The sequence below is a fragment of the Nicotiana tomentosiformis genome, chromosome 2, assembly GCF_000390325.3.
Source record: "Nicotiana tomentosiformis chromosome 2, ASM39032v3, whole genome shotgun sequence".
In the NCBI taxonomy this organism is placed as follows: Eukaryota; Viridiplantae; Streptophyta; class Magnoliopsida; order Solanales; family Solanaceae; genus Nicotiana; species Nicotiana tomentosiformis.
Genome location: NC_090813.1, coordinates 115,607,857 through 115,679,147, shown reverse-complemented (window position 1 = coordinate 115,679,147; position 71,291 = coordinate 115,607,857). Strand labels below are relative to the sequence as shown.

Here is a 71,291-nt window from a genome sequence, read left to right as displayed (position 1 = left end):
GCAGTGCGAACTTTAAAAATATTTCGGTCGTGATCATACTGTAAAAATGAATGCCAATGTGCTCGCCGCCTGTATTTCTGAAATCTTTTCATTGGTTGTGGCATAAATTCAACACCCCTTTCCATTGATGTCGTTGCAGCTACAACCCTTTCAACAAACCTCTCCGTCATCTGCTTGAATGACATTCGCACCATGGCAGTTACAAGCAATCCTCGTGCAAACTTCAATAACCCGTTGAAAGACTCTGACATATTGGTAATAAGAATTCCCCATCTTCTTCACCCATCCGCATGCAAAGTCCACTTTTCAGGGTTGTGTCGCATCAACCAACAATAGGATGCCTCGTCTTTTTGCCTGATAAATTCCATGTGCCTCCGGAATTTATGCTCTTGGAGATCTGTTGCAACCATCGACATTAAATCATGCAAATCTTTGTTGGGACGTGCCTTATGGAAATTGGCCTTCATGTGCCTCACATAGTAATGGTGGTAGGCATACGGTTCTTGCCATGCAGACAAATTCTCTATAGAACTTATAATACCACCATTCTGATCAAATATTAGACAAATACCTGAACGTTGTTTGACAACGTGCTTTTTTAAGTGGTTCAAAAGCAGTGTCCACGTCTCTTGGCTATCATTAGAACAAATGGAAAAGCTAAAGTAAATATACTTCCATTAGCATCTACTGCAACGACGATCAACAACTTAATATCATACTTTCCATAGACATGAGTGTCGTCTATGGGTATTACTGGCCGGCAATGCAGAAAACCATCAATTGCTGGTTTAAATTCCCAGAACACGTATTTGAATATATATTTAGTATTCCCGGACTCCTCTCAAGTTTTTATTCAACAACGGTCTCGGGGTTAAAGTGTTGCAATGCGGCCATGTACTTGGATAAAGCTGCAAATGACTTATCGAAGTTACCATAAATAATTTCAAACGCACGTTTGCGCCCGAGAAATGCCTTTCTTTTGGTAATGGTACATCCATATTCCTGGTGTACGGTTGTAATGCAATCTTTGATCTTGTACCTTATGGACGCTTCAATGTGTGGAATCAGGACAAGAGAAATCAAGTCAACATCCAAGTTGAAGTGATTCCCACTGAATGTGTCAATTTCACAAGTGTGGGTGCCAATGTATTTACTCACTTTCCACATACCTGTTTTCTTCTTGCTCCCATGCAGTATCCAATGACAACCCGTAAACCATCTACGGCAAACAACCTTGTATACATCCGGAGTTAACTCCCATACCGTCATCTCACGACACTCTTTTACGCTATACATTTTTGCCGCCCTGCTTAGGCGCATTTTATCTGGAAAAAGAATGCCCTTTACCAGCACCGTTGGTCTAGACTCATCCCACATTGCTGTCTGAATTTTGTCAGTATCCCTTGTGATGGCATCCACATCCGCCATACTTGGAAAATGATCAAGGTAGGGAATCTCCCTTGAATGAATCGACACTTGGGACTCGTACACTCTTGGTCTAACGGGGGGTGGGGCATGCTCCCTCGTCAAATTAGGTCCATCATTCTCCTCATTCTCATCACCACCCTCATCGGGGAAGGGTGTGTCATCTCCGGACGCATCGGCTTTATTGTCATAATCACCGTTCTCTTCCTGACTCTGTGCATCTTCCAGATCAAGATTAAATATATGGTCTTCGGGCAATTGAGTGAGGACAGGAGGTTCAACTTGCTCGTTTTCACTAAACAAACAACAAAATTATAAGCTCCTTAAATTGTCAAACAGTTTACATATAGCTATATCACTTCACTTACAAGTCGTAATGTGTTGACATCCCATGATGGACATTATCCTGTTGGTGATGACTTCTGGATGGACCACCATAATCCAACACACCAGAACTATGCATATTCCAACTCGGCGTTGGTTCATAACTTGTAAAATTCACATCTGGTCGGTACCCCATGTGGAATATATGAGTGTTAATACAAATTCAATACAACAAAAATAAACATCGTAACACAAAGAAAAATTGAAGTTTACCACTCGTCTTATGGATTATGTAAAGTAGGAGAGAAATTATTTCCTCACTCCTCATTCGCCAGTGTAGAAAAGTTTAAATCAGGCCAAACTCTTTCAGTTGGAACCTGTTCGGCAGAAACTACTCTAAAATAATCACCCGATGACTGAGGGTTATCACTGCTTTGTGCAACCTCATTATTGCGAACGTCTTCAACCTTCACGTATATTTCCAATATTTTTATCAAAAGAAATTCTCAGTATTCATCCGTAGTCCTCAAAAACTCACTCAAAGTTTCATCATCCTCGATGTTGAACTCAACGTAACAAGCAACCCCTTGCGGAGTGACAGATTACGGATATCTTCCGGCTACTTTAAGGTTCACCGAACGTTTGCTCACACTCATTTTGTTACACAACAATGATACCAGTCTATCGTACTCTATTGTAAGTGGGAACTTAACATGACACTGTGGAGATTAATTATAGCTCACTGAGTTATTCGCCACCACAACCTCACCCCCCCCCCCCAATAAAATGAAACACTTACTTTTCGCCCTTCAGACATTATGATAAAATTCTTGAGAATTTAACAAGAAGAAAAATTTAACAGGAGTTGAGAATATTACTGAATGGATATTTGCAAAATCCTTAACGCCTTTAAATAAGGCAATGCCCAATTCGGGGGGTTGAATTGTTTGAGGTATAGCGCCCTTTTAAAGGGCACTATACCTTAACGTCCAAAATGATGCTATACATATTTTGTGGGCCCACCAATAACTCTTCTGCGCTTAACTGACATCACCCTTTAAAAGGGCGCTATATATACTTTGGTCACTGTTTACCAGAAAAACGGATGAGTTTAATTTTTACGTAGTTCTAAGGGTATGTGGTATAACTTGGCACAAATCGTAAGAATGAGTAGAAATATCGAATATTGACTATAAAGAAAAGATACAAACCGAGTTGAAAAGAAGATGATTTATGAACAAGAAAAAAGGAAATTATGTATAAAGCTCAAAAGGATAAATCTCTTAATATGGGATTGTATCAACAATATTTGAGTTACAGTGTATTAATGACTTGATGCCCCCTTGCAAAAATAATAGCCATCCCTCTTATAGTGGAGGGATCCTACTTTAGATATAATAAAAAATACATAGTGGGGATCCATGATAAATTAGTTTTTCCCTAATTTTCGCCGAGATTCCCTTTCTTAGTGCGGCTGTAATGGCTCTAGCCTCTTGGCTCGATCTTGATCGGACTTGGTATCGGTCGGTTTCCAGGATTAGAGATCGATATTAACTCGGGGTACGGTATTGAATTGTGCTTGCTATTGGTTGGCCTCTGGCTCTTAAGCTCGATTCCATCGCTTCTCATCATAGTTCGATTTGGATTCGAGCTCAATAATGACTTCGAGCTCGGTATTTGATCTGTCCTTGAAACTCGAAGCTCGTTTGTACCTTCTTCGGATCTCATCTCGATATTATGAAGACTTTTTTCGGTTCATTATGTTCTCATCTTGACCAGTCGTACGAAGGCCGAAATCGCTTTCGACCGTATACAGATAGTCCCCTCGTTTCTCGGGAAGAATGTGGCGAGAAACGACGTGATTTTTCAACGACGCTATTAGAAATACACTGACGTTTGCATCGATCTCGACCATGACGTACGTGATAGCTGTCCCATCGGTTCAGTTTACCAAGGCATTTATCACTTTTACATCTTCAATCTCCAATTTTTCCAAGTTCTTTTTCGTACCTTCTGAGTTCATATGTAATATATGTGATTTTCACTGCAAAATCTTTCCTCTGTGATTTTCACTGCAAAATATCTTTTTTAAAAACCTTTGTGATCTCCTTCTATTTTTGATCTTTAAATCCAGAATGGCGAAAACATCTAAAACCATTCCCTAAAACGAAAAAGCTTCTTTTTCACAGCCTGCTGCCGACAAACACTGATGGAGCCACGGCTTGAGGAGTGTATTCCCGGGGCATGTGTTCTTACCTATAATTTTAAGATCGACAAAGGCTCGTCGGTTCCCGGTGGATGCGAGTCAGTATCGAGGTATGTGTGCTCGATAACCGAGGGTCATCTTGAACAAATAAGGAAAGATTTCCACTAGGAGAACAAAGAAGTGGTAATCCCGGCTTCCGAGGAAGATATTATTAGTCATGTAAAAGGGGTTTTAAGTATGTATACCTACCCTTTCACGTTCGGCCCCCTCGACCCTGTTATCATCGGTTTTGCCGTCAATACCAAAAAATACTAGGCCAAATCCATTCTTCTTTTTGGTGGATCGTTATTCTGATCCGCTTCTTTGTGAACAAAATCGAGGGGATGCCTTTTACCCTCGACCACCTTATTAGATTGTATAGCCCCCACCTCTTTTGAGGCGGGTTAATAAAACTCCAGCGCCAGGCTACCAAGGTGCTATTCTCGAGCATAGACGAGGACAAGGATCGAGGCTCGATGGGAAGGTTTGTTCGAGTGAAGACTTCGGACCTAATTCCGGCCGAGAAGATGCCATTTTCCTAGGAATGGAACATGAAGCGTAAGTATAATTCTATTGTTATCTCCAATTGTTTTTCCCCTTTGTTTCTTTCTCACCGATATCCCCTTTTGCGATGCATTGGTTATTTGGTGCCCCGGTGTAGTTCCTAACCTTAAGAGCTAGGTACGGGACCTGGCTTCGACCTCTACATACACCGAGTGCTCGTGGCATGCTTTGTCAAAGGGTCGATGGGAGGACAAAAATCATGGTAAGCTTTTTTCTCATGTCTTTGATAGTTCGAACGAAATGTTTTCCATATACTTAACCAGTTTTCTTATGTGTAGGCCTGGGCAAATATGCGATTTTGAGGCCCCCGTATGGTGAGGAAGAGACGCCGGCCTTGGTCCCGAAACTGGCGAAAGACCATAAGAGAAAAAGGGCCTCTACTTCCGAGGATCCACAACCTAAGACAAGGGAGGCTCGTAAGCCGAGGAAGAATACCATCCCTTTGACCCGAAGAATCAGTTCGGCGTCAAAGGGATGAAGGCGAGGAAGAAGAAGAAAATAATGGGTCCGTACTGGTGGCCCGAGTGATGAAAACCATCGATGCCCCAAAGGCAGTTGGATCGATGGTTGTTTATGAGCCTCTGCCTCAAACTAAGGGGATATCGGATAAGGGTTCTTGCAAAGTCCCCGAGTTGCTGGAGATCGAGGATGCCTCCCACCGAAGTCAACAAACGATGGATATATCTGAAGGGGTCGGCCGTGAACATCTCTGAACCGAAGAGAACTCCCTAAGAGACTCGCCTACTCTCCCCACTTTTTTCGAAGGGGCAATTCGGAAAGCCCAAGATTTAGGGACCCTCGAGGTAGGCCGGTCTCATAAAGGAGAGGACCCCTTCCGCGATTTGTTTACTGGTGTCGAGGATGTTGCTTGCCATAGTGATGTGTCGGGCGTTTTTTACGAACTGCAATAAGTTCTAAATCGGGTAAGCTCTAACTCCCTTCGTTGGTACCACATTTATGTTCTTTTCTAACTTCTTTTCTTCTTCCTTCGTAGGCCTAGGTGGTTCATAGAGAAACATGTTCTCGATCTCGAGCTAAGCTGAGTCGGTACGAGCCCGACCTCCAAAGGGTCACTAAAGTGAGAAACGCCCTTAATCTCCTCTGCGGGCAAAGGGAAGAGGAAATCAGGGAGAACTGAGCCTAGTTAGCCAAGGCTCATCAAGACCAGACCGACTTGACTGAGCAGGTAATGATAATCTTAAAAACCCATGGGCTAGATTCTGGAATGATGGATAATATTTTGATCTCACAGTTGTAGTAGAAGCTTGAGGTGATCGGGCTGCTTTGTGAGGAGGTTGATACGATAAGGGCGGAGACCTTGGGGTGGAAAGATGGCACAGACTGCCTTGCTGCAGAAAAAGAAACTGCTCAAGGCATAAAGGAGAGGAGCTCGGTTCAAGCAAGGAAAATAGAGGAGCTTGAGGCTTGGTTGGCTTCCAAACTTGCTAAGGCTAAATTTGAAGCAGAAAAAGCAAAGGCCGATGCGGATGCATTCGTGGCCGTCTATCGGGCTGATGCTGAAGCTGCTCAGGTTCAAGCGAGAGAGGCAACCGAGACCGCTCAAACTCGAGCAAATTGGATTGTTGAACTCGCTCGATTGTTGAAGCCGATGCTGGAGCCTTGGCCTCAGATGATGATGATGATGATGATGGGAGCAAGAATGGGTCCGATAGAGGGGAGGATCCCGATGGAGAATAGACCACCCCTGGAGATAACGAGAAAACTTAAGGTTTTTTCCATTTTGGTTTTTTGTGTAGGGTCCTGTTTGGGCATTGTAAAGCCTTATATATATAAAGATCTTTTCTTTCCCCGACTTGTCTCCTTTTTATTCTCTGCCTTGTGAAGATTTTGTTTCATTCATGCCTTAGGAATGTATTCATAAGTTCGAGGCTTTAGGCAATTTGATCGAATTCGGACCTTGTGGTCTTTGTAACCGAGTGAGTGCTTGCTCGGACTCGAAGTAAGGTAGCCCTTAGGCTTTATGGTCGAGTGATTGTTCAAACTCGAAGTAAGGTAGACCTTAGGCTTAGCAGTCGAGTGACTGATTGCTCGAACTCAAAGTAAGAGTAGCCCTTAGGCTTAGTGGTCGAGTGAGTGATTGCTCGAACTCGAAGTAATGTAGCCATAGGCTTAGTAGTCGAGTGAGTGTTTGCTCGAACTCGAGGTAAGAGTATCCTGTAGGCTTAGTGGTCGAGTGAGTGATTGCTCGAACTCGAAGTAATATAGCCCATAGGCTTAGTAGTCGAGCGAGTGTTTGTTCGAACTCAAGGTAAGAGTAGCCCGTAGGCTTAGTAGTCGAGTGGGTGTTTGCTCGAACTTGAGGTAAGAGTAGCCCTTAGGCTTAGAGGTCGAGTGAGTTATTGCTCGAACTCGAAGTAATATAGGCTGTAGGCTTAGTAGTCGAGTGAGTGTTTGCTCGAACTCGAGGTAAGAGTAGCCCGTAGGCTTAGTAGTCAAGTGAATGTTTGCTCGAACTTGAGGTAAGAGTAGCCCTTAGGATTTATTGGTCGAGTGAGTGATTGCTCGAACTCGATGTAATTGTTAGCCCTTAGGCTTAGTAGTCAAGTGAGTTTGATTTCTCGAACTTAAAGTAAAAAGTATCCCTTAGGCTTTAAAGTAGTAATATAGCCCTTAGGCTTAATAGTCGAGTGAGTGTTTGCTCGAAATCTAAGTAATGTAGCCCGTAGGCTTAGTAGTTGAGTGAGTGTTTGCTCGAACTCGAGGTAAGAGTAGCCCGTAGGCTTAGTAGTCGAGTGAGTATTTTCTCGAACTCGAGGTAAGAGTAGCCCTTAGGCTTAGTGGTCAAGTGCGTGATTGCTTGAACTCGAAGTAATGTAGCCCGTAGGCTTAGTAGTCGAGTGTGTGTTTGCTCAAACTCGAGGTAAGAGTATCCCATAGGCTTAGTAGTCGAGTGAGTGTTTGCTCGAACTCGAGGTAAGAGTAGCCCTTAGGCTTTATTGATCGAGTGAGTGATTGCTCGAACTCGACGTTATTGTTAGCCCTTAGGCTTAGTAGTCGAGTGAGTTTGATTTCTCGAACTCGAAGTAAAAAGTAGCCCTTAGGCTTTATGGATATTGATTTCTTCGGTATTTTAATTGGTAGTCCCCAATTTATGGGGTAAGGTTTTCAAACTCCTTCAGTCATGATCGACCCTTAAGCCTGTTTGAATCATGAAGTAGAACGAACTTTCCAAAATATGAGATATCGGTAAAGAAGAAGTTTTTCTTCATAAGTCATTATACATGTGTTCGTGTTTTGTGCCAAGGTTCGAGCAAAACTATGCGAGCATGGTTCGTTTTGACCATTTGGCCCTTACACTTTTCCCCTATCGAGACCCTGTTTGACATTAAGTAACTTTCTTGTAACGAACTTGATTTATTCGATTATAATGCCCCCCCAGTATTTGAGGTTGATTGTAAAGTGGCCTCAAATACAGTTGAATTGTTCTAAGTTAGCACGATCAATGGTTGCCTCATTAAAAATCTTGCCGAAAAACCCATTTGGGAAAAAACCGGTCTAAGGGAAAAAGAGTACAACGCGTGCTCTCATGCCTAAGGCTTTGTGTTGAATAATCCGTCCTTGTTCCTGGTCGAACTCCTGCAAGGGTTAGTTTCTAAATATAAACGAATATGGGAGGATCATACCTTAGCAGTAGTATCATTTTAGGTGCGACACGTTCCAATTGCGTGGTAGTTATTTTTCGTTTATAACACCGAGCTTGTAGAATCCTTTACCGATGATTTCGAGTACCTGATACGGTCCTTCCCAGTTTGGACCCAGTTTTCCTTCATTTGGATTTCGGATGTTGTGGGTGACTTTCCTTAGCACTAAGTCCCCGATTTTAAAATGGCAAAAATTGGTTCTTCTATTATAGTATCTTTCGATCCGCTGCTTTTGAGCGGCCAATCGGACGAGAGCTGCTTCTCATTTTTCATCCAATAATTTGAGGCTAGTATTCATAGCCTCGTGATTTGACTCTTCTATTGTATGTCGAAACCTGGCACTGGGTTCCCCGACTTCAATTGGAATCAAGGCTTCGAAGCCATATACTAAGGAGAACGGGGTTGCCCCCGTACTGGACTTTGATGTTGTTTGATATGCCCAAAGGACTTCGGGTAGAATTTCTCTCCATTTCCCCTTAGCGTCGTTCAACCTTTTATTTATGTTTTGAATGATAGTCTTGTTCGTCGATTCGGTCTGTCCGTTACTACTAGGGTGATACGACGTTGTTAATATTATCTTTATTTTATTGTCTTCGAGGAATTCCGTCACTTTGCTGCCGATAAATTGTTTTCCATTGTCACACACTATTTCGGCGGGTATTCCAAATCGACATACGACGTGATCCTAGATGAAATCTATAACTTCTTTCTCTCTCACTTTCTCGAACACCCGTGCTTCAACCCACTTAGAGAAATAGTCAGTCACAAATAAAATGAACTTAGCTTTACCTGGGGCCAATGGCAGAGGGCCGACGATATCCATCCACCATTTCATGATTGGCCATGGGGATAAGACTGAGTGAAGTTGTTCTCCGGGCTGATGGAACATCGGTGCAAACCTTTGACATTTATCACATATTCGAACAAACTCCTTAGTGTCTTTTTCCATGCTATCCCAGTAGTATCCTACTCTAATGATTTTGTGAATCAGTGATTCGGCGTCGGAGTTGTTCCCACAAGTTCCTTCATGGACCTCTCGTAAAACATAATCGATATCTCCTGGTCCTAAGCATACTACCAATGGTCCATCGAATGTCCTTCTGTATAATGTCCCATCTTCCGCCAATGTGAATCGAGCAACTTTGGTTTGTAGGGTCCTTGACTCTTTAGGGCCCGATGAGAACTTTTCGTTCTTCAAGTATTCAATATATTTATTCCTCCAATCCCAGGTTAAGATTTTAAAGTTTATCTCGGCATGACCTTCCTTGATTACGAATTTCGAGTGTTGAACGACAGGTCCCGAGCTGATCTCGTCTTCCTCGACCAATGACCCCAAATTTGCAAATTCATCGGCCTCACTGTTTTGTTCTCGAGGTACATGCTGTAAAGTCCATTTTTTGAAACTGTGCAAAGTTACCTGCAGTTTGTCCAAATACATTTGCATTATATCCTTTCGAAGTTCGAAGGTTTTTTACTTGGTTTACCACTAGTAAAGAGTCACACTTGGCTTCAATGACTTGTGCTCCCAAGCTTTTAGCTAGCTCGAGACCTGCAATCATAGCCTCATACTCGGCCTCGTTGTTAGTCAACCTAGAAGTTTTGATAGATTGCCTAATAGTGCTACCCGTGGGCGGCTTCAAAACGATGCCTAGCTCAGACCCCTTCACATTCGAAGCACCTCTGTGAAGAGGGGCCATAACCCTGATGATATGCCCGATTTTAACAAGAGTTCCTTTTCAACTTTGGATACGAGGGTTGGCATGAAATCGGCCACGAAGTCCGCTAAAATTTGATATTTGATGGTTGTCCAAGGTTGATATTCGATATTGTACCCACTGAGTTTGACAGCCCATTTGGCCAATCGGCCCGATAGTTCAGGCTTGTGCAAAATATTACCAAGTGGGTAAGTGGTTAATACGCATATGGGGTGACATTGAAAGTATGGTATTAACTTTTTAGAGGCGCTTATCAGTGCAAGTGCCAATTTCTCTAAATGTGGATATCTAGTTTCTGCTTCCCTTAAGGTTCGACTAACATAATAAACAGGAAATTGCGTACCTTGCTCTTCTCGAATTAGGATACCACTATTTTTGATACTGCCAAGTACAAGTAAAGTTTCTCAACTGCCTTCGGAGTGTGAAGCAGCGGTGAGCTCGATAGGTATCGCTTCAATTCCTCTAATGCATGTTGACATTCCGGGGTCCAGACGAAATCGTTCTTCTTTTTTAGTAGAGAGAAAAATGAGTGGCTTCGATCTGACGACTTTGAAATGAATCGGCCTAAGGCAGCTATCCGTCTGGTTGGCTTCTACATGACTTTTACACTGTCTATGGCGGTAATATCTTCGATGGACTTGATTTTATCGGGGTTGATCTCTATCTCCCGATTCAATACCATGAAGCCAAGGAACTTCCCCGAACCGACCCCGAAAGCACACTTCTTGGGGTTGAGCTTCATGTTTTATTTCCTTAAAATCTCGAACGTTTCCTGCAAATGAACCAAATGGTCCTCTGTGCGTAGGGACTTAACTAGCATGTCATAAATACTAACTTCAATTGATTTACCTATTTGTTCTTCTAACATTTTATTTACTAGGCGTTGGTAAGTAGCTCCCACATTTTTTAGCCCGAAGGGCATTACATTATAACAATATGTTCCATACTTGGTGATAAATGAAGTCTTTTCTCGGTCCTCCGGGTTCATTGGATTTGATTGTACCCGAAATAGGCATCGAGAAAAGTAAGGATCTCGTGGCCGGCCGTGGCATCGATCATGTGACTGATGTTAGGCAGTGAAAAATAATCTTTGGGGCACGCCTTATTTAAATCCTTATAATCTACACACATTCTAAGTTTGTTCCCCTTTTTAGGGACTACAACTACATTGGCTAACCATTCGGGATATTTCACCTCCCGAATGGACCCTATTTTGAGCGGTTTAGTTACCTCGTCCTTTAGGAATGCTTGCTTTACCTCTAACTGGGGTATTCTCTTTTGCTTCACCGGTTTAAACCTAGGGTTCAGGCTTAGCCGATGCGTCGTTATCTCCGGTGGGATCCCTGTCATGTCTAAATGGGACCAAGCAAAATAATCTATGTTATCAATAAGAAATTGAATAAGCTTTTTCCTGAGTTCGGGGATTAATCTCATTCCCAGGTATACCTTTCGCTCGGGCAGGTACTCGATCAATATAACCTGTTCCAGCTCTTCGACCATTGATTTGGTAGAGTCAGAATCTTCGGGAACATTAAAAGTTTGAGGGGTCAGAAAATCCTCCTATTTTTCTTCTATCTCCTGCTTCCTTGATTCGGTCGAGGCTGGTGGCTGTGATTGCTATTTGACTTCGTGTTTACCTTCGATGCTCGACCTTTACGAGATTGATAGTGTTGATATCGGTGTTACCTCATCGACCGTAAAAATTTCCTTTGCAGCATGCTCATCCCCGTATACTTTGTTTACACCATATGACATTGGGAATTTCATCATTTGGTGGAGAGTCAAAGGGGCTGCCCTCATATTATTGATCCAAGGCCTTCCGAGAAGGGCATTATACCTCATGTCACCCTCGATTACGTGGAACTTGGTATCTTGAATAGTTCCAGCTACGTTCACCGGTAGAGTAATCTCTCATTTAGTTGTTTCACTGGCCATATTGAAGTCGTTTAAGACGCGAGTTGCGGGCACGATTTTATTTTGTAGGCCGAGCTGCTCCACGACCCTCGATCGGATGATATTCGTCGAGCTACCTGGATCCACTAAAACACGCTTAACTTGAACTTTATTTAATAAGATAAAAATTACCATAGCATCGTTGTGGGGCTGAGAAATGCCTTCTGCTTCTTCGTTGTTGAATGATAAAGTGCCTTCGGGCACATAGTCTCATGCTTGTTTTTCCCTAGTGATTGATACCTTAATGCATTTGAATATGGGTCCCTATGGAGTGTCGACCCCACCGGCGATCATATGAATGACATGTTGGGGTTCCTCCTGTTCATTTTTCCTGTTGGCATCCCTTTCTCTGAAATGATTCTTGGATCGATCGCTGAGGAACTCTCGAAGGTGGCCCTCATTGAATAGACGGGCTACCTCCTCCCTTAATTACCTGCAATCTTCGGTCTTGTGACCATGCATGCCATGATACTTGCACATCAAATTTGGGTTTCTTTGGGAAGGATCGGTTTGTATGGGTCTAGGCCACCTGGTATCTTTAATCCTTCGATGGCCAAAACAATGCCCGATGTATCGATGCTAAAGCTATATTCCGATAACCGAGGTGCTTCTGTGGGATCGACATGCTTGTCAAAACCACTTTTTCTCATAAGTCCCCGAGAATTTTGTACTCAATCACTTCTTCGATTATTCCGGGCAGATTTGTGTCCTGAACCATTGTTCCTTCGATCTACGGTATATGGTTGATATCGGTCTCTGTTCGACCTTGGATCTCTGTCGACGTCCCTCTGGTATTTAAGTACCGACCTGTTTGGATATACTGAACTGGAAGGGTCTCCTAATTGGTCGTCCTCGACCCTGATCTTCGATTGATATCGATTGTGAACATCTGCCCATGTTACAGCCAAATACTCGATCAAATTTTGTTTCAGCTGATGTGATGCTACCGAACTCTACTCGTTCAACCCTTGAGTGAAAGCTTGAACGGCCCAATCATATGTGACCGGTGGCAATTCTATGCGTTCTATTTGAAACCGGGACACGAATTCCCTCAGCATTTCATTATCCCTTTGTCTTATCTTGAAAAGGTCCGATTTCCTCGTTGCGACTTTTATGGCCCCTGCGTGTGCCTTTACGAAAGAATCTGCTAACATGACGAATGAGTCGATGGAGTTTGGTGGTAGGTTGTGATACCAAATCATTGCTCCCTTCGAAAGGGTCTCTCCTGATTTTTTCAACAACACATATTCGATTTCATCGTCTTCTAAATCGCTACCCTTGATGGTACATGTGTAAGAGGTGACATATTTATTGGGGTCGGTCGTTCCATTATATTTAGGAATCTTGGGCATGCAGAATTTTTTAGGGATCGGTTTTGGAGCTGCACTTGGTGGAAAAGGATTTTGCACGAATGTTTTGGAATCCAACCCTTTCAGCACAGGTGGTGCCCCCGGGATCTGATCGACCGTAGAGCTATATGTTTCCACTTTTTATCATTTGCTTCGATCCGTTTTGGGAGTTCCTCGAGTATCTTAACAATTTCGGGATTAGTCCCCGATTATTGCTCATTTGATCTTACTATTGCTAGCTCCGTTCTGTGGGTGATTTCTCAGGGTAGACTGGGCTCCGGCCTGCTCGGTACCTGGGTTGGACTCTACAACTGAGCTATCGCTACCTGTTTTGCTTGCAATATTTCGAAAATCATACGTAAGCTGATTCCGTTTTCCTCAACGTTCTGGGTATTTCGAGCTGCATATCGAGTTCCACCATGAATGCTATTTTCAGGGTTGGAACGTTGGTTTGCATTGATGGCCATATGCAGATTAACGTCTACTGGTACTTCGATCCGAGCTCCAACGGTATTGACGAGCGGCCTTTCCTCATCGATCATTAAGTTGTTGTTTTCATCTTGAAGGCTATCTTTGTTGTCGATAGATAGGGCCATTAATTGAGAGCTCGCAGTTTCTAATCTGACATCAAAGACACTTCCAAAAACAAACGTAAAATGGCGTGTTTGCAGATATTCGTATCAAATAATCACTGTTATGGGCGCCAAACTGTTTACCTGAAAAACGGTTGAGTTGAATTTGTACGTAGTTCTAAGGATATATAGTATAACTTGGCACAAATCGTAAGAGTGAGCAGAAATATCGAATATTGACTATAAAGAAAAGATACAAACCGAGTTGAAAGGAAGATGATTTATGAACAAGCAAAAATGAAATTATGTATGAAGCTCAAAAGGATAAATCTCTTAATATGGGAATGTATCAACAGTATTTGAGTTACAGTGTATTAATAATTTGATGCCCCCTTCCAGGAATAATAGCCATCCCTCTTGTAGTGGAGGGATTCTACTTTGGATATAATAAAAAATACATAGTGAGAAACCATGATAAATAAACTTTTCCCTAATTTCCGACGAGATTCCCTTTCTTAGTGCGGATGTAACGACCCTTGTCTCTTGGCTCGATCTTGATCGGACTTGGTATCGGTCGGTTTCCAGGCTTAGAGCTCGATGTGGGCTCGAGCTCGATATTAACTCTGGGTCCGGTATTGACTTGGGCTCGGTATTGGTTGGCCTCTGGATCTTAAGCCCGATTCCATCGCTTCTCATCATAGTTCGATTTGGATTCGAGCTCGATAATGACTTCGTGCTTGGTATTTGATCTGTCCCTAAAACTCGAAGCTCGTTTGTGCCTTCTTCGGATCTCATCTTGATATTATGAAGACTCTTTTCTATCCATTATGTTTTTCATCTTGACCAGTCGTACGAAGACCAAAATCGATTTCGACAATATACCGTCAAAATATATTTTTTTCACTCATTTCGGTCATTTGAGTTTATAAAGATCACATTTATATTTCGGACCCTTATTCTGTTAAATGAACTACCCCAGATCAAAGCTGAGAATACCCCTGTTTCGATTTCGAGGACAAACTTATTACAAGCTCAAGAAAATCATGTGAGTTTAAAAGAAAAACAAAAAATTATAGTGCCAGAGGAAATTATTCCGTTCCCTAGGTCAAGAGTATGCTTTAAGTAGACCGCAAATGCGGTTGTCACTATGTGAGTATTTCATTTCAAGATTATAAACTTGTTCGTCCAAGTGTTAGATTTATAATTATGGTGCTTTTTGTATATCATGTCCTTTTATAATATTGAATTTAAGAAAAATATTTTTTTAAAATTTTTTATGTATAAAAAAAAAGATAGGATCATAAAACTAAAAACAAATTTGTAAATAGCTAAAAAACCAATTGACCCTTAACTATGAGTGCTTAATTGAAGCATAAGAATGGATATATATGGTGGCAATTATATTATCATTAATTATGCAGAAATTGTATGTTGTATTCTACTCCATTTTAAAGGAAGTGATGAGATTACAATTGAACTGATCAATGGATCATTCTAACATAAACTATCGGCTGGTCGTTTATTAGACCCTTCAGATATTGAAAAACTGTAAAGCACAATTAAGGTTCTATATATTGGGGTCCTATATTGGGGTTCCAATCCCACCGAAGCAGGTTAACCTATGATTGGAATTCCAATGAAGGTTCAAACTGACAAAGCAACAATGCAAGGACAAGATCCAATCAGCAGGAATTAATTAATTACAATAGATTCTTATGTTGAAAAATGACAAGGCTTGGCAAAGAGAATATCGTGCCGACATATCTCTAGGAAGTCACAATGTTCCACTTAATGCGATCTAATTTCCTCTTGCCTAGATTAGATGTGGTTATACTACGTAGTAATTTGTGTTTAAAACATCTCGATTCAATAAACTAACACTATTGGCTGAGACTTTAGTAAAGTTATAGCGGAAATAATTCTAATCCATATACCTAGCAACTCGATTTTACATGTACCTGATCTCATACAAATTTTAATTTCCTGTCAACGGAATAAGAAGCATATCGTTAAAATGTTTCAGTAGTTTATTTAATTATTTTCTGCAACATTTGTTTTTCTATCTCAAGGCAATACAACAGCTGAGAAAAAATGTAAAGAAAATCTTACGGAAATATCTCAAATAAGTCATAACTTATCAATATCTAGTAATTAATTATTAACTTATCAAAACTAGTCCAGCACATACAAAAATTGAAAACTCAAATAAAGAAGGATTCTTTCTCTCCAAGAATCATACGCAAATATTTTCTTCCATATTTTTAAGCATGATTAGCGGCATTAGATGCAAGACGGAAAAAATATTTCATGGATGAAGTAACAAACAAGGTGTTAAAATGTGTGTGTGTATATATATATATATATATATATATATATATATATATATATATATATATATATTCAAAACTCTAGGCAAAAAGTGATATTTTTTTAATGGGTGTGGTTGAAATTCATTGAAAGCATATAGATGAGTCAATACACAAAGCTTGAGGAAGATTGGAGGTGACTTGGACTGATTTGATATCAAAATTCGTAGTTAAAATTGAATTCAATTTTTTTTTTGCGAGACATGTATCACGCATGTATCTCACAAACAAGTATACATGAATATACATGTGATGCACATTTGATACAAATATGATACATATGTGATACAAATATGATATATATGTGATACACATATGATACATATGTGATACCAAATCATCTTTTCTATGTTCATCTTCTACTTCAAATTTTTAATTCAAACCAGCTCAAAACTCTACCAAATTATCCCAAAACTGAGCTTTAAACTCCTTAAGATGTATCCAATCCATTCCAATAGCACACTCAAAAGAAAGCAAGAATTTGATCTTTTTTTAGCTACAAATGGCTAATTGATTAATATTGGTAATAATTTATAAATTGGCTAATGTTTGTACTAACTTAAATAATAATTTCCCAAATGTAAAAGTCCCACTGTGTAGGAAACCTGAGAAAAATTAGAAGTGTCAAATTCAACCCATGAAAGTATAACTTTCCCAATAGCCTGTTTGGCCAAGCTGCAAAAATTATCTTATTTTGAGAAGTGCTTTTTCTCAAAAGTACTTTTAGTGAGAAGTTGTTTGTGTTTGGATAATTGATTTGAAATGCACCTCTAAGCACCAATTAGTGTTTGGCCAAGCTTTTAAAAACTACTTCTAAGTGTATTTTTATCAAAAGTATTTTTGGAAAGAAGTTACTTTTTTATGCTGTAGGAAAACAGAGAATTTAGGAGGTTTTATTCTCTATTGATTTTCTGTATATTCAAATCTGTACATGGTATTGTATATAAACAAAAAAGAAAGAGAAAAAAGAATGTTCTTCCCAACTAACTTGTCACAAATGTCCTATACATGATTGGATGTGTGATAACTAATTTTATACTGTGTAAAAATAATTACAGAAAAGGAAAAACTCATCTACAAATACGTGTATGTATTCTAGAAGTATCAAATGTTTCCAAATTTTTACTTTTTGAGTATGAGAAAATATTGTGTTCTATTCTTTTCCTTTTGAGTTGCATTCTCCATCTATTAGGTTGTATATTTGTAAATTGTTAGGCCTGCTCCGGAAGTCCAAAACTTCTGGCCCGTTTTCTTTTTATAATTTTAGACAAGACCAAATCAAACCTTTCCTTAAACATGTCAAAACATTTCCCTCTTTCATTCGATACAACCAAAGACCTAATTTTTCTTTCATCTCCCTTGACTCTTTGACGATTAGAAATAAGAGCATTATTGTTAACACACACACACACCCCTCCCTCAAGTTGGAGGGGTATGAAGAAACCCCCAACTTGCCTATAACTTGCTGATGACAAAGGCAAGTGAGAGATTTGGTGAAGACGTCGGCAAGTTGAGAAACAGAGGGAACAAAATTGAGAGTAATGAGGTCGGCAAGGAACTGTTGGCGAACAAAATGACAATCAAGCTCCACATGCTTGCTACGCTCATAGAAAACTGGATTTCGAGCGATATGTTTGGCAGCTTGACAATCATAATGAAGAGAGACCGGAAAAGATGGTGAAATGGTGAGGTCAGATATTAAGCAAACGATCCATGTAAGTTCGGCAACAACGCTCCTCATGGATATGTACTCTAATTCGGCAGAGGGGAGGGAAATTAAAGGTTGTTTCTTTGATTTCCAAGAAATAAGAAAGCCACCAAGGCTAATGAAATAGCTGCTAACAGAACGACGAGTATCCAGGAAAGAACCCCAGTCGTAATCACAAAAGGCAAGCAGCTGAAAAGGGGGATCAGTTCTTAAAAACAAACCAAGACCCGGATTGGCAAGTAAGTAACGAAGATAGTGAATGGCTGCTCGAAAATGAGGTTGTCGAAGAGTTTGCATGTTTTGAGTCAAATGTGATGGTAGACTATAATCCCGTATTTTAGTCGCTTATTACACTATAATCTACTGCACTTTACTTATATTGAGCTTAATTAGTTGTGTTTTACACTTATTGTGTGTTTTATACCGTGTAGGAGTGATTTCGAGTTATTTAGATGTTACAGAGCAAATTCGAGCTATTTGGAGCTTTGAAGTCTGAGTAGAAGTCCAAGGGATTAAATCAGGATCGCATTCGGGGGTCGAGTACCAAGTCTGGATGTCAAAAATTGGGAAAAAATGAATCACTCTAAGAACAATACACTGCCGCACCGCATGGGGCACTGCGACTATCTAAAATATGCCCAAAAACGGATTTGCAAATCGTACTGGAATTTCCCACAAGCGCGTCGCATTCTGCGGCGCGGCACGATAGTACAAAAATGTTAGAGTATCTTTCCATTTCCGCTAAAAAGGATATTTTCGTCCAGGGATTATTGGGGGTGTCTTAAATACACGGAAAAATGCCATTTTCGGGACTTTTGACACATTTTCGACCTAAGGAGGCTAAGGAGACTAAGGAGGAGTTTGAAGAACACAAGCACAAGGATTTCATCATTCCTTCCTCACTCATGATCTGGGTTTGGATTGAATTTATGTTTCCCTACACTTTAGTTACATTTGTGAAGAATTTCTCCATGTCTATGGAGTAGATCCTTTTGGTTTTTGATGAATTTGGTGTATTGATGATTGTTTGTGAATTATAACTCTATTTTATGTATTTGAATCATTTTTGGAAGATTTAATTATTTCATCAATATTCACTTGTTCTTGTAATCGAAAGAGGCATAACTTGTGATATCTTTGCACTATATGGTTGGTTGAGTTCATAGATTCTTTTAAGTAATCGAAAGAGGTTAGTTGAATCATTGATTAAACCTAGTTAGGAGGATAATCGAAAGAGGTTCTCCTAAAGACCAATCCACTATGAATTCTTGTAGATCTTCACAGGGCTTAAATTGGTTCATATTGTGAGGTTGAGACTTAATCGAGAGTGGAGGTTTTGCTAAACATTTGTACTGATAATTAAGTAAATTCAAGAGACTCACTTGAACATTAAAAGTGAATTATCTAGAGTGAAATCCCAGATTATTATCTTGCACTTATTCCGTCAAAACCCTATTTTCTCCCATTGGTAACTTCCTTGCTTACCTTTATTGTGACTGTCATTAGTCATTAGCTCTAGATTCTTAATCAATTTTAGTATTAACCACAAAAATCTAAATTGTTGATCATCTTGGATAGCAATATAGCTACAAACTACGATAATATTATTTAACTCCAATCCCTATGGATACGATATTATAATATACTATCTTTGACTAGTGAGTACAATTTAAGTGTGTGTGTTTTCGCTTGTCAAATTTTGGCGTTGTTGCCGGAGATTGGCAATTAATAGTGTTTGAAATATTTTGTAGTGCTAATTCAGGATTTTTTTGTTTTTTTTACTTTTATTTTGTTCTTCACGGGTTTCTTCTCCGTGTGCAGGGCAACACGTTACGTCTGTTGTGTATGACACGATCTTCTTGTAAATAAGTAATACCCTACAACCCGGAATTGGAAAAACACTTGTGACAACTGAGGAAGGAGAAAGAGTTTACTGTAAGGTTCTTGGGGCAACCTTCCAACCAAGAACACATGGATAATAACGATGACAATGAGGTAGAGGCAACTGTAAGGATATCTGATGAGGCAGCCCATAGTGTTGCTGAGGAAACTGTCGAAGACAATATGGGTCGAAGATTCAATCTAAATCGACCCTTGATTGAAGACCAATTCGAGAATGCGATACCAAGGCTTGGTAGAGCATTGGGTGACTACGCCAGACAAGTCTACAATCAAGGATTGTCAAGTGTTGGACCACCTCCAATTGCATCCAATAATTTCGAGCTGAAGCAAGGCTTGCTTCAAACCATTCAAAACAATTGTGTTTTCAGAGGGAAGATGAACGAAGATCCAAAAACGCATCTGGTGGACTTCGAGGAGATTATGAAAACCTTTTAATACAATGGGGTCTCACAAGATGCAGTGTATTTAAGGGCATTCTCCTTTCTACTTAAAGATGATGCGAAGCAGTGGCTTCGAAACTTGCCAATTGGATCAATTAGAACATGGGAGAAAATGACTAGAAACTTTCTTGATAAATATTTCTCCTCAGCTAAGATGGTCAAGTTTAGAAGAGAAATCCATAAATTCTGCCAGAAAGAGAATGAAATTGTTTTGAAGCATGAGAGAGGTTTAAGGAGATAGTTAGGAGGTGTCAACATAACAGAATTGATCTCTGGATGCAACTCCAGGATTTTTGGGATAGATTGATAACAACCTTGCGTAGAACATTAAGCAATGCAGTTGGAGGCTTATAAAGAAGACTCCAGAGGAGATAGTTACTATTCTTGATGAGTTATCCGAAGATGCTAATTAGTGGCCCTCTGATAGTGTGAAAAGAAGAAAATCAACTGGTGTTCACCAAGTTGATGCTACTACATTTGCGCAAGTACAAATTGATGTTATGGCTAAAGAAATACGAAAGCAAACTGTAGCTTCGATGCAAAATGTATACCACGCAGCTTGTGATATATGTGGAAGAGGACACCCTACTCATGAGTGTTAAGGCTCAACTGAGGAAGTGAATGCTGTAAGAAACTATAATTTTAAAGCAATGGGTCAGAGGCACCCCATTTTTTCATAGAGTTCACCTGGGGGTACTGCAAATGCATGGCAACAAAACAACCCCAGATTCCAGGAATAAGGAGCTCCGGGTTTTCAAAATCAGCAGAGGCAGCAATATCAATCTCCACAGTTGAATCAACCCAGCATGGAAGATCTTATGAAGACCTTCATTATCAAGACAGATGAGAGGCTTGACTCCCATGATGCATCTATCAAAGAATTGGGTATATCTTTTCGAAGTCTGGAAAGACAGGTTGGGCACTTAGCTACTCTAATGTCTGAGAGAGTCCTAGGAACACTCTCGGCTGATATAGAAAGAAATCCCAAAGAAATAGTGAATGTTGTAACTTTGAGAAGTGGGCAAGTGTTGAAAGATCTCACCCCAATCCACAAAGATGTGAGACATGAAAAAGAAAGCGGGGAGCAGCTGAAAAGTGGTATCGAAAAGAAGAAGGAAGAAAACTCGAGAAAGAAGGAACCTGAGGCGAGAAAACATATGCATGCGCTGCCTTTTACCCAAAAGCTAAGTAGAGAAAAGCTGGACAAGCATTTAGAGAGATTTCTAGATGTGCTGAAACAGGTTCATGTAAACCTACCATTCACAGAAGTGCTCTTTCAAATGCCGTCTTATGCCAAGATCTTGAAGGAGATCCTCACAAAGAAGAGGAAAATGAAAGAGACCTTAGTGGTCAAGCTCACAGAGCATTGCAGTGCAATATTGCAAAACAAACTCATAGAAAAATATGAAGATCAAGGGAGTTTTAACATACCTTGCTCTTTGAGCACTACTAATTTTGAAAAGTCTCTATGTAATTTTGGTGCCTCAATTAATTTAATGCCTCTATCTATTTACAGGAAACTGGAGAAGGAGATTGGATAGATAAGGTATGCACCAATATCTTTTCAGTTGGAAGACTAAACGACTCTATACCCGAGGGAATAGTTGAAGATGTCTTAGTTCGGGTAGATAAGTTTGTATTTTCTTTGGATTTCATAGTGGTTAATATGGAAGAGAAAAAGGAGCCCCCCTCATCCTAGGAAGACCATTCCTAGCAACGGGTAGATAAATATTAGATATACATGAGAGAAAACTCATGCTTATAGTGGGCGAGAAAACGGTGACTTTTGAGATGGGTGTAGAAACGGGGGTAAAAAGGGATAAGCTAACTGCTAGTGTGGTGTGGAAAGTGAAGGGCGTGACAGAGAATGCTGTAGTGAGTGTAGGGTGTACCCCAAGAAGGCTGAGAAGAAGCTATCTACATGGATGAGTGCACTAGTTCGGGCGCGAGGGATGGAGCCCAAGTTCGACTCAAACCCCGACTAAATGTTCAGGGAAGTTGTCCTTACCTCTTTCTTTTTATTTGTGTGTCATAGGGACATGACACAATTTAAAGTGTGGGGTGGGGATGAATATATGTATAGAATTTATAAATGTTTATGTGTGTTTTTGTAATTCATTTGATTGAAAATTTTAAGATTTTTGATTTTTTCTGATGATGAATGTCGTTTGACAGGTTTCTTGAGGGATTAAGTCGAAGAGAAAATATATATTATTTTCTTTAGGTAGTATAATAATTTCCCCTTGGTTTTTCTTTGTGCCGCGGTTCTTTTTCAAGGTTTTTGTTTGAACCGGGTGTAGTTAGTTGTTTTTTAGGAGTAGGAGATCTTGTACTATGATTTTAAATGAAAGAAATATCTCTTGACTTTATTATGCCTTGAGAATAGTAAGTGCTTTAGTTGTGACGCTTAGGCTCAGTTTTTGACTCATGTATAAGCACCTTAAATTGTATGATCTTAACTTTGCTTAACTACTTTGATTAGAGTGTCTTGATGAGTCCGATCGTGAGTGAGTTTTGTGCCATATATGTGTGAGATTTTGTGTATTAGGTGCATTGCATTTTATTTCTAGAACTTTTTCGGTGTGTTTGCAAATCGAAATAGTAGTTTTATTCACTCTTGGAAGTGATATAGGCATTTCTTTGTTGAGCCAGTTATATGTTGTACCCACCTAATTGTTATATATCTTAGTTAACCCCTTTGAGCATGTAATCCTATTTCTTTAGCAACCACATTATAAGCCTTACCCATTTTACCTCTCACGATCACTTGAAATTGTTATGAACTTTGTAAAAGTTCAAGTGTGGGGTGTTGGTTGGCTTTGGAGTGAAATTAATGAAATAAGGAGAAAGGTGCATTGTTTTGAAAAACATAAGAGCCACGTGAATTGAAGAATATATAGTTGCATTGTTGTGTAAATATTCATTGATAGTGGTAACTTTTAATGTATGTGTGCTTAAAGAAGTGGGGAGTTGACATATATTGATGTAAGGGTGGAGTTTGAAAAAAGTGTGGGATTTTGAATGTCCAATTGTATGTATTAAAGTGCTTAGGTAGGTGTAGTCAATATATCCAAATGTATCATACCCATCCCGCAACCTACATTACAACCAAATAAAGTCCTACTTGATCCTTGACTGAATAAGCTCAATTAGTAGAGTAGTACACAATGGGCAAGCTTATGGTAAATTCTTTGTGGCATATGAATATTACTTCTAAGAGTGAGTGAAATCTTTCTATCTTGAGTTCCTAATTGTTCTTAAACTTTATTATTTTTGGAACTACTCTCTATTGTTGTGTGAGGGCACTTGATTCATAAAGGAAAGGTAATGTCATTGACTTCTGTAGAGTAAGTGAGCAGATTGTGAAAAATATGTGGTGTTTTTGTATCAACTCTTGAGGCAAAGATGTTACAGTATTGTGCTTAATCTGTTCTATTATTCTTGGTGTGATGACTTAGGAGAGTTATTTAAAAAGGTTGTGTCTATGTGAAGTCTAGTTTGTTTGCTCGAGGACGAGCAATGGTTTAAATGTGGGGTGTTGATGGTAGTCTATAATCCCGTATTTTAGTCTCTTATTACACTCTAATTCACTGCACTTTACTTATGTTGAGCTTAATTAGTCGTGTTTTATACTTATTGTGTGTTTTATACCATATAGGAGTAATTACAAGTTATTTAGATGTTACAGAGAAAGTTTGAGCTATTTGAAGCTTTGAAGTCTAAGTAGAAGCCCAATGGATTAAACTGGGATCGCATTCGGGGGTCGAGTACCAAGTCCGGATGTCAAAAATTGGGAAAAAACAAATCACTCAAAGAACAATACACTGTCGTGTCGCATGGGGCAGCACAACTGTGTAAAATATGCCCAGCAACTGATTTGCAAATCGTACTGGAATTTCCCACTAGCGCGTCGCATGCCGCGGCGTGACATGCGACGCGGCGACATGCGGCGCGACATGCAGCGCAATAGTACAAAAATGTTAGAGTATATTCCCATTTTCGCTAAAAAGAGGTATTTTCATCCGGGGATTATTGGGGGGTGTCTTAAATATACAAAAAAAATGCCATTTTCGGGACTTTTGACACATTTTCGACCTAAGGAAACTAAGGAGGAGTTGAAAGAACACAAGCACAATGATTTCATCATTTCTTCCTCACTCAAGATCCGGGTTTGGATTGAATGTATGTTTCTTTATACTTTAGTTACATTTGTGAAGAACTTCTCCATGTCTATGGAGTAGATCCTTTTGGTTTTTGATAGATCTGGTGTATTGATGAATGTTTGTGAATTATAACTCTATTTTATATATTTGAATCATTTTTGGAAGATTTAATTGTTTCATCTATATTCACTTGTTCTTGTAATCCAAAGAGGCATAACTTGTGATATCTTTGCACTATATGGTTGGTTGAGTTCATAGATTCTTCTAAGTAATCGAAAGAGGCTAGTTGAATCATTGATTAAACCTAGTTAGGAGGATAATCGAAAGAGGTTCTGCTAAAGACCGATCCACTACGAATTCTTGCAGATCTTCACATGGCTTAAATTGGTTCATATTGTGAGGTTGAGACTTAATCGAGAGAGGAGTTTTAGCTAAGTATTTATACTGATAATTAAGTAAATTCGAGAGACTCACTTGAACATTAGAAGTGAATTATCTAGAGTTAAATCTCAGATAATTATCTTGCACTTTTTTCGTCAAAACCCTATTTTCTCCCATTGATAACTTCCTTGCTTACCTTTGTTGTGAGTGTCATTAGTCATTAGCTCTAGATTCTTAATTAATTTTAGTATTAACTAAATAAATCTAAATTGTTGATCATCTTGGATAGCAATCTAGTTACAAACTATGATAATACTATTTAACTCCAATCCATGTGAATACGATATTATACTATATTATCTTTGACTAGCGAGCAAAATTTAAGTGTCTGTTTTGCGCTTGTCAAAATGCTGAATGGCAAATGATAAATCTGGGTGGGTATGAGTCAAAAAACTTAGCTTTCCCAGTAGTCGCTGATAAACAGTAGGATAAGGAAAAAGCTCACCAACATCAGCATAAAGTTTAGTTGATGGCTGAAGTGGAGAATCAGTTGGTTTGTTGTCAAGACAATCAAATTCAAGCAACAATTCCAAGGTAAACTTTCTCTGTATAAAACTTAGTCCTTGAGACTCCCTTAAAAGGATATCATCAACATAAACTGCAAGGATTCATACTCCAATAGTTGTTTTCTTGAAAACTAGGGAATAGTCATTTAGGGAATAAGAATACCCTTTAAAATTAAGAGAAGCAGTTAGTCTTGCATACCACTGCCGTGAGGCCTGTTTTAGACCATATAAATACTTCCTCAATCTACATATATGACTAGAACTAGGAGGTTGCATACCAACAAGAAACTTCATATACACTTCTTCTTATAAATTACCATGAAGAAAAGCATTGTTAATGTCTAATTGAAACAAAGTCCAGCCCTTTTTAACTGCAACTGCTAATAGGCATCTCACAATGGTCATCTTGACCATAGGTGAAAATTTTTCTGTATAATCAATGCCTTCTCGTTGAACATCCCCTCGAATGACTAGTCGTGCCTTGAACCTTTCGATACTGCCATCTACTTTGTATTTAACTTTGTAAACCCATTTACAAGGTAGTTTCTTTTTTTCTTTTAGGAAGAAAAACTACATCCCAAGTGTTGTTGGCCTCCAAAGCCTCAAACTCATGTGCCATTTCTTCCTGCCAACATGGGTGTAAATAGGCTTGCTCATGAATATGAGAAGTTGAGTAAGCATGATTAGAATGAGAAAGAGTAGAAATATGTAGCGTAAAAGGTGAGGGTGAGGCTGCAAAATATATAGAGGTTAGATCAGTCAGGTAAACTGCATTACATATATAATTCTTTAAATAGGTAGGAGGATGAACATGTCTGGAGGACCTTCTCAACTAAAACAGAGAAGGGGAATATGCATATGTAGGAAGAATGAAAGGTACTGGACTGTGAGTCATAGAAGGCATTGGAGAGGAAAAAGAAGAGGAAGAAAGAATAGAGTTAGTGGCAAAACTAGAAGGTAGAGAGTTAGGGGAAGAGATAGGAGGAGAAACAGGAAAAGAGAGAGGATGGGAATAAGAATAGGAAATAGGAGAGGAAGGTGATACTGGAAAAATAGAACATAGGGAGTAGAAAGAAAAATATTTTTTTTTTCATAAAATCTTACATTTCTGGAAATAAAAATTTTCATAGTAAGTACATCCAACGGTTTGTATCCCTTTTGGTTAAAAGAAAAACCCAAAAATACACATTTGATAGCTCTAGGGTCCAACTTAGACCTGGATTGAGGGAGAGTAGCAGCATAGCAAAGGCAACCAAAACTTTTGAGGTTATCATAAGAAGGAGACCCGCCAAAAAGTAGCTCATATGGTATTTTGTAATGTAGAACCCTAGAAAGAAACCTGTTAATCAAATAAGTAGTAGTCAAAAGACATTCACCCCAATAGGATAAAGGTAGATTGGACTGAAAAAGTAAAGCCCTGCAAGTCTCCAAAAGATATTTTTATTTTCTTTCGACCACTCCATTCTGTTGTGGTGTGGCTACACAAGAGGTCTGGTATTATATACCTTGGGAAGATAGGAAATCAGAGGTGTTTAGGCTAGAACCTAACTCTTTTGCATTGTCAGATCTAATAATTTTTGCCTTGGCATTAAAATGTCTTTCAACTAAAACCAAAAAAAAAACTTCAAAACAGTGAAGGCATTGCTTTTTGTTTAAAGAAGATATGTCCATGTACCCATGCTAAAATTATCAACAATTGTTAGAAATTACTTGTAACTATCATGAGTTGTGATTTTATAAGGGCCCCAAGTATCCACATGGATAAGTTCAAAGATAGATTTAGTTGAGATTGTACTAGTAGGAAAAGGAAGCTTAGACTACCTTGCTTTTGAACAAACATCACGTGGATAAGTAAAAGCAGATAATGAAGACAATAGAAAACTAGAAAGATTCTTCATACTAGAAATAGGCAAATGCTCCAATCTCTTGTTCCAAAGGCTTACATCAGATAATATCTTGGAATTGGATTGAGAATTAGAAACTGGAGTAGTACTAGAATTATTACAAACAAACTTAGAAGCTAAAGTTCTAACTGAAACTGAACTAGGAAAAACTGAAACTGAGGCAGACTTGACTGGAGCATCACTAGGCTTGATTGGAATAGACTTTAGATCATATAATCATTCTTGAACTTCACCAAGAACCACTGGCCTCTTTATTGAAGGGCCCTGCAAGATTGCACCAAGAGAATAAAAAATCAACAAACAACTTAATTGAGTAGTGAATTTGTAGACTGGGAGATGATTGAATCCGAATTCTGGTACAAAAAGCACATTGTGGAGAGTAAGATCAGGCAAGATATTAACACTACCCTTATGAGTAACTTTGAGTTTTTGAGAATTAGGCAATTTAACATACAATATTGTAGACAGAGGCATGATATTAAATAAGAGTAAATGATCATAAGTTATCTGTTCTGAGGCTCCAAAATCAAGTACCCATGAGAAAGAATCAGTGTGAGATAGTAGTGAAAACATTTGATCACTCTGTTGTCCAACCTTCACTTCTTGGAGAAGCTGAAAGAGCTATAATAATTATCAACAACATGATTTGTCATTTTATAGTAAGTGCAAAATTTTCCTCCCTTCGGCTTATCAGAGTTGTGTTTCATAGTTCCAGCAGCAGAATTAAACTTCTGAAAGTTGTTTGTCCTCTAATTGTTGTTAAACCTCTGATTTGTCACCAGGAAAGTAGCTTCATGGACTTTTCTTTATTTCTCATCCTGAATGAGCAAAGAATAAGCATGGCTAACAGTGGGAAGAGGGTCCATCATTAGAATACTGCTCTTAACACTTGAATAGGCTTTATTAAGCCCTATCAAAAACTGGATCATCCTTCCATCTTGATGAGATTTGATGGTTTTCTGCTTACCACCACGGGTGCACTTGCAGGAGAAATGGTCAAATGTATTGAGAGCATCTGACTCATTCCAGTTTTTCTTGACCTTTGTGAAATATCCTGCTATATCTAAAGCACCTTGCACAACATCACTGAGTTCCTTTTGGAGCTGGTATCGCTGAGCTCCATTACACTGCCCAAATCTGGCCTCTAACTCCTTTCATATCTCTTTGGCAGTTTTGGAGTAGAGATCAGATTCAGCAATGTCCTTCGAGAGTGAGTTGAGAATCCAGGAGATCACCATGTCATTACATCTGCTCCAAGACTTGTAGTGAGATAAAATAGGATCTGGCTCAGCAGAAGATCCATTAATGAAACCAAGCTTATTCTTGGCTGAAAGGGCAATGACAATAGCCCTGCTCTAACCTGCATATCCTTTCCTATCAAAATGAGAGTTCACCAGAATCATTCCAAGTGAATCAAATGGGTGCAAGTAGTAAGGGCCGGTGGTGTCAAGCATGCTTGAAGAAGAGGTACCAGAAAGTGGAGTGGACTGATCTTAAGCATAAAGAGCTATTTGAAAATAAAATTAAAACTGAAGAAGAACTAGAAAAAAATGAGATTTTGAGCACTTAATGCTCTGATACCATGTAGGAAAACAAAGAATTTAGGAGGTTTTCTTCTCTATTGATTTTTTGTATATTCAAATCTGTACATGGTATTGTATATGTACAAAAGAGAAAGATCAAAAAGAACATTCTTCCTAGCTAACTTGTCATATCTGTCATATACATGATTGGATGTGTTATAACTAATTTTATGTTGTGTAAAAATAATTACAGAAAAGGAAAAACTTATCTACAAATACGTGTGTGTATTCTAGAAGTATCCAATGTTTCCAAATTTCTACTCTCTCAGTATGAGAAAATATTGTGTTCTATTCTTTTCCTTTTGGGTTGCATTCTCCTTCTATTGGGCTGTATATTTGTAGATTGTTGGGCCTGCTCTGAAAATCCAAAATATTTGGCATGTTTTCCTTTTATAATTTCAGACAAGACCAAATCAAACATTTCCTTAAACATGTCAAAATATTTTCCTCTTTCATTCGATATAGCCAAAGCCCTAATTTTTCTTTCATCTCCCTTGGCTCTTTGATAATTAGAAACAGGAGCATTATTGTCAACATATGCTTCTGTTTATCCTCAAAAGTACTTTTTTCTTCCAAAAGATTGGCCAAACAGTTCAATTTTGAAAAAAAAGTACTTTTAGGATAAGAGAAACTTGGCCAAACATGCTACAAGCTGCCTAGTTTTTGACCGGGTTGGGCTGAGCATCTATTCATTGGCATATCATTTTGGTCATAGGCCCATAGCCTAATTAACTCTTATAAAATTTTAAGCCAATTTGGAAATAATGTGTAGACCCATGCATTCCAAATTCTCAAAGTCGAAATCTAGATGAGGGTAGAATAATCTCAAATCAACCACAATTAATCTTTACAGGGTGTGTTTGGTATGAAGGAAAATATTTTCCGAAAAATATTTTTTAATTTTCTTATGTTTGGTTGGCCTAAATGTTTTGGAAAATATTTTCCTCATGAACTCATTTTCATCCAATTGGAGGAAAATATTTTTCCTATTAAGAGAAGGGAAAATATTTTTCAAAACTCCTTCTCAACCTTCCCACCCGATTCCCCATTCCCACCAACATCTACCAACCCAACCCCACCTACCCACCCTACCCCACCTACCCACCCACCCTAAATAAAAATATTATTAATAGTACTTCCTTTTCATGTTATAGATAGATTATTATTTTCATTTCAACAAATGAATATAATTTTTTCATGATATAAAAAAATATTTTTTTTCATTTTAACAAAACAAAATACTTTCTTTTCATGTAGAATTTTTTTTTTCATTTCAATAAGAAAATATTTTTTACTCTCTAACCAAACACTAAAAAATACTTTCCGGAAAATATTTTTTTCACTTACCAACCATATAAGAGAAAATAAGTGATAAAACCACTCATTTTTCATGAAATAATTTTCTAGGAAAATATTTTCCTTCCTACCAAACACACCCACAATTCACTTTATATTATTGTGTCGGATTAGACTAAGTAGGATTTGAAGAATCCATTGGTACAATACTTTAGTAAAATCTAGACCTCTTGTGCCTTACAGTTATATGCATATAAATGTCAATCCTGCCCGCGCAATGAATCTATCAAATAATGCTTCCATTATGTCTCTCTCTATATCCGCCTTTAATTGTTTCACCATTAGATCTATCATTCAACCACAAATCTAATAAAATAAAATGAATTTTTGTCAATATGCTGTGTGTTGGTAATCTGTGTTCGATACTAGAAAATCAGAGAAGAAAAGAAATGTTGGTTCAATAAAAGAGAACATAAATAATTTCCGAGCCCACAAGTTGCTTGTGTGCCCTTAAGAAATTTAATCCCCTCACTGTTGCTCAAGGTTATAGATTACTTCCTCCCAAGATAGAACGAAAAAAACTATTCTGTAATACTGGCAATCGAAATTACAGAACTTCAGCGAACTCAACAAATGGAGTAAATCACACTTGACACTTTGTTTATATGGAAAAATAATGTAACAATGTAGAAAAAAAAAGGGAAAAGTTTTTCAGATTTTCCATGTCTGAAAAATGAGGCTAAGACTCTAAATTTATAGACAATGAAAGGATGAGATGAAGGGGTGCAATTCAAAAGGTGTCTTTTCCATTTGCCATTCACACCCATTCACAAAACCTAACATTGCCTACAATGGCTTCGTAGCAGGCTTGACTCATCTGGAAATTAGCAAAATAGCAGAGGTCATAGTTCTGTAGCTTGATGAACATCAATCAGTTGGATAGACAAAACTTAGTGGTGGTAAGCTACCATATTCCTTTCACAAAAGGAGTATGATAAATGGTTCCCATGAAAACAAAAGCAGCCCGGTTGATGTTTTATACTTCAATGCCACACAAGAGGGGAGTGGGTGATTTGTGTGGTGTCTAATTTTTTGTGTGCACGTATTATAGAAAGACCTGGTTCTTCTATGTATTTCTTATAATATAGTTGGGAAAATAGTAAATGTGGAAAGTAAAGAACGCAAGTATTTTTGTGTGGAAAATACCCGACTCAAAAGGTGAAAAAACTACGACCTACTACACTCAGTAGGATTTTCCCTAACATTTCACTAAATCACTGAGCCAAGACAGTATTTACAAAATTCTTTGTAAACCTAAGGATTACCTCTAATCCCATTATGGCAACCAGCCTCTAACTGTTGCGAAAAGTTCAAGTTAACTCTAACTTGAATACAATACTCAGAGTACCTAATACAATTGCTTTTAGATAAAGCTGAAAGGTACAACTTGAAACACCTACTACAATAAAAATAGAATAAAAGACAGACACTTGGAACTGGTTCTTCTATCTAGTTCATGTAGCTTCAGGTTCGCACACTTAAATCACACAAGAATTCCTTGAAAAATACCTTGCTATCTTGCTCTCAACTCACGTTTAACTTCAGCGTTTGTGCATCCCTATAAAAAAAAAATATCCTGCAATTTATAGAGTTAGTAGAATAGGAAATAAGTAGAGTTCCAATATTATACTCTTCCTTGGTGCAAGAGTTATAGTTACCTTCAACTTCTAACTCCTCCCTTATCTAGGATAGAGTTCTCTCGAGTAAGGAGTCCTTCTCCTTATCACTTATGCATTCTTTTAGTTCAAGAGATATAAAATATATCCACTTAAGCTTATCTTCTTCACGTGCCTTCCTTGTGATCGAATTCTGCCCATGTCTGTGTTCACTTTGTATGAACCCGGTTCATGCTTGAGTTCCTTTGTCAATCATCAAAACAAACTTTACTTGGGCCAAAACATTCCCCCTTTTTGATGTTGATAAACTCTATGCTTTTCATAAGCATAGGCCTTGTGTCAACTCAACTTAACATCAATACAATATTAGAACACTTTCCATTTTAAAGTCATAAATCATCAAGGACCAGGTCCATTAGGTTATAAACATCACAGTCCAAAGTAAAAAGCATAACCTATCTTTCCCCTTTTGGCATCATCGAAAAGTTGCATAATTATATTAGATAACCATATTTTAATAGAAATTACTCATGGCCAATGGGGCTACTTCAAATGCAAACATGGAGTCAAGCATCATTTATCAATCTAATGATATTAGCCATCTAAGAAGCATCAACAAAAATTTAGAGCAGAAAAATAGTTGATTGCCATTGATACTAGTCATCCACAAAGCATAAAGAGAAATAAAAATACTGGATCATGAGAAAAAAGAACAAAAATAAATCCCATCCGGGTCACTGGTTTGTCTAACTAGGCTAGAAAGGTTTCAAGGTTGGGAAGGACCAGGTTCTTGGTTTCTGTCCTCAAGTAGTTTCAGTACATCATGAAGAATGCCATCATTCTTCTCCTTCTCCTTTTCAAGCTTAGCCCTGAGAGCATCCCTCTCAGTTTCTATTTCAGCCAACCTCTTCCTCAACCTCTCAATCTTAGCATCCTTACCCCCACTCTCCTGCACCAAAGCTCGCACTTTGTTGTTCACAGGTACCTTCTTGGATGAACCAATTTCTTTGGGAGTGGTGTGGAATTCATAGTCATATGCAGTCAAAGTATTTTCCCCAAAGTGATCCTTTCTTGTACCAACTTTCCATTTCTTGATGGGTACCTTGAAATGTGGAAGTATAGTCGTGAGAATGAAACCATATGGTATGGCATGAGTTTTGGTGCCAGTCAGAACCCTATCAAGAAGCTGGATGATAAAACCAGTGCAATTGATTTGCCTTCCATTGTCCAAACATTCCATAAGGACCAGGTCCATGAATGTGGCAATATTTCTTCTCTCCTGCCTAGGCAGCACAACCTTGTTAACAAATTCAAACAACACTTTGTGGGAAGGCTTTATCTCACTTTTGTATATAGCCTTGGGCTGAAGCTCCTCTTCATTGTCACCAAACTTCCTTGTAATATCTAGTGATGCAGGGAGGTTTTCTAGGCTTGGCCATTTTAACTTTTTGTAGTCATTGTACCCTTCAGTAGGTACTCCCAGAATTTCTCTCAATTCCTTATCATTGAAGCTCAAAGTCACCCCCTTTACCACACTAGTGACTCTGCCATTCTTGATCTCATAGTTTGCCATGAACTCCTCAATCTCAGTTCTAGCAAGCTTCCATCCATCTAAAGGACCATGTCTTTCCAACCCTACAATTGTAGTTTTTCTAGCACTATCATCACTCTTTCCTCCTCCAAGTCCCTGAGGAGTCTACCTTTCAGGATGGTTCTTTTCCCAAATTTAACCATCTTGTCCTTCTCTGCATCACATTCTTCTTCTTTTTCTGCTTCACTCTCTTCTTCCTCCACTTCTTTCATTTTCTAGACTTCATGGCAGACCTGGTTCTTTTTGCCAAGGTATAAGGTTCTACTAACTTTATTTTCGAAGGAGACTTCTTTTTGGAAGTCTTGATTTTCTTTGCTTTTGGAGCCACAACCTCCACTTCTTCTGTCTACTTTTCATCACGAAGGACCAAGTCCATCTCCTCAATTTCAACTGACTCAACAGGCTCAACCACATTTTTCTTTCCCTTTGCAGCAACTTTTCTTTTACTTTCTTTCAAGGCTTTCTCAAGTTCAGCCTCACTTTGATGCTTCTGACTCCTTGTATCTTTTCCTCTTGTGGGAGGAGTCTCTACCTGGATAGAAGAGGCAACCTTCTCTTCTTGTTTGTCCTAGCAATTTTAGGAATTTTAACTCCTGAACTCTTCTTCCTTTTTGGATTATAGCTGTCAGACACACGTTTCAGTAGATCTTCGAGGGGTTCCTATCCTGATGGAATAGGTTCTTGAACATTCTTTCCTAATCTAACCAACCCCTCAGCAGCTTCTCCAGACCTTCTTCCCCTTTTTCTCTCACACTTTCTTCTTCTCCAACAGATTCCTCACTCCATACTACCATATCTCATGTGTCTTCAGTCAAACCAATATGAGTGGGTGAAGATTCAGCCACTCCTTGTCCCATTCCCCTCACATCGCCTTGAGCACACTCACTCTCCTTTTCTCTTCTCTTTTTATTTTTACCACTAATTTTTCCAGGCTCAGTGGTCTCTACCCCTGCCACAGTTCCTACCAGAACAAATCTATTTTCAGATTTGCAGCAACCTCAGAGATTACTTTAGATATAATTTTAGGGCCAGTTATTACCTGCTCTGTTTCAGAAGAAATAGTTTCTTCCCCCTCAGTATCAGACTTGAATGATTCTTCAGATTTCTGGGGTTCTTGGGCCTGACTTGCTTTCAATTATTTGTCTAACTTCTTGGATAATTCACTCCCTACTATAGTCTTGCGAGCAAGTATCTTGAATCTTTCTTTCTTAAAGAGAGGTGTAGTTGAGCATGGGGTTGAAGGTGTAGGTGTGGATTCTTTGGGTGGTAATGAGGGATTTCCAGATACGTTAGCCATTAATGGTTAGAGGGTGAGAGAAAATGAGTATATGTGTGTTTAGAAGATGAGAGAAGATAGATAGAATTGTTAGGCGGCTGAAAATTTAGAAGTGAAGAAACAACTAAGGCTTAATCAATATAAATAGGAAGATTTTAATTGGGTAACGACAACTTTTTCAGAATTTCAGAAGTCTAATCAAACTAGAAGTCAGTTTGAAAAGACGTTGAAGACTCTCCCTAGAATCTAGGCACTTATTGCGTTTTGGGACTCTATTTGGATGAAACTGGTTTACTTCGTAACAAATAAGCTGAAGGAGGTTAAGATTAAATGGGACTCTCCTTTTGATCATAATCCAAATATAATTATTTCAAAATATGCAAAGTGGAGAGCACATACCATGTAATTTTGATGAACCATGTTCTTCAATGAGAAATCTCTTGTGTAAGTCTGAATTTTTCAAGAAAATAAAGATAATATCATTAGAGATTAATGAGATATTTTAGCACATGGCACAAGAGTAAACTGATGAAAGTATGTGACTGAGCAAAATCTAATCTAATTATGTACAAAATTGACAGATTTTCTAATCAATTTTTGAGTTAGAACTCGCTCTTTTTAGGTGATCTTAATCATCCCTAATTCTAACATGTTCCTTTCAAAGTGATCTCTACTTAGAGATTTTATGAAGATGTCAACTATTTGCTTGTCAGTAGCACACAATTCTACAGTGATCAAATCCTTTTCATAATTGTCCCTCAAAATGTGATGCTTAACATCTATATGCTTAGTTCTTTTGTGATGAACCAGGTTCTTGGTCATACTAATTGCACTAGTGTTATCACAAAAGATAGGGATACAACCTACATCAATTCCAAAGTCCATTAATTACTGTTTGATCCATAATGTACAATTGAGCACAACATGAGGCAACATCAATATACTCATCTTCAGCAGTAGATATGCCATAAAACTTTTCTTTTTAGTGGCCCAAGACACAAGACATGAGACAAGAAAATGTGCTATACCTGAGGTGCTCTTTCTATCAACAAGAAAACCTGCATAATCAGCATCCACATATCCTACTAAGTTAAAATTACTACCTTTTGGATACCATAGACAAAGGTCAGTGGTGCCTTTTAGGTAACTCAAGATCCTCTTGACAACAGTCAAGTGAGACTCCTTTAGATTTGCCTGAAAACTAGCATAAAGGCCTACACTGAAAACAATGTCAGGTCTGCTAGCAGTGAGATATAACAAAGAGACAATCATTCCCCTATACAACTTCTGATCAATAGATGAATCGGGTTCATCTACATCCAATTTTGTGGTTGTTTATATAAGAGTGTCAATTTCTTTGGAATCTTCCATTTTAAACCTTTTAAGCAACTCTTTTACATACTTCTGCCGATGGATCATAGTTCCATTTAAATTTTGTTTATTTTGTAATCCTAAAAAGAAATTAAGCTCACCTATCACACTCATTCCAAATTCACTCCCCATTAGTTTAGCAAATTCTTTACTTAACTTATTAGTATTGCTCCAAAGATTATATCATCAACATATATCTGAACTACCAAGAGATCTTTACCTTTTTCTTTCAAGAATAAAATATTATTAATTTTACCTCTCTTGTAGCTTTGCTCAAGCAAGAAATTTGATAATCTTTCATACCATGCTCTTGGAGCCTGCTTGAGCCCATAAAGTGCTTTGTCATGTACACATGATCAGGATATTCCTTGCTTTCAAAATCCGGAGGTTGCTTGACAAACACTTCTTCCTTTAGATAGCCATTGAGGAAGGCACTTTTGACATCCATCTGATTGAGAATGAATTCCATATAAGCAGCAAAGGCTATAAGGAGTCTAATTGCCTCAAATCTTGCAACTGGAGAAAAGGTCTCATCATAGTCTATGACCTCCTCTTGACTATATCATTGAACCACCAATCTTGCCTTATTCCTTGTAACTGTTCCATCTTCATCAAGTTTGTTTCTGAAGCCCCATTTTGTTCCAATTACTAATCTGTCCTTGGGTCTTGGTACCAGACACCAAACTTGACTTCTCTCAAATTGGTTGAGTTCATCTTGCATTGCATTCACCCAGTCTGCATCCTGCAAAGCCTCAACAACATTTTTAGGTTCAATAAGAGATAAAAAAGCATCAAAAGCACAAAGATTCTTCAAAGAAGATCTTGTTTTGATTCCAGAGGTTGGATTAATAATTATGTTTTCAATGGGATGAGAACTTTAATACTTGTAAGGTTTCACAACCAGCTGGTTTCCCTTAGATGTTTCTTCAAATTTTTATTTGCTGAGGAACAAGTTCATGGACAGGTTCCCTAGAGGTTTGAGGATCAGTTCCTCTTTGTTCAGTTCACCCTGTCAAGTTGCCTTGGGAGGAAGGACCTGTTCCATCACCTGTTCCTTCCTTTGGTGCAACTTCAGTCTGGGATGCGATTTCATTTGTGTTTCTTACCAGCCCAATTGCTTCATCATCATGTTCCTGCCTCTCAGAAAGAAGTTTAGTTTTATCAAAAATCACATGTATACTTTCTTCTACACACATAATTCTTTTGTTATAAATCTTATAAGCTTTACTATGTGAAGTATACTCCCTCATCACTTCTAGGATCAAACTTACCTAGGGAGTCTTTACCATTATTGTGCACAAAGCACTTGTATCCAAATGCCCTAAGATGGGATATATTTGGCTTTCTCCCTTTAAGTAACTCATAAGGAGTCTTCTCAACAAGAGGTCCAGTCATGCACCTATTTATGATGTATCATGCAGTGTTCACAGCTTCTGCCCAAAAACTATGGGGTAGTTTACTAGAAAGAAGCATAGTCCTAGCCATTTCTTCCAATGTCCTATTCTTTCTTTCAACTACTCCTTTTTGTTGTAGAGTCCTAGGAGCATAAAAGTTATGATTTATGCCATGATCATCACAAAATTCAGCAAATTTAACATTCTCAAATTAAGTACCATGATCAGACCTAATTGATGCAAGTTGATTACCTAGTTGTTTCTGAGTTTTTCTAACAAAAGAAATGAACATGTCAAATGCTTCACCTTTAGATGATAGAAACAGTGTCCAAGTAAACCTAGAATAATCATCAACAAGCACCATAACATATCTCTTACCACCTTTGCACAATGTTCTCATTGGCCCACAAAGATCCATATGGACCAGTTCCATCGTCCTGGCGATGCTTATTATTTTCTTGCTTTTAAAAGAGGATCTTACCTACTTCCTCTTTGCACAAGCCTCACAAATTTTATCTTCCTTGAACTTAATGTTAGGCAGTGCTATCACTAAGTCCTTGGAGACTAGTTTGTTGAGTTGACTTAGACTGCCATGTCCAAGTCTCTTGTGCCAAATGAGGGGATCATTATCCAACGCACTTAAGCAAGTGAGTTCATTATCTGAAAGTGTGGACAGATCCACAACATATATATTCTTCACTCTTTTTCCCTGCAAAACTATCTTGTGAATGGTAAGATTAATCATAAAGCATTTTGTAGAGGTGAATGCTACCATGTTACCTCTATCACATAATTGGGATACACTTATTAGGCTGTACTTCAGTCCATCTGTCAAGTAGACATTCTCAATAGAGTGAGAATCAGTCTTACCTACCTTTCCAACCCCAATGAACTCACCTTTCTTTCTATTTCCAAAGGAGACATTACCTCCTTTAAGGTCCTCAAGTGAAAGGAACTGGTTCTTGCTTCCTGTCATGTGCTTTGAGCAGCCACTATCCATGTACCATATTTAGATGCTCCCCTTTACTTGGACCTCAGTTTCTTCATCAGATTCTCCAATAGCCATAAGTGATTGTTCATCCTCATCATCATCATCTGAGCTTTCATATGAGTTTTCTCCCCAAACAGCGACCATAGCCTTGGTTGAACCTTTGTTGTTGCTTTTCTTGGGTTGAACCTATTCCTTCTTCCTATTCCTTCGTTCAACTCTTTCCTTCTTCCATTCAATTTCCCACAAAGGACAATTCTTGATGTGGTGATCAGTCTTTCCATACTTGTAGCAGCCATCATTAATTTGCTTCTCAGGAGCTTTTGACTTGTTGTAGCTTCGGCTTCTTGAAGACCCCTTTACTCTCCTCAGGTACTTCTTGAAGTCCTTGGTGATCATAGCCATTTCATCATCTTCTAGATCAGAACCTTCAGTGATTATGAGTGCTAAGCTCATTTCCTTCTTAGGCACATCCATCTTCATAGTTTGTCTCCTAAGTTCATAAGCAATGAGATTTCCAATTAATTCATCCAGTGGGAGAGTGGCAATATTCTTTGATTCCTGGATGTCAGTGATTTTGCTCTCCCAAGTGATAGGCAAAACCCTAGTCAGTATCTTCTCGACTCTATCTTCTTCAGGAATAATCCTTCCAAGAAATTTTAGCTCATTTGTCAGTGTAGTGAACCTTGTGTACATTTCTTGAATGGTTTCTTCTTCCTTTATAGCAAAGTTCTCATACTGAGAGTACAGTAGAGTTCATTTGGATCTCTTCACCTGAGGTGTTCCTTCGTGAGCCACTTGCAGTGTGTCCCAAATTTCCTTAGCAGTAGTACAACTTTTGATTCTGCTGTACTCATATGGACCAAGTCCACAAATAAGCAATTTCTTGGCTTTAGCATTCTCCCACTTCCTCAAGTCCTCAACAGTGCAGTCCGCTCTTGTCTTTGGTACATCTACTCCTTCAATATTTTTCTTCAAGGTAGCTAGTGGACCATCAGTGACAATGTCCCATAGCTCATAGTCCTCTCCTATAATGTGATCTCTCATCCTGTTTTTCCACTAAGAGTAGTACTGACTATTAAAGAGTGGTGGCCTAGTAGTGGATTGCCCTTCCCAGTTTTCAGGTGGTGCACTCATCTTGATCTTCTCTTAAGGTGTTAGCCTCTTCAAGGATAACCTGCTCTAATACCAATTGATGTTTTATACTTCAATGCCACACGGGGGGAGGGGGATGGGTGATTTGTGTGGTGTCTAATTTTTCACATGCACGGATTATAGAAAGACCTGGTTCTTCTATGTATTCCTTATACTACTATTGCATAAATTGTAAATGCGTAAAGTAAAGAACACAAGTATTTTTATGTGAAAAACAGCCTGCTCAAAAGGTGAAAAAACCACGACCTACTACTCAGTAGGATTTTTTCCAACATTTCACTAAATCACTGAGCCAAGACAGTATTTATAAAACTCTTTGTAAACCTCAGGATTACCTCTAATCCCGTTGTGGCAACCAACCTCTAACTGTTGCGATAACTTTAAGTTAACTCTAACTTGAATACAATACTCAGAGTACCTAATACAATTGCTTCTAGATAAAGCTGAAAGGTACAACTTGAAACACCTACTACAATGAAAATAGAATAAAAGACAGACACTTGGACCTGGTTCTTCTATCTGGTTCATGTAGCTTCAGGTTCGCACGCTTGAATCACACAAGAATTCCTTGCAAAATGCCTTGCTATTTTGCTCCCAACTCACGTTTAACTTTAACGTTTGTGCGTCCCTATAAAAAGAAAACATCCTGCAATTCATAGAGTTAGTAGAATAGGAAATAACTAGAGTTCCAATGCTATACTCTTCCTTGGTGGAAGAGTTCTAGTTACTTTCAACTTCTAACTCCTCCCTTATCTAGGATAGAGTTCTCTCGAGTAAGGAGTCCTTCTCCTTATCACTTATGTAATCTTTTCGTTCAAGAGATATCAAATATATCAACTTAATTACGCTTATCTCCTTTACGTGCCTGCCTTGTGCTTGAATTCTGCCCGTGTCTGTGTTCACTTTGTACGAATCTGGTTCATGCTTGAGTTCCTTTGTCAATCATCAAAACAAACTTCACTTGGGCCAACACCGGTGCACAAGGCATTCCATATTCATGCAGGGTCCGGGGAAGTACCGCACTCCAAGGGGTGTGATGTAGATAACTTATCCTAATGCAAACATAAATGACTGTTTTCACAACTCAACCAATAAAGTATAAGTTACATAAAGACATCTTTGTTACTTCAAGATTGCTTCAAATGGGTCACATGACAATTAAAGATAATATGACCAGATGTCTCGCTAGATTGACTCTTCCAAATTGGTTTAACTACAGGATCTAAACCAATATTCCACCAGACTACTACGTAATTAGCAATTGCCGCTATGATTGAATATAATTAATAATACATGCTGATATTGTCAACTTTGTCATATTTTCGGATAGTCAGAACTGAAATGCAATGGGAGTTCGGTTGAACCGCTTGTGCCCTAACTCCGCCCCAAAATATATCGTGTTAATATACCTGCGACTATGCTATCCATATATGCCGGCTTCAAGATATATTCTGTGAAATGCATTTCCAGCGAAGAACATGCAATTATACTTGCGAAGTGCACATACCTAAAGAATGAAGCCTAATACTGAAACCAAGAAAAGAAATATGTGAGGAAAACAAAGTATTTCAATGGATTTTTTGTAATAACTTTTATTTTTTTTATTTTTTTCAAACTTTACAACATAAATCAGAGTTTAATTTTCGTACATTGACAACATAAAAAATATCTATACTATCGGATCATTTATAAAGTAATTATAAGTAAATTTCTATGATAAGTGTAACTGCTAATCTGATAAAAATAAAAATTAACCTGATAGCTGTCGCATATCAAAATCCGTTGATAGTTTAAATAAGCAAATTTATGCAACTTTATTTCATTCGTCGTTGAACCAACCAAATTGACACCTTAATTTTCCTTATTCTAAATCTTAATCAAGGATTATGATTTATTATAACTTTTAAATATAAATTTGTAAATGATCTCATTTAATTGTTTGATTTTGAAGGATTTGATTTAAAAGTAGGTCATACGAAAATTGTTTCTTGCATAGCAAAAACAAAATCAATAACGCGATACTATATAAACAATAGCTATTCATTAGCTTCTTGACTTATTTTAATGACATATACCGAGTCTTTAAGCAAAACATTAGATTTGCAAAAAGGGAAAGAAAGAAATGTGACGAGTCAATCGAAACCAACCTAAAAAAAATAGAAGAAGTGAAGCTGCAAATGTAGAAACCACCAGGGATCTGAGTGAAATTTAATTGGGTAAAACCGCCAGTACTGGATTATAAAACAAAAATAACTTTCAACTGCCGAGCAGAAGCCACACTTTACACAAAACTCCAGGCAAAAAATCATGAACTGTGAAATTTTCCAGCTGAAAGAACTGGTACGTTTTCGCTTTCCTTTGATATTGATTATGTAGTGAATTTTGACTTCGACCTCCATTGTAGTTTTGACTTTGCAATGATTTCGATTGAAGGATGTGAATCAATTTGAGATACGAGAAGTTCTACGATGTGAGTTATCTACTTGAATTTGCAGCTCTGTTTTGTAATTATTCTGATTTCTTTTGATTATACATCCAATTAATCCGCCATTATTTCCAGTTTATTGTGTTTGCGAGTAACAATATTATTGCAATTAGGCCATTAATATGCGTAAATTTCGATAAGTTCATGTCATGGCGTGTTTGACTAAGAAGTTTCATCTGTGATCTCCTCAGATTTGTTTCACATTATTTAATTTTATTGTATAACTGATAAATTATAGTATAACCTAGTCGCTAGACCTAGAAAAATTCTGGAATTGTGCCTTGATTATTTCCGTTGAAGTTGGAAGTTTATTTGTGGCTGTGAAAGAGAGTCGAGAGGAGAGAAAACTACTGTTCTTGATGATCAAACCAAAGGAAAGTTATTAGATACTCTTATTGTGACAAAATTAGGAAAATATTACTACATACTAGTATAACTCTATAGCATTTATCATATAACTGCAGTAATTCACTTGACATGGTCACGAAACTAAAGCGTGGGAGAAAATCATAAACGTTATGAATACAAATACTTTGGTTTCCTAGACCAGCCTAATAGAAAATATGAGTAATTTAACAAATACATTAGAATCATATACCGGCGAGTTGCCTTAGGTAAGATCTCTAACAGTACAAAATCTAGAGACTGAAGTTGAATGTTTAACTTCAGGACGTAGCTGAAGAGAGTGTTTACGTTGTGTTTGGTCACCATTCTACAAGATAACGTTATGGACAAAATTTGGGGTTGGGTGAGGGGTAGGCTTCGGTTTCTGATTGGTCTCATATATTTATATTGCAATCCTAGAATTCATAATGCTTTTTTATTGTACTAAGGATCCCTTGTGTAGCTCTGTACTAAAGAATAGAAAGGTGAAAATGTCTGCAGGCATTTTTCATACAATCGTGTTTCATAGAGCATTAGGTTTGGTGCAGCCAAAGGAGATTGATTTGGAACTTTTTGACATTACATATGTAAGTAATTTCTTAGCTTTCAAAAAACTAGGTTGAATGTATTTATCTCTTTCTTTCTGTTTCTTACTATTTAGGTTGGTACTGTCCCTCCCCCCCTTCCCCCGGTCGTCCTCCTTAGTGTTGTGTATGGATCAGGAGCGTACACAAGAACTTTTGTAAGCGGTGTCAAAATTTATAGAAAAATGAGAATAATAACTATAATTATCATACTTCTAGACAAGAAATAGTCTTAGTCTATTGGCTTTGTTGAGTACTAAGTAGAAAAAGGCCATGAGTTCAGTTCTACTTCATCACAATTTTTAACCATAGAGGCTCTTTCAAATATTTGCAAAAACAATGTGCTAGTTGAGGTTCGAACCTCGAAACTCTTAGAGCAAAATCAAACACATAACTAATGTGGTAAGAGACAAATTATGTCAATTGATATCATTTTTTTCTACTTATCCGTTTCCTCACAGTATTAATACTTATATTTAGTAAAATACTTCAACGAAGCGGTGTCGCGTGACACCAGTTCGTTAAACGTGCATCTTCCTATGGTATGGATCAATTGTTGGTAGCAACTAGTGGTGGCAAAATTGTTAAAAGAAAATAGTTATCCACTCATATTATCCATTTAAAAATGAGTTGGATAATGAACTTTTTTAAAACGGGTCAAATATGGATAAGAACCGTATTATCTACTTAGAAAATGGATAACCAATGGATAACTAATGAGTTTAACTTTTATATTTGTAAAGCCTCAAATTGAGGGTTACTTAACTTTGGGAGACTAGCAATTCTTCTAAAAGTGATCATGCCATGGATAATATGGATATCCATATTATCCGCCGGTTAACCCGTTTTTTATCTGTATTAAATATGGGCTGAGTCAGATAATTTATCCGTTTTCGCATTACCCGTTTTCGACCCATCCATATCCGACCCAACCTCTCCGTTTGCCACCCCTAGTAGTAACAAAGAATCTGGAACATGTGTTCCCAGGAGTCTTGATTGATTTAAAGATGTGTCAGATGAAGTTATGCACTTTGAAAAGGAATGGACCACTTCTATGCTCTTGGTATAATAGGTTTTTCACATAAATGTTGCTTTATGATGCTGATACTTGAGTCGGTGCAATTTCTTTCCGTTGTGTTTTCGATAAAAAGTTTGCTTTTCTCTCCCCCCTGAGATTCCCTACGTATTATGATCTTATTGTAGAATCAAAGTGGCAAATGTTGTAAGCATCTCCATTGCAAGTTTTGTTGATGCTTAATTAGGATAAAGAACTAATCCAGTATAGTTGGTTCGTCATAATCAAAGGACATGCCATCTATTAACAATACTACAGATATCTTCCTTTTCATTTCTGTCTTTGTTTCCTTATGGCTATTTTCTGAAAATTTTGAAGTGTTCTGTAATTTTTCCCCCGAAAATTTTGAATGGAGTGTCGAAGCAAATCATTGAACTTCTGCTGTTGGTTGAGTTAATGTTTTGATGCTGAAAAAATGTTGATTACATCTACTCTGTTCTTTTAAAATTTCATAGACAAGAATCAACTAACTATGAAATGTGAATCCATTTCTGTTAGTTCACTTATTCATTAGATTCTTTTTTGCACAGATAAGATTTTATGAACTCTGTGGGGACTATAATTAATTGAATTCTAATGTAACTAAGCTTCTAAGAAAGCAGATGTTAATAACGACTGAGTAAGATTTAAGATGATACAAACTTAAAGTGAAGTTAAACTAACTACTGCCTAATATGGACAATGTCAATTAAAACACACTAAAACTAAGACAAGAAGTTGGTGTATAGTCAGAACTAGAGTGGTGTCCTTCGAATTGTGTCAATCTGAGGTGATCTCAGTGTAATAAGTGATTGTTTTTTCAGTTTTAAGTCTTTCTCCTTTTTCTCCATTTGTGGGGGGGGGAGGGGGGGGTGGGTCTATTCCAAGATATTGCCAATATTTAGTGACGTGATTTTTAGTTTCTTCTTGTTTTCATGTTAAATTAAGCAGGTGCAGTGTGGTGATGTTGAAGTTGAGAGGAAAATTGATGAGAAGACTACCCAGTTCATCGATAGGGTGGAGAAGCACCCCAACAGGAAACACCAGGTTTGTGGTAACTTGTCTGTTTGGGTGGTAACTTGTCTGTCTTGGCCTCAATATTCTTTTCAATTTTTTCTTTTTTACTTCTCTATTTATCTCTGTTTTTCTTTAAATGTGCGTATTCCTCCTGAGATTTTCTAATGATATCTTAGAGTCTTTTATTTCGTATTATTTTACTTCCAAAACAGGCTGTATATTACTTCTGTTATGCCTTCTTACTCATAGAGTTTTTGCAACTTAATTGCTGTTGGATTTAGTAGTGGCTAATGGAATTTCCTATTGGAATGTCAAAATGATGCAGATCTCCTTGTCCTTCTATGAAGTAAAAAACAAACAGGCCACATGGTTCACAAACAAAGTTGAACGTCACTACTGGGAACACTGGTATGTAAATTTGAGTGTGGCTCATCATCCAAAAGCAGATTCTGGCAAGTCTCATCACCCCAAAGTTGTTAACCCGGGAGGTACTATCTTGTCTTTATTTCTTTGCCTTCTAGTTTCACAAATGCTTCAGTTTTTACATTTTTGAAGGAGTTATAACCTTCTTGGTCTATCTATTATCACAGAGAGTGCATCTGAGGAGAGGAATGCTCAGCGCTCAGGACTGGAATCATCTCTTCGTGAAGTTCTGTTTCAGATTATCAAATTTGGAAATGAAAAGGACCATATTCCCTCAGTACCGAATATTGAAGGTGCCTCGTTTCCGTTTGAAATCACTATCTCAAGGTAATTTTCCTTGTTTGTCTAAGTTACCAACATTGACTTATTTTTGGTAGTTATCTCTGGTCAAGGAAAATGCTTTTGCTAAGTTTGACTGTGCAAGCTATTATGTGGGCTATACATAAAGTTGTGACTGTTGAGTTCACTGCTGTAGCACTTCTGTTTTCTTACATTTGTTTGTTTCTAATTAGCGTTGATAGGAATTATGACTATGATACAGATGTTACTAGCATGAATATTTCTTCCAGAAATTATAACTTGCCTATTGTTTTAAAGACCTTTGTGACTAGCTTCTTCGATATCCTTGACCTTTTCTCCAAAAATCTCCTGACCCCTTAAAGATAGTTTCACGGGGACAAAGATTTATGAGTTCAATATCAGTTCCCTCTTTAACCCCCCCACCCACCCAAATAGAGAGGAAAATAAAGTGGAAATATCAGCTTTGTTGAAATTATCTCATCTTTTGTTCCATGTAATCTTCGTGTTCCTCTTCTCCTAGTTTTACCTTGAATAGATATCACACCACTTCTTAGATGAGTCAGTTTTTCATTAAGGTAAACTGCATGACCAATTTTGGGCTTTCAATTTACCTTCTGTAGTTGTAATCTTATGTTTTTCATATGTTCTCATCTATACATCTTAAGATGTGCAACTGTGCTATATTTTGTTCATCCACCTATACATCTTTAGGCTGGCAATCGTGCTACGTTTTGTTTATAGTTCTATGCTCTAGAGGCTTAAGTGAATCAGCATATAAAGATACATTCGTTTAGGATATATAGAGCATTCGGGCTTCAGTTCATAGCTTCAATACTTGCTATGATGCCTTGTGTGAATCAAACACACCAGGGTTCAGTTATCTTCTTTATATTTAATAGTTTTTATTGACTTACTTCCTCTTGCCGCAATTTGGATTTTTTTGGGGACCCAAATATTTAGAGACTTTGTTCCTTTTGCTATTTTTTGCCGAAATCTAAAAGTCAGATCGCAAATTACATCACAAAACATGTGGAAATTAGCCATCAATGACTACTGAGGTTCCAAACAAGGCCCTAGATCGCTGGATTGACTCAATCCTGTGGATAGTATGATATGGTGTTACTACATTTTTACTCTTATATTGAAACTATCCTCGACTTTGTGTTTGCCACAATTACAGAGACAACTTATCTAGTTGATGAAACTGTGGTGTATGTTATTCTCTCCTGACAACCGTCCTCATTGTAATCAAGAAGTCTTGTTATCCTCATTCCTCAAACAATGTTGGTGTAAATAGAAATTAGAAGATCGACTTAGTAAAAATATAGTGACAATGTGACATCTTATCAAGACTTTGATTTAAGCTACTTGTGGGAAGTCAAAAGTACTTTTGGAGGCTAGATGCAGTTTGTGTACTGGTGATAAACTAGTGGAAAGTTGAGTTCAATTGAAGCGGACACATAAACGCAATTTTTTTTTTTGTGTAAAGAATTATAAAGATGATTCCAATCTAGCTAAGTTATGTATTGCCTTCTTTTAGTTCATCAGATTCTGCTTTTGGGATGGAAATGCTCAAAAGAATGCTCCAGACAGGGCATCCAAACATGCTCAGCTGACTGGCAGTGCCGTAAAGGGGGGACTGATTCTCTTTTTCTTCTTGGTTGGTGAGGTACAATGCTTGTCATCGGATGCCTGACAATATGAATAATCTGGCCAAAAGTTGTAAATGGGAGGCTTCAGACGACTAACACAACTGAATGAAATGAAAAACTATATGCACATACCATACTTGCCTAAATTACAGTTGTTCTCCTTTCTCGTATTACTTACTATTTCTCTGTATGTACTTACTCTCAGATTAGCTATGGCGTAAAGAAATCAATACATGATGAAACTTTAATCACATTTTGCTAGTGTTGCAAAATGCTCTCTCTTTGTCCTTTGTGGTATTTCTCGTTTTCTTAATTATTTTACTGTTTGTTTTTCCTATCGCAAATGCCCTTTGGTCGAAATGCAAAATGGATCTTTCATGCTTGTTAACTGCACCAAAATAATCGAAATGCAAAACGGATCTTTGACTTCTTTTAGAGCTGCTCATCCCGGTCGGCCTGCCAAAAGTCTGCTTTTCTGCAACCAAAATGTTTGGAATTCCTAGAGGTCCTAGAGTAGTTAATCTGACCTCTGTAGGCTAGCTCTGGAGGCTAAATAAGTGGATTCTGCAATTATTTTAGTTATTTACCTATTTATTGCTAGTATCAGATAGCTTTGGGGCTACTTGTTTGGAGACAAATGTGGATAGCTATACTGGGAAACCAACCGGACCAGTGAAGCTAAGTTTGCGCGTTGAAAGCATATATTTGCCCTATGTGTCTACTTCATTTCATCCTGCTCGGACATCCGATGACCCAAAATCTGACTTGGAACGGTGAATACATAGCTGGTATGTAACATCCTCCCAAACTCACATGACTTGCCTACTCATTTATATGTCCCTGATTTTCTTGCCCTTAAATGAGTCATAGCCACAGCGGCTCATATCAAGAATGCCGATTTGCTATGTCTGCTTACTGTAACAAAAACCTGGACGAAAGTACAAACGATAATCATTGTAAGATGGCAATTCCTAGTACTGAAAGACGAATTAAAATTAATGGAGTGAAGTTTGAAGCAGCCAATTGTTCTAGTTCATTGACTGTATTCACTCAAAAGGAAATTTCATTCAGATTTATATGATCAATCAATTGGAGAACTATCATTTATTGGTTCCGTCTGCAGTTCATCACAACGATTCTGATGAATTCGCGCTCATGGGACTATTAACGATATACAATATTCGACTAAGGAAATCGCGAATTCACCAACATCAATTCGGCTGACTCACATTACATGCAAGCCACTCTTAATTACAGAGATTGCCCAGCAGAGGTTTTTTAGCCGTAACAATTAGTATACTATTAGGCCTTGGGTTTGATTTGTTAACAACGTATAGATTTTTCATAATATGTTACAATCGATTAAACTGCGGTGATGGTATAACAATCTTTACACGACGAGTAAATTGTTACTCTCCATATGACGACATGGATTTCTAGTTCTATTTACTTTAAAAAATCACATGGCAATCACTACTGTTACACTGATCGACATGATGACCCCTTAAATAGAGTTATATAGTCTACTAAAACGTGCTTGCGTGAGGACAAGGGGCGACAAAAAATGAACTGGTACCGTAATAAAGACGAGCAAGCTACGTGTCTTCAGTTTCTAAAACTTTTCCTTCTGAGTGCACTGGTACTGTTGAAGCCCATATGCAAGTTCGATCGAATTCAATAACTAATAGTGTATTTACGTTAAATTTTTTTATTAAATATTTATAAATATTAAATATAAAAATTAATTATTAATACTTAAAGTTGTCGTTTTAAATTTTAGAACTCATAAAAAGAATTTTGTTTATAGTATACAAATAGCTAGGGGTGCAACTGAAAGAGATTTTCTTACGTGTAAGTAAGTTTTTATTTATTTATTTATGGCAAACGTACTTATAATTGTTTCATTTATAGGTGGACACTAGTACGGTAGCACCCCAATTGCCCCAAGTTATGAACTCTATGGCACAAAATTTTGTTTATAGCTAGGGAGGCAACTGAAATACATATATAAATTACTTCGTTTGGCTGAGAGACCATGGATTTATGTGCTTCATAATCTGGACTATAAATCTGCCTTTGCATGTAAGTAATTTTTTTTTATGGCAAACGTACTTATAATTGTTTCATTTATAGGTGGACACTTGCCATGTGACTAGTAGGTCACAACATCGAGCCGTAAAAATAACCTCTTGCTAAAATGTAGGGTAAGGCTGTGTACAATAGACTCTTATGGTCCGACCCTTCTCAGAACCTTGCGCATAGCAGAAGCTTAGTGCACCGGACTGCCCTTATAGGTGAACACTAGTACGGTAGTACCCCAAGTGCTTCAATCTTGCGGTCACTAAAGTTATGCCTTACCAACACAAAAGCTGCGACATTGGCTATTAGTATTATTTACCCCTAAAATGAGTAACAATTAAATTTGTACGTTGTTTAAAGGATACGTGATTTAATTTAACACGAATGATCTAATAACAATAAATAATTAAATTAAAGGAAAACAAAACGATCAAACCAAACGTGGAACAATTAAGCTTGACTTTAAGTTTAAACGCTGAGACCAGTTCCGATCGAGCCCTCGAGATGAGTTTGGTTGCAGCTGAAGAAATGAATAGCTGAATAACACTTTGAACAACAGTTAGAAAATAAAAATTAACTTTATTGCTTTGATATGTATGTCAACAGTGGTTGAAAAGAGAAATGGTTCTCCCATTTGTATAGTAGGGAAGTTTCAATCCTAGTGCAAGTCTAAGTAAGGTAAAAACCCTTCTCTTCTAGTAAAACATGACCCGCAGTTGATATCGGACGAGTTTCACGTCGTAATAATCGGTTGATGGCGGATATTTCGGCCCCTCGTCCGTCCTCTCTAACCGTCTACCCTTTAGCCATGATTCTGTGTTTTGCTTGAGCTTGATTCTTCCTATGTTTGGCCATGTTCAATTTTTGGTGCGTCATTTGTCCCCTAGGGCTCTGATATCTGGGAGCCCCCGGCTTTATCTGAGCCTGCATCGAACCACGTTGTCTCTCATTTCATCATTGGAAAATCGAGAATAACTTTATCTCTAATATTACCCGTACACATATAGTCCCCTCACTTTTCGGAATGTAGATTTATAGGAACTACGAGAAGTGATTAATTGACCCCGGTTCCTTCTTCCGTATGCTATAAGCAAGTTGACAAGCCGCCGAAATGTCCTATCAGTCGCGTCGTTCTGACTTCGGGCACGTGTCAACTGCTAGTTGACCATCCTCAGTAGGTATCGAATGCAAAACTTCACGCATTCATTATTTTTTCCCTTTAAAAACTCCGGTTTCCTTTTTTCACCTTTTTACTTTCTAATTTCGAACTTTCTTGAGTTACCCTCGAATTTTCTATCTGTTCATCAATCCTTGACATCTTCATAAGTAGTTCTTTACATCTTCATACCTTCATCTCTTTTCTTCAAACCTTCATACTTCACTTTCAAACCTTCATACCGGATCTTCAAATCTTAATACCAGATCTTTAAACCCTCATATTTCCAGATTAAGATGGCCAAGACTTCAAAGTCGGTTCCTCAAAACATGCACTTTCGACATCTACCTCTGCCACAGGTGCCGAGGCAACCCTTCCAGTAGTAGCCTCGGAACCTCCTCTCACAGATTTTATCCCCGGAGGCTGCTCCATAGACAACAACTTCAAGGTCGAAAAAGTCTCCAAACAAGGAGACCGAGGTGAGGCATGGAGGTACATATGCTCCATCACCAAGGAGACGCTCCAAGTGGTTCGAGCGGACTGAAAATGGGAAGGTAAAGACATATTCCTAGTCCCTAAGAGGATATCACGATGCACGTGGAAGGGTACTTAAGTGTTTACATGTACCGCTTCACGTTTAGCTCGGTGGACACAGTGATCCTCGATTTTTGTCAGAGAAATGAAATCTGCCTCGGGCAAATCCACCCGTCTTTTTAGAGCATCGCGACCCTTCTCCTCGACTTCGCCAACAACACATAGGAGCCTCGGTTCACTGTTGACCATTTGCTCCGAGTATACAACCCCCGGATCTTTCGAGGGGGGTTAATCAAGCTCGCTGTCGGGCAAAGAAGGCTCCCTTCTCGTGCATAGACGAGGATAGGGAACGAGGCTAGCAGGGGAGGTTTGTTCGGATAAATATTGAAGATCTCATTCCCTCTAAGTTTCTGCCGTTCCCCGAGAAATGGAACTCAAAATGTAAGTCCACCACCTCTTAAGTTGACAAAGTACTCTTTTGAATTTACTCCTCTTTCTCATTATTCGTTTATTCTAATATGCAGCTGTCACCCGAGTCCCCAATGTAGTCCCTCATTTTAGGGAGTGGATTGAGGGCTTCTGCAAATAACATACATATTTCTAGCGTGACTGGCACAAGCCTTCCAAAGGCAAATGGGAGGCTCGTTCTCATGGTGAGTGTCCCCCTACTGCCGATTGAACTCCCATTTTATCTTATTATTTTGACTAATTCTATTCCTTTCACTAGTTTGCCCAAAACCACCAAACTTTGGGCAATTACCAAGGCCGTGGCCTCGCTTTCGTCCGAAAAACCCTCGGTTTCACTTCAGCCTACTGCCGAAGCCGCTGAGGAGAAAATAAAGAGGATGAAAAGGTCTCCTGACTCCTCGGACGCTCCTGCCGAGGCCAAGAAGAAAATGATCATAGTCAGGGTTAGAAAAAGCACCAAGAAAAGTTCTCATGCCAGGGTCCCTATCCCGATCCCTGATGCTCTTTATTAGCTCAGGGGCTTCCTTGTCATACTAATTGCACTGGTATTATCACAAAAGATAGGGATACAACCTATATCAATTCCAAAGTCCATTAATTACTGTTTGATCTATAATGTACAATTGAGCACAACATGAGGCAGCAATAACATACTCAGTTTCAGCAGTAGATATGCCATAAAATTTTGCTTTTTAGTAGCCCAAGACACAAGACACGAGACAAGAAAGTGTGCTATACCTGAGGTGCTCTTTCTATCCATAAGAAAACCTGCATAATCAGCATCCACATATCCTACTAAGTTAAAATTACTACCTTTTGGATACCATAGACAAAGGTCAGTGGTGCCTTTTAGGTAACTCAAGATCCTCTTGACAACAGTCAAGTGAGACTCCTTTAGATTTGCCTGAAAACTAGCATAAAGGCCTACACTGAAAACAATGTCAGGTCTACTAGCAGTGAGATATAACAAAGAGCCAATCATTCCCCTATACAACTTCTGATCAATAGATGAACCGGGTTCATCTACATCCAATTTTGTGGTTGTTTATATAAGAGTGTCAATTTATTTGGAATCTTGCATTTTAAACCTTTTAAGCAACTCTTTTACATACTTCTGCCAATGGATCATAGTTCCATTTAAATTTTGTTTATTTTGTAAGCCTAAAAAGAAATTAAGCTCACCAATCATTCTCATTCCAAATTCACTCCCCATTAGTTTAGCAAATTCTTTACTTAACTTATTAGTATTGCTCCAAAGATTATATCATCAACATATATCTGAACTACCGAGAGATCTTTACCTTTTTCTTTCAAGAATAAAGTATTATCAATTTTACCTCTTTTGTAGCTTTGCTCAAGCAAGAAATTTGATAATCTTTCATACCATGCTCTTGGAGCCTGTTTGAGCCCATAAAGTGCTTTGTCAAGCTTGTACACATGATCAGGACATTCCTTGCTTTCAAAACCCGGAGGTTGCTTGACAAACACTTCTTCCTTTAGATAGCCATTGAGGAAGGCACTCTTGACATCCATCTGATTGAGAATGAATTCCATATAAGCAGCAAAGGCTATAAGGAGTCGAATTGCCTCAAATCTTGCAACTAGAGAAAATGTCTCATCATAGTCTATGCCCTCCTCTTGACTATATCATTGAACCGCCAATCTTGCCTTATTCCTTGTAACTGTTCCATCTTCGTCAAGTTTGTTTCTGAAGCCCCATTTTGTTCCAATTACTGATATGTCCTTGGGTCTTGGTACCAGATGCCAAACTTGACTTCTCTTAAATTGGTTGAGTTCATCTTGCATTGCATTCACCCAGTCTGCATCCTGCAAAGCCTCAACAACACTTTTAGGTTCCATAAGAGTTAAAAAAGCATCAAAAGCACAAAGATTCTTCAAAGAAGATCTTGTTTTGATTCCAGAGGTTGGATCAATAATTATGTTTTCAATGGGATGAGAACTTTAATACTTGTAAGGTTTCACAACCAGCTGGTTTCCCTTAGATGTTTCTTCAATGTTTTTTTACTGAGGAACAAGTTCATGGACAGGTTCCCTAGAGGTTTGAGGATCAGTTCCTCTTTGTTCAGTTCCCCATGTCAAGTTGCCCTGGGAGGAAGGACCTGTTCCATCACCTATTCCTTCCTCTGGTGCAACTTCAGTCTGGGATGTGGTTTCATTTGTGTTTCTTACCAACCCAATTGCTTCATCATCATGTTCCTGCCTCTCAGAAAGAAATTTAGTTTCATCAAAAATCACATGTATACTTTCTTCTACACACATAATTCTTTTGTTATAAATCTTATAAGCTTTACTATGTGAAGAATACTCCCTCATCACTTCTAGGATCAAACTTACCCAGGGAGTCTTTACCATTATTGTGCACAAAACACTTACATCCAAATGCCCTAAGATGGGATATATTTGGCTTTCTCACTTTAAGTAACTCATAGGGAGTTTTCTCAACAAGAGGTCTAGTCATGCACCTATTTATGATGTATCATGCAGTGTTCACAGCTTCTTCCCAAAAACTATGGGGTAGTTTACTAGAAAGAAGCATAGTCCTAGCCATTTCTTTCAATGTCCTATTCTTTCTTTCAACTACTCCTTTTTGTTGTAGAGTCCTAGGAGCATAAAAGTTATGATTTATGCCATGATCATCACAAAATTCAGCAAATTTAACATTCTCAAATTAAGTACCATGATCAGACCTAATTGATGCAAGTTGATTACCTAGTTGTTTCTGAGTTTTTCTAACAAAAGAAGTGAACATGTCAAATGCTTCACCTTTAGATGTTAGAATAGTGTCCAAGTAAACCTAGAATAATCATCAACAAGCACCATAACATATCTCTTACCACCTCTGCACAATGTTCTCATTGGTCCACAAAGATCCATATGGACCAGTTCCATCGTCCTGGCGATGCTTACAATTTTCTTGCTTTTGAAAGAGGATCTTACCTGCTTTCCCTTTGCACAAGCCTCACAAATTTTATCTTCCTTGAACTTAATGTTAGGCAGTGCTATCACTAAGTCCTTGGAGACTAGTTTGTTGAGTTGACTTATACTGGCATGTCCAAGTATCTTGTGCCAAATGAGGGGATCATTATCCAATGCACTTAAGCAAGTGAGTTCATTATCTGAAAGTGTGGACAGATCCACAACATATATGTTCTTCATTCTTTTCCCCTGCAAAACTATCTTGTGAATGGTAAGATTAATCATAAAGCATTTTGTAGAGGTGAATGCTACCATATTACTTCTATCACATAATTGTGATACACTTATTAGGCTGTACTTCAGTCCATCTGTCAAGTAGACATTCTCAATAGAGTGAGAATCAGTCTTACCTACCTTTCCAACCCCAATGATCTCACCTTTCTTTCCATTTCCAAAGGAGACATTACCTCATTTAAGGTCCTCAAGTGAAAGGAACTGATTCTTGCTTCCTGTCATGTGCTTTGAGCAACCACTATCCATGTACCATATTTAGATGCTCCCCTTCACTTAGACCTCAGTTTCTTCATCAGATTCTCCAATAGCCATAAGTGATTGTTCATCCTCATCATCATCATCTGAGCTTTCATATGATTTTTCTCCCCAAACAGTGACCATAGCCTTGGTTGAACCTTTGTTGTTGCTTTTCTTGGGTTGAACCTGTTCCTTCTTCCTATTCCTTCGTTCAACTCTTTCCTTCTTCCATTCAATTTCCCACAAAGGACAATTCTTGATGTGGTGATCAGTCTTTCCATACTTGTAACAGCCATCATTAATTTGCTTCTTAGGAGCTTTTGACTTGCTGTAGCTTCGGCTTCTTGAAGAACCCTTTACTCTCCTCAGGTACTTCTTGAAGTCCTTGGTGATCATAGCCATTTCATCATCTTCCAGATCAGAACCTTCAGTGATTATGAGTGCCAAGCTCATTTCCTTCTTAGGCACATCCATCTTCATGGTTTGTCTCCTAAGTTCATAAGCAATGAGATTTCCAATTAATTCATCCAGTGGGAGAGTGGCAATATTCTTTGATTCTTGGATGTCAGTGATTTTGCTCTCCCAAGTGATAGGCAAAACCCTAGTCAGTATCTTCTCGACTCTATCTTCTTCAGGAATAATCCTTCCAAGAAATTTTAGCTCATTTGTCAGTGTAGTGAACCTTGTGTACATTTCTTGAATGGTTTCTTCTTCCTTTATAGCAAAGTTCTCATACTGAGAGTATAATAGAGTTCATTTGGATCTCTTCACCTGAGGTGTTCCTTCGTGAGCCACTTGCAGTGTGTTCCAAATTTGCTTAGCAGTGGTACAACTTTTGATTCTGCTGTACTCATATGGACCAAGTCCACAAACAAGCCATTTCTTGGCTTAAGCATTCTCCCACTTCCTCAAGTCCTCAGCAGTGCAGTCCGCTCTTGTCTTTGGTACATATACTCCTTCAACATTTTTCTTCAAGGTAGCTAGTGGACCATCGGTGACAATGTCCCATAGCTCATAGTCCTCTCCTATAATGTGATCTCTCATCCTGTTTTTCCACTAAGAGTAGTACTGACTATTAAAGAGTGGTGGCCTAGCAGTGGATTGCCCTTCCCAGTTTTCAGGTGGTGCACTCATCTTGATCTTCTCCTAAGGTGTTAGCCTCTTCAAGGATAACATGCTCTAATCCCAATTGATGTTTTATACTTCAATGCCACACAAGGGGGGATGGGGGGGGATGATTTATATGGTGTCTAATTTTTCACGTGCACGGATTATAGAAAGACCTGGTTCTTCTATTTATTCCTTCTACTACTATTGCATAAATAGTAAATACGTAAAGTAAAGAACACAAGTATTTTTATGTGGAAACATCCGGCTCAAAAAGTGAAAAAACCACGACCTACTACTGAGTAGGATTTTCTCCAACATTTCACTAAATCACTAAGCCAAGACAGTATTTATAAAACTCTTTGTAAACCTCAGGATTACTTCTAATCCCGTTGTGGCAATAAACCTCTAACTGTTGCGATAACTTCAAGTTAACTCTAACTTGAATACAATACTCAGAGTACCTAATATAATTGCTTCTAGATAAAGCTGAAAGGTACAACTTGAAGCACCTACTACAACGAAAATATAATAAAAGATAGACACTTGGAATTGGTTCTTCTATCTGGTTCATGTAGCTTCAGGTTCGCACACTTGAATCACACAAGAATTCCTTGCAAAATGCCTTGCTATTTTGCTCTCAACTCACGTTTAACTTCAACGTTTGTGCGTCCCTATAAAAAGAAAACATCCTACAATTTATAGAGTTAGTAGAATAGGAAATAACTAGAGTTCCATTGCTATACTCTTCCTTGGTGGAAGAGTTCTAGTTACTTTCAACTTCTAACTCCTCCCTTATCTAGGATAGAGTTCTCTCGCGTAAGGAGTCCTTCTCCTTATCACTTATGTAATCTTTTCGTTCAGGAGATATCAAATATATCACTTAATTAAGCTTATCTCCTTTACGTGCCTACCTTGTGCTTGAATTCTGCCCGTGTATGTGTTCACTTTGTACGAACCTGGTTCATGCTTGAGTTCCTTTGTCAATCATCAAAACAAACTTCACTTGGGCCAACACCGGTGCACAAGGCATTCCATATTCATGCATGGTCCGGAGAAGTGCCGCACTCCAAGGGGTGTGATGTAGACAACTTATCCTAATGCAAGCATAAATGACTGTTTTCACAACTTAACCAGTAAAGTATAAGTCACATAAAGACAGCTTTATTATTCAAGATTGCTTCAAATGGGTCACATGACAATTAAAGATAATATGACCAGATGTCTCGCTAGATTGACTCTTCCAAATTGGTTTAACTACAGGATCTAAACCAATATTCCACCAGACTACTACGTAATTAGCAATTGCCGCTATGATTGAATATAATTAATAATACATGCTGATATTGTCAACTTTGTCATATTTTCGGATAGTCAGAACTGAAATGCAATGGGAGTTCGGTTGAACCGCTTGTGCCCTAACTCCGCCCCAAAATATATCGTGTTAATATACCTGCGACTATGCTATCCATATATGCCGGCTTCAAGATATATTCTGTGAAATGCATTTCCAGCGAAGAACATGCAATTATACTTGCGAAGTGCACATACCTAAAGAATGAAGCCTAATACTGAAACCAAGAAAAGAAATATGTGAGGAAAACCAAGTATTTCAATGGATTTTTTGTAATAACTTTTATATTTTATATTTTTTTCAAACTTTGCAACATAAATCAGAGTTTAATTTTCGTACATTGACGGCATAAAAAATATTTATACTACTGGATCATTTATTAAAGTAATTATAAGTAAATTTCTATAATAAGTGTAACTGATAATCTGATAAAAATAAAAATTAATCTGATAGCTGTCGCATATCAAAATCCGTTGCTAGTTTAAATAAGCAAATTTATGCAACTTTATTTCATTCGTCGTTGAACCAACCAAATTGACACCTTAATTTTCCTTATTCTAAATCTTAATCAAGGATTATGATTTATTAGAACTTTTAAATATAAATTTGTAAATGATCTCATTTAATTGTTTGATTTTGAAGGGTTTGATTTAAAAGCAGGTCATACGAAAATTGTTTCTTGAATAGCAAAAACAAAATCAATAACTCGATACTATATAAACAATAGCTATTAATTAGCTTCTTGACTTATTTTAATGACATATACCGAGTCTTTAAGCAAACCATTAGATTTGCAAAAAGGGAAAGCAAGAAATGTGACGAGTCAATCGAAACCAACCTAAAAAATAGAGGAAGTGAAGCTGCAAATGTAGAAACCACCAGGGACCTGAGTGAAATTTAATTGGGTAAAACCGCCAGTACTGGATTATAAAACAAAAATAACTTACAACTGCCAAGCAGAAGCCACACTTTACACAAAACTCCAGGCAAAAAATCATGAACTGTGAAATTTTCCAGCTGAAAGAACTGGTACGTTTTCGCTTTCCTTTGATATTGATTATGTAGTGAATTTTGACTTCGACTTCCATTGTAGTTTTGACATTGCAATGATTTCGATTGAAGGATGTGAATCAATTTGAGATACGAGAAGTTCTACGATGTGAGTTATCTACTTGAATTTGCAGCTCTGTTTTGTAATTATTCTAATTTCTTTTGATTATACATCCAATTAATCGGCCATTATTTCCAGTTTATTGTGTTTGCGAGTAACAATATTATTGCAATTAGGTGCCCCAGGCCTAGCTCAAGTGGCAAAGGGTGGTGGATTTGTGTCTTAGGTCACAGGTTCAAGCCCCCACACCATGCAAAGCTAAGCCTGGTATTTAAGTGGAGAAGGGTAGAGGGGCGGGCCCATTATCCACGGAGTTTCGAAGGCTGCGATTTGTCCAAAGGATCGGACCCAGACGGATTTCTCGGTCATCAAAAAAAAAATATTATTGCAATTAGGCCATTAATATGCGTAAATTTCGATAAGTTCATGTCATGGCGTGTTTGACTAAGAAGTTTCATCTGTGATCTCCTCAGATTTGTTTCGCATTATTTAATTTTATTGTATAACTGATGAATTATAGTATAACCTAGTCGCTAGACCTAGAAAAATTCTGGAATTGTGCCTTGATTATTTCCGTTGAAGTTGGAAGTTCATTTGTGGCTGTGAAAGAGAGTCGAGAGGAGAGAAAACTACTGTTCTTGATGATCAAACCAAAGGAAAGTTATTAGATACTCTTATTGTGACAAAATTAGGAAAATATTACTACATACTAGTATAACTCTATAGCATTTATCATATAACTGCAGTAATTCACTTGACATGGTCACGAAACTAAAGCGTGGGAGAAAATCATAAACGTTATGAATACAAATACTTTGGTTTCCTAGACCAGCCTAATAGAAAATATGAGTAATTTAACAAATACATTAGAATCATATACCGGCGAGTTGCCTTAGGTAAGATCTCTAACAGTACAAAATCTAGAGACTGAAGTTGAATGTTTAACTTCAGGACGTAGCTGAAGAGAGTGTTTACGTTGTGTTTGGTCACCATTCTACAAGATAACGTTATGGACAAAATTTGGGGTTGGGTGAGGGGTAGGCTTCGGTTTCTGATTGGTCTCATATATTTATATTGCAATCCTAGAATTCATAATGCTTTTTTATTGTACTAAGGATCCCTTGTGTAGCTCTGTACTAAAGAATAGAAAGGTGAAAATGTCTGCAGGCATTTTTCATACAATCGTGTTTCATAGAGCATTAGGTTTGGTGCAGCCAAAGGAGATTGATTTGGAACTTTTTGACATTACATATGTAAGTAATTTCTTAGCTTTCAAAAAACTAGGTTGAATGTATTTATCTCTTTCTTTCTGTTTCTTACTATTTAGGTTGGTACTGTCCCTCCCCCCCTTCCCCCGGTCGTCCTCCTTAGTGTTGTGTATGGATCAGGAGCGTACACAAGAACTTTTGTAAGCGGTGTCAAAATTTATAGAAAAATGAGAATAATAACTATAATTATCATACTTCTAGACAAGAAATAGTCTTAGTCTATTGGCTTTGTTGAGTACTAAGTAGAAAAAGGCCATGAGTTCAGTTCTACTTCATCACAATTTTTAACCATAGAGGCTCTTTCAAATATTTGCAAAAACAATGTGCTAGTTGAGGTTCGAACCTCGAAACTCTTAGAGCAAAATCAAACACATAACTAATGTGGTAAGAGACAAATTATGTCAATTGATATCATTTTTTTCTACTTATCCGTTTCCTCACAGTATTAATACTTATATTTAGTAAAATACTTCAACGAAGCGGTGTCGCGTGACACCAGTTCGTTAAACGTGCATCTTCCTATGGTATGGATCAATTGTTGGTAGCAACTAGTGGTGGCAAAATTGTTAAAAGAAAATAGTTATCCACTCATATTATCCATTTAAAAATGAGTTGGATAATGAACTTTTTTAAAACGGGTCAAATATGGATAAGAACCGTATTATCTACTTAAAAAATGGATAACCAATGGATAACTAATGAGTTTAACTTTTATATTTGTAAAGCCTCAAATTGAGGGTTACTTAACTTTGGGAGACTAGGAATTCTTCTAAAAGTGATCATGCCATGGATAATATGGATATCCATATTATCCGCCGGTTAACCCGTTTTTTATCTGTATTAAATATGGGCTGAGTCAGATAATTTATCCGTTTTCGCATTACCCGTTTTCGACCCATCCATATCCGACCCAACCTCTCCGTTTGCCACCCCTAGTAGTAACAAAGAATCTGGAACATGTGTTCCCAGGAGTCTTGATTGATTTAAAGATGTGTCAGATGAAGTTATGCACTTTGAAAAGGAATGGACCACTTCTATGCTCTTGGTATAATAGGTTTTTCACATAAATGTTGCTTTATGATGCTGATACTTGAGTCGGTGCAATTTCTTTCCGTTGTGTTTTCGATAAAAAGTTTGCTTTTCTCTCCCCCCTGAGATTCCCTACGTATTATGATCTTATTGTAGAATCAAAGTGGCAAATGTTGTAAGCATCTCCATTGCAAGTTTTGTTGATGCTTAATTAGGATAAAGAACTAATCCAGTATAGTTGGTTCGTCATAATCAAAGGACATGCCATCTATTAACAATACTACAGATATCTTCCTTTTCATTTCTGTCTTTGTTTCCTTATGGCTATTTTCTGAAAATTTTGAAGTGTTCTGTAATTTTTCCCCCGAAAATTTTGAATGGAGTGTCGAAGCAAATCATTGAACTTCTGCTGTTGGTTGAGTTAATGTTTTGATGCTGAAAAAATGTTGATTACATCTACTCTGTTCTTTTAAAATTTCATAGACAAGAATCAACTAACTATGAAATGTGAATCCATTTCTGTTAGTTCACTTATTCATTAGATTCTTTTTTGCACAGATAAGATTTTATGAACTCTGTGGGGACTATAATTAATTGAATTCTAATGTAACTAAGCTTCTAAGAAAGCAGATGTTAATAACGACTGAGTAAGATTTAAGATGATACAAACTTAAAGTGAAGTTAAACTAACTACTGCCTAATATGGACAATGTCAATTAAAACACACTAAAACTAAGACAAGAAGTTGGTGTATAGTCAGAACTAGAGTGGTGTCCTTCGAATTGTGTCAATCTGAGGTGATCTCAGTGTAATAAGTGATTGTTTTTTCAGTTTTAAGTCTTTCTCCTTTTTCTCCATTTGTGGGGGGGGGAGGGGGGGGGTGGGTCTATTCCAAGATATTGCCAATATTTAGTGACGTGATTTTTAGTTTCTTCTTGTTTTCATGTTAAATTAAGCAGGTGCAGTGTGGTGATGTTGAAGTTGAGAGGAAAATTGATGAGAAGACTACCCAGTTCATCGATAGGGTGGAGAAGCACCCCAACAGGAAACACCAGGTTTGTGGTAACTTGTCTGTTTGGGTGGTAACTTGTCTGTCTTGGCCTCAATATTCTTTTCAATTTTTTCTTTTTTACTTCTCTATTTATCTCTGTTTTTCTTTAAATGTGCGTATTCCTCCTGAGATTTTCTAATGATATCTTAGAGTCTTTTATTTCGTATTATTTTACTTCCAAAACAGGCTGTATATTACTTCTGTTATGCCTTCTTACTCATAGAGTTTTTGCAACTTAATTGCTGTTGGATTTAGTAGTGGCTAATGGAATTTCCTATTGGAATGTCAAAATGATGCAGATCTCCTTGTCCTTCTATGAAGTAAAAAACAAACAGGCCACATGGTTCACAAACAAAGTTGAACGTCACTACTGGGAACACTGGTATGTAAATTTGAGTGTGGCTCATCATCCAAAAGCAGATTCTGGCAAGTCTCATCACCCCAAAGTTGTTAACCCGGGAGGTACTATCTTGTCTTTATTTCTTTGCCTTCTAGTTTCACAAATGCTTCAGTTTTTACATTTTTGAAGGAGTTATAACCTTCTTGGTCTATCTATTATCACAGAGAGTGCATCTGAGGAGAGGAATGCTCAGCGCTCAGGACTGGAATCATCTCTTCGTGAAGTTCTGTTTCAGATTATCAAATTTGGAAATGAAAAGGACCATATTCCCTCAGTACCGAATATTGAAGGTGCCTCGTTTCCGTTTGAAATCACTATCTCAAGGTAATTTTCCTTGTTTGTCTAAGTTACCAACATTGACTTATTTTTGGTAGTTATCTCTGGTCAAGGAAAATGCTTTTGCTAAGTTTGACTGTGCAAGCTATTATGTGGGCTATACATAAAGTTGTGACTGTTGAGTTCACTGCTGTAGCACTTCTGTTTTCTTACATTTGTTTGTTTCTAATTAGCGTTGATAGGAATTATGACTATGATACAGATGTTACTAGCATGAATATTTCTTCCAGAAATTATAACTTGCCTATTGTTTTAAAGACCTTTGTGACTAGCTTCTTCGATATCCTTGACCTTTTCTCCAAAAATCTCCTGACCCCTTAAAGATAGTTTCACGGGGACAAAGATTTATGAGTTCAATATCAGTTCCCTCTTTAACCCCCCCACCCACCCAAATAGAGAGGAAAATAAAGTGGAAATATCAGCTTTGTTGAAATTATCTCATCTTTTGTTCCATGTAATCTTCGTGTTCCTCTTCTCCTAGTTTTACCTTGAATAGATATCACACCACTTCTTAGATGAGTCAGTTTTTCATTAAGGTAAACTGCATGACCAATTTTGGGCTTTCAATTTACCTTCTGTAGTTGTAATCTTATGTTTTTCATATGTTCTCATCTATACATCTTAAGATGTGCAACTGTGCTATATTTTGTTCATCCACCTATACATCTTTAGGCTGGCAATCGTGCTACGTTTTGTTTATAGTTCTATGCTCTAGAGGCTTAAGTGAATCAGCATATAAAGATACATTCGTTTAGGATATATAGAGCATTCGGGCTTCAGTTCATAGCTTCAATACTTGCTATGATGCCTTGTGTGAATCAAACACACCAGGGTTCAGTTATCTTCTTTATATTTAATAGTTTTTATTGACTTACTTCCTCTTGCCGCAATTTGGATTTTTTTGGGGACCCAAATATTTAGAGACTTTGTTCCTTTTGCTATTTTTTGCCGAAATCTAAAAGTCAGATCGCAAATTACATCACAAAACATGTGGAAATTAGCCATCAATGACTACTGAGGTTCCAAACAAGGCCCTAGATCGCTGGATTGACTCAATCCTGTGGATAGTATGATATGGTGTTACTACATTTTTACTCTTATATTGAAACTATCCTCGACTTTGTGTTTGCCACAATTACAGAGACAACTTATCTAGTTGATGAAACTGTGGTGTATGTTATTCTCTCCTGACAACCGTCCTCATTGTAATCAAGAAGTCTTGTTATCCTCATTCCTCAAACAATGTTGGTGTAAATAGAAATTAGAAGATCGACTTAGTAAAAATATAGTGACAATGTGACATCTTATCAAGACTTTGATTTAAGCTACTTGTGGGAAGTCAAAAGTACTTTTGGAGGCTAGATGCAGTTTGTGTACTGGTGATAAACTAGTGGAAAGTTGAGTTCAATTGAAGCGGACACATAAACGCAATTTTTTTTTTTGTGTAAAGAATTATAAAGATGATTCCAATCTAGCTAAGTTATGTATTGCCTTCTTTTAGTTCATCAGATTCTGCTTTTGGGATGGAAATGCTCAAAAGAATGCTCCAGACAGGGCATCCAAACATGCTCAGCTGACTGGCAGTGCCGTAAAGGGGGGACTGATTCTCTTTTTCTTCTTGGTTGGTGAGGTACAATGCTTGTCATCGGATGCCTGACAATATGAATAATCTGGCCAAAAGTTGTAAATGGGAGGCTTCAGACGACTAACACAACTGAATGAAATGAAAAACTATATGCACATACCATACTTGCCTAAATTACAGTTGTTCTCCTTTCTCGTATTACTTACTATTTCTCTGTATGTACTTACTCTCAGATTAGCTATGGCGTAAAGAAATCAATACATGATGAAACTTTAATCACATTTTGCTAGTGTTGCAAAATGCTCTCTCTTTGTCCTTTGTGGTATTTCTCGTTTTCTTAATTATTTTACTGTTTGTTTTTCCTATCGCAAATGCCCTTTGGTCGAAATGCAAAATGGATCTTTCATGCTTGTTAACTGCACCAAAATAATCGAAATGCAAAACGGATCTTTGACTTCTTTTAGAGCTGCTCATCCCGGTCGGCCTGCCAAAAGTCTGCTTTTCTGCAACCAAAATGTTTGGAATTCCTAGAGGTCCTAGAGTAGTTAATCTGACCTCTGTAGGCTAGCTCTGGAGGCTAAATAAGTGGATTCTGCAATTATTTTAGTTATTTACCTATTTATTGCTAGTATCAGATAGCTTTGGGGCTACTTGTTTGGAGACAAATGTGGATAGCTATACTGGGAAACCAACCGGACCAGTGAAGCTAAGTTTGCGCGTTGAAAGCATATATTTGCCCTATGTGTCTACTTCATTTCATCCTGCTCGGACATCCGATGACCCAAAATCTGACTTGGAACGGTGAATACATAGCTGGTATGTAACATCCTCCCAAACTCACATGACTTGCCTACTCATTTATATGTCCCTGATTTTCTTGCCCTTAAATGAGTCATAGCCACAGCGGCTCATATCAAGAATGCCGATTTGCTATGTCTGCTTACTGTAACAAAAACCTGGACGAAAGTACAAACGATAATCATTGTAAGATGGCAATTCCTAGTACTGAAAGACGAATTAAAATTAATGGAGTGAAGTTTGAAGCAGCCAATTGTTCTAGTTCATTGACTGTATTCACTCAAAAGGAAATTTCATTCAGATTTATATGATCAATCAATTGGAGAACTATCATTTATTGGTTCCGTCTGCAGTTCATCACAACGATTCTGATGAATTCGCGCTCATGGGACTATTAACGATATACAATATTCGACTAAGGAAATCGCGAATTCACCAACATCAATTCGGCTGACTCACATTACATGCAAGCCACTCTTAATTACAGAGATTGCCCAGCAGAGGTTTTTTAGCCGTAACAATTAGTATACTATTAGGCCTTGGGTTTGATTTGTTAACAACGTATAGATTTTTCATAATATGTTACAATCGATTAAACTGCGGTGATGGTATAACAATCTTTACACGACGAGTAAATTGTTACTCTCCATATGACGACATGGATTTCTAGTTCTATTTACTTTAAAAAATCACATGGCAATCACTACTGTTACACTGATCGACATGATGACCCCTTAAATAGAGTTATATAGTCTACTAAAACGTGCTTGCGTGAGGACAAGGGGCGACAAAAAATGAACTGGTACCGTAATAAAGACGAGCAAGCTACGTGTCTTCAGTTTCTAAAACTTTTCCTTCTGAGTGCACTGGTACTGTTGAAGCCCATATGCAAGTTCGATCGAATTCAATAACTAATAGTGTATTTACGTTAAATTTTTTTATTAAATATTTATAAATATTAAATATAAAAATTAATTATTAATACTTAAAGTTGTCGTTTTAAATTTTAGAACTCATAAAAAGAATTTTGTTTATAGTATACAAATAGCTAGGGGTGCAACTGAAAGAGATTTTCTTACGTGTAAGTAAGTTTTTATTTATTTATTTATGGCAAACGTACTTATAATTGTTTCATTTATAGGTGGACACTAGTACGGTAGCACCCCAATTGCCCCAAGTTATGAACTCTATGGCACAAAATTTTGTTTATAGCTAGGGAGGCAACTGAAATACATATATAAATTACTTCGTTTGGCTGAGAGACCATGGATTTATGTGCTTCATAATCTGGACTATAAATCTGCCTTTGCATGTAAGTAATTTTTTTTTATGGCAAACGTACTTATAATTGTTTCATTTATAGGTGGACACTTGCCATGTGACTAGTAGGTCACAACATCGAGCCGTAAAAATAACCTCTTGCTAAAATGTAGGGTAAGGCTGTGTACAATAGACTCTTATGGTCCGACCCTTCTCAGAACCTTGCGCATAGCAGAAGCTTAGTGCACCGGACTGCCCTTATAGGTGAACACTAGTACGGTAGTACCCCAAGTGCTTCAATCTTGCGGTCACTAAAGTTATGCCTTACCAACACAAAAGCTGCGACATTGGCTATTAGTATTATTTACCCCTAAAATGAGTAACAATTAAATTTGTACGTTGTTTAAAGGATACGTGATTTAATTTAACACGAATGATCTAATAACAATAAATAATTAAATTAAAGGAAAACAAAACGATCAAACCAAACGTGGAACAATTAAGCTTGACTTTAAGTTTAAACGCTGAGACCAGTTCCGATCGAGCCCTCGAGATGAGTTTGGTTGCAGCTGAAGAAATGAATAGCTGAATAACACTTTGAACAACAGTTAGAAAATAAAAATTAACTTTATTGCTTTGATATGTATGTCAACAGTGGTTGAAAAGAGAAATGGTTCTCCCATTTGTATAGTAGGAAAGTTTCAATCCTAGTGCAAGTCTAAGTAAGGTAAAAACCCTTCTCTTCTAGTAAAACATGACCCGCAGTTGATATCGGACGAGTTTCACGTCGTAATAATCGGTTGATGGCGGATATTTCGGCCCCTCGTCCGTCCTCTCTAACCGTCTACCATTTAGCCATGATTCTGTGTTTTGCTTGAGCTTGATTCTTCCTATGTTTGGCCATGTTCAATTTTTGGTGCGTCATTTGTCCCCTAGGGCTCTGATATCTGGGAGCCCCCGGCTTTATCTGAGCCTGCATCGAACCACGTTGTCTCTCATTTCATCATTGGAAAATCGAGAATAACTTTATCTCCAATATTACCCGTACACATATAGTCCCCTCACTTTTCGGAATGTAGATTTATAGGAACTACGAGAAGTGATTAATTGACCCCGGTTCCTTCTTCCGTATGCTATAAGCAAGTTGACAAGCCGCCGAAATGTCCTATCAGTCGCGTCGTTCTGACTTCGGGCACGTGTCAACTGCTAGTTGACCATCCTCAGTAGGTATCGAATGCAAAACTTCACGCATTCATTATTTTTTCCCTTTAAAAACTCCGGTTTCCTTTTTTCACCTTTTTACTTTCTAATTTCGAACTTTCTTGAGTTACCCTCGAATTTTCTATCTGTTCATCAATCCTTGACATCTTCATAAGTAGTTCTTTACATCTTCATACCTTCATCTCTTTTCTTCAAACCTTCATACTTCACTTTCAAACCTTCATACCGGATCTTCAAATCTTAATACCAGATCTTTAAACCCTCATATTTCCAGATTAAGATGGCCAAGACTTCAAAGTCGGTTCCTCAAAACATGCACTTTCGACATCTACCTCTGCCACAGGTGCCGAGGCAACCCTTCCAGTAGTAGCCTCGGAACCTCCTCTCACAGATTTTATCCCCGGAGGCTGCTCCATAGACAACAACTTCAAGGTCGAAAAAGTCTCCAAACAAGGAGACCGAGGTGAGGCATGGAGGTACATATGCTCCATCACCAAGGAGACGCTCCAAGTGGTTCGAGCGGACTGAAAATGGGAAGGTAAAGACATATTCCTAGTCCCTAAGAGGATATCACGATGCACGTGGAAGGGTACTTAAGTGTTTACATGTACCGCTTCACGTTTAGCTCGGTGGACACAGTGATCCTCGATTTTTGTCAGAGAAATGAAATCTGCCTCGGGCAAATCCACCCGTCTTTTTAGAGCATCGCGACCCTTCTCCTCGACTTCGCCAACAACACATAGGAGCCTCGGTTCACTGTTGACCATTTGCTCCGAGTATACAACCCCCGGATCTTTCGAGGGGGGTTAATCAAGCTCGCTGTCGGGCAAAGAAGGCTCCCTTCTCGTGCATAGACGAGGATAGGGAACGAGGCTAGCAGGGGAGGTTTGTTCGGATAAATATTGAAGATCTCATTCCCTCTAAGTTTCTGCCGTTCCCCGAGAAATGGAACTCAAAATGTAAGTCCACCACCTCTTAAGTTGACAAAGTACTCTTTTGAATTTACTCCTCTTTCTCATTATTCGTTTATTCTAATATGCAGCTGTCACCCGAGTCCCCAATGTAGTCCCTCATTTTAGGGAGTGGATTGAGGGCTTCTGCAAATAACATACATATTTCTAGCATGACTGGCACAAGCTTTCCAAAGGCAAATGGGAGGCTCGTTCTCATGGTGAGTGTCCCCCTGCTGCCGATTGAACTCCCATTTTATCTTATTATTTTGACTAAGTCTATTCCTTTCACTAGTTTGACCAAAACCACCAAACTTTGGGCAATTACCAAGGCCGTGGCCTCGCTTTCGTCCGAAAAACCCTCGGTTTCACTTCAGCCTACTGCCGAAGCCGCTGAGGAGAAAATAAAGAGGATGAAAAGGTCCCCTGACTCCTCGGACGCTCCTGCCGAGGCCAAGAAGAAAATGATCATAGTCAGGGTTAGAAAAAGCACCAAGAAAAGTTCTCATGCCAGGGTCCCTATCCCGATCCCTGATGCTCTTTATTAGCTCAGGGGCTTCCTCGAGGACGACAACAATATGGAGTTCGTCATTCACGAGTCGATCAACGCCGTACAAGAATCGGCAGCCCCAGAAGGTGGAGGGGAAAGGGGGCGATCATAAGACTGAATCCTCCTCATCTCGGGCGCCCGAGGGGGAACATGTGGCCTCTACTTCTCAAGAAGATTCTCCAGTTCCAAAGGAGTCCATCTTGAGAAATGTCGACGTCATTGACATCCTGAAGTCCCCGTCTCATATGGTGGACCTTTTAGATGAGGCTCGGGCTGCTGTAGAGAAACCAACCGAGGAGTCTCAGATCATGGACGAGGCCCTCAATTCATTTTTTGAGGGCGTAGATATCAGCATGCTAGAGGACTACTCCGGCACCTAGAGATCCAGAAAAGTGATGCGCTGTCGAGGTTAGGTGGGCCAAGTTCAAGCCCAAAGATTGAGAAATAGTTTCCCGCCCAAGTGTGGACCCTGACAAGGAGAAGACGGTCATGTTCATAGTACTGACGGATACTAGGATACTATCCGGGCCTGCCGGTGTGGCCAGCTATCTTCGTTCCTAGGTAACCGAAGAGGACAAAGTGAAGATAAACAAGGTAGACGGGCCAAGTCTTTTCAACGAGGCTCAGCAGGCGCTGAATGGGGTATACCTTCTTCTCTTTCTTTCTTAAAGGGTTCTTTTGCCTTAACGGTATTCTAATGATCTCTCCTTCTTTGTGTTTCAGGCCTCGGTACTTCACCATGAGAGCTTTCATCGGGCCATGATGGAGGTGAGTCACCTAGAGTTCGAGCTCAAGGAGCAGGTCCGACAAAAGGACATGTACAAAGCTCTTTTTGAGCAAAAAAATAAAGTCCTTAGGGACCACTCCGTCCTCCAAGCCTAGCTCGAAAAAGCCCAAAAGGAGGCCTCAAAGGTGAAATAGGAACACACCCTTCTGGTTGAAAATTTAATAGTGTTTGAAATCTATAACGAAAGGTTAAACGCAGATGCTAACGCCGTAACCTCACAGGTCCAGGAGAAGATAACCTTGATAGACCAGCTTAAGTCCGAAATGGATGAGGTCAAAGATTCAATTGAGGAGTTGAGGGGCAAAGCTTCGGAGTGGGATGCCACCAAAGATGACCTGGCATCGACCAAAGTGCAGCTCTGAGTGATGAGAGAAAAAGCCGATAAATGGTCTAGGCTAAATGAGGAGCTACGGGAAAAACTTGACTCGGCTGTTACAGAACGGGACCCTCTCGGCCAGGAATACACTGCACTAAAGTCCAAATTTGAGGCATCTTTGGGCGAGGTCTCGGAAGTCCAGAACATACTGTCTCAGTACAAGAACGATGTGGAGGTAGCCGAATCCCGTGTAATAACAAAGGCTGAATACATAAAGTGGCTATCTCGAAGGGATAATCTTGAGGAGATCCATGCACGGGGGATTGACATAGCGGCTGAGATCCGGGTTCTGAGGAAGACTATGTAGGAAATGCCTTAGATTATTTTTGTCTTTTCTTATGTTTGTACGCTATGTACTTTGGAGCCATTTTATGGTGCCCTTGTAAATACCTTTAAGATATATATATATATATATATGAAATTTTCCTTCGGTTATATGTTATGTCCTTTATTTTTCTATACGTGCTTACGTTTAAGACTTAAGATATATGTAACTTGTATCTCAGACTTCATAATATGCCATAGATGCCTTTGATATTGCTTAAACCGTTCGATCTATCAGAGCCCATGTGAGGCCATGATTAAATAATAACTCCAAGTTGCTTTGACTTCGGAGGACTCGATAAAAACGAAGTCTTTGTTAAAATATTTGAACATTTTAACCGGACATAACTATTCTTTGCCGCATGTGGCTCTTTTCATGGCCGTAATTCAAGATCGAGTAACTTGACCGAGTCTGAAGTAATCTTTTAGGATTAAAAATGCGTAAGGACCTTAATTTTTACGTACGAACTCAGATGTCTCCGAGTTGTTCATATATTGTGACCAAAGCTCTAAAGGCTTCGTCTCTTAAGTTGGTCGTGGACTTTTGTGTTTGGTCCTTGCCTTGTAGGCTCGGTGCCTCCAGGATTTTGTATCCCGAATTTCCCGATCTT

At 38.2% G+C, this 71,291-nt stretch overlaps 5 protein-coding genes across 9 annotated transcripts; 3 read left to right on the top strand and 2 right to left on the bottom strand.

Moving 5' to 3' along the window:
• Positions 1-21,031: 21,031 nt before the first annotated feature.
• LOC138905459 (uncharacterized) lies at positions 21,032-21,766 on the top strand. Its single transcript, XM_070193982.1, has one exon. The coding sequence runs from the start codon at positions 21,032-21,034 to the stop codon at positions 21,764-21,766; it is 735 nt and encodes a 244-aa protein (XP_070050083.1).
• Positions 21,767-38,603: 16,837 nt separating this feature from the next.
• Positions 38,604-39,461, bottom strand: LOC138905457 (uncharacterized). The gene is made up of 2 exons (XM_070193981.1): positions 39,189-39,461; positions 38,604-39,131 (listed from the first exon to the last, which is right to left on the bottom strand). The coding sequence occupies exons 1-2, from the start codon at positions 39,459-39,461 to the stop codon at positions 38,604-38,606; spliced, it is 801 nt and encodes a 266-aa protein (XP_070050082.1).
• A 2,214-nt stretch (positions 39,462-41,675) lies between these two features.
• LOC117277379 (autophagy-related protein 101-like) lies at positions 41,676-47,721 on the top strand. Of its 3 annotated transcripts, none has more exons than XM_070195987.1 (7): positions 41,678-41,909; positions 42,003-42,039; positions 42,940-43,025; positions 45,028-45,123; positions 45,419-45,581; positions 45,684-45,843; positions 47,357-47,721. In XM_070195987.1, the coding sequence occupies exons 1-7, from the start codon at positions 41,877-41,879 to the stop codon at positions 47,430-47,432; spliced, it is 651 nt and encodes a 216-aa protein (XP_070052088.1). In that variant the 5' UTR covers positions 41,678-41,876; the 3' UTR covers positions 47,433-47,721. The 3 variants fall into 3 exon arrangements, with proteins under 3 accessions (XP_070052090.1, XP_070052088.1, XP_070052089.1); XM_070195988.1 differs by lacking the exon at positions 41,678-41,909 and adding an exon at positions 44,010-44,085 and having other exon boundaries at positions 41,988-42,039; XM_070195989.1 differs by lacking the exons at positions 42,003-42,039; positions 42,940-43,025 and having other exon boundaries at positions 41,676-41,909.
• A 4,492-nt stretch (positions 47,722-52,213) lies between these two features.
• Positions 52,214-55,866, bottom strand: LOC138905456 (uncharacterized). The gene is made up of 8 exons (XM_070193980.1): positions 55,216-55,866; positions 54,664-54,891; positions 54,461-54,520; positions 53,732-53,922; positions 53,374-53,611; positions 53,007-53,103; positions 52,444-52,728; positions 52,214-52,278 (listed from the first exon to the last, which is right to left on the bottom strand). Exons 1-8 carry the CDS (start codon positions 55,864-55,866, stop codon positions 52,214-52,216), a joined length of 1,815 nt encoding a protein of 604 aa, XP_070050081.1.
• A 2,512-nt stretch (positions 55,867-58,378) lies between these two features.
• Positions 58,379-64,695, top strand: LOC104098854 (autophagy-related protein 101-like). Of its 3 annotated transcripts, XM_009605685.4 has the most exons (7): positions 58,464-58,663; positions 58,757-58,793; positions 59,913-59,998; positions 62,002-62,097; positions 62,393-62,555; positions 62,658-62,817; positions 64,331-64,695. In XM_009605685.4, exons 1-7 carry the CDS (start codon positions 58,631-58,633, stop codon positions 64,404-64,406), a joined length of 651 nt encoding a protein of 216 aa, XP_009603980.1. In that variant the 5' UTR covers positions 58,464-58,630; the 3' UTR covers positions 64,407-64,695. The 3 variants fall into 3 exon arrangements, with proteins under 3 accessions (XP_018627171.1, XP_009603980.1, XP_070052087.1); XM_070195986.1 differs by lacking the exons at positions 58,464-58,663; positions 58,757-58,793 and adding an exon at positions 60,983-61,058; XM_018771655.3 differs by lacking the exons at positions 58,757-58,793; positions 59,913-59,998 and having other exon boundaries at positions 58,379-58,663.
• Positions 64,696-71,291: the final 6,596 nt, after the last annotated feature.

Excerpts from the sequence above, each read along its gene's own strand:
- LOC138905459 (XM_070193982.1), top strand. The coding sequence starts at position 21,032 with ATGGAAGATCTTATGAAGACCTTCATTATCAAGACAGATGAGAGGCTT.
- LOC138905457 (XM_070193981.1), bottom strand. The coding sequence starts at position 39,461 with ATGAGAGATCACATTATAGGAGAGGACTATGAGCTATGGGACATTGTC. Across the intron at positions 39,132-39,188 it reads CTCACGAAGGAACACCTCAG|GAAGAAGAAACCATTCAAGA; the intron begins GTGAAGAGATCC and ends TTTGCTATAAAG.
- LOC117277379 (XM_070195987.1), top strand. The coding sequence starts at position 41,877 with ATGAACTGTGAAATTTTCCAGCTGAAAGAACTG. Across the intron at positions 41,910-42,002 it reads TTTTCCAGCTGAAAGAACTG|GATGTGAATCAATTTGAGAT; the intron begins GTACGTTTTCGC and ends TTTCGATTGAAG. Across the intron at positions 43,026-45,027 it reads AACTTTTTGACATTACATAT|GTGCAGTGTGGTGATGTTGA; the intron begins GTAAGTAATTTC and ends TAAATTAAGCAG.
- LOC138905456 (XM_070193980.1), bottom strand. The coding sequence starts at position 55,866 with ATGTACACAAGGTTCACTACACTGACAAATGAGCTAAAATTTCTTGGA. Across the intron at positions 53,923-54,460 it reads TTGACATGTTCACTTCTTTT|GAACATGATGATGAAGCAAT; the intron begins GTTAGAAAAACT and ends TCTGAGAGGCAG. Across the intron at positions 52,279-52,443 it reads GGATAGAAAGAGCACCTCAG|GTTGTATCCCTATCTTTTGT; the intron begins GTATAGCACACT and ends GAATTGATATAG.
- LOC104098854 (XM_009605685.4), top strand. The coding sequence starts at position 58,631 with ATGAACTGTGAAATTTTCCAGCTGAAAGAACTG. Across the intron at positions 59,999-62,001 it reads AACTTTTTGACATTACATAT|GTGCAGTGTGGTGATGTTGA; the intron begins GTAAGTAATTTC and ends TAAATTAAGCAG. Across the intron at positions 62,098-62,392 it reads ACCCCAACAGGAAACACCAG|ATCTCCTTGTCCTTCTATGA; the intron begins GTTTGTGGTAAC and ends AAAATGATGCAG.